Genomic DNA, 72,089 nt, shown 5'->3' on the forward strand with positions numbered 1-72,089 from the left:
ATACCATTGTCCAAAAGGTAACATATGTGATAGTACGATGAACTCCTTACTCTTGTGCTTTAAAAGATAGTCTCCTCAACACTCAATCACTCTCTCACAGATTTGTCTTGGGTAGAAGAGATTGATTGGCTGAAAAGCAACTTGGGAGGTTAGAAATCAAGATTCAAATGGTAGGATTAGAATCTCTTGATCTCAACACATGAGTAGGTAGCTCTCTCTCTCACAGAAATGGATATGGCAAGTGTATGTGTGTTTTGGGTGCTTCCTATGCGAATGAGAGGTGGTGGATGTGTAACGACTAAGATGCGGTCCTTTCCGATTTAGGGAACGAGGCCCCAAAATAGAAAGAAGCACATCTAAGCGTTTCGCAAGCAAGATAACATAGCACATACATAATATAAGAATGACAAATAGGGAATCGTTTGCCATCTCCATAGATAATATCAGAGTTTACATCACACATTTATTCAGACAAGGTAGTTCTGCTACGGACTACATAACATGAGAAAAGGCTATGATATCCCGCATGCTTGCCCACGATCACGACCACGGCCTCAGTCTTCTGGATAGTTCACGTACAGGCGGTCGTTCTCCTCATCGTACTGCCACGCCAGCTGCGTGTCATCGGGATCACGTGTGTCGGGCGTACCTGTACCTGTTGGGGTGTTGAAGTAATCTGTGAGCCACAGGGGACTCGACAATCTATGACCTCGGTACCGAAACTAGTCAAGTTATTAGGTGTGGAAGATTCAGTGTTTAGGTTGCAGCACCCTAAGCATTTATGGTGGCTAACTTACGTAGAACAAGTTATTGATGTGGTGGTCTACGCTAGCGGTCGAAGACTAGCTGATCACTAAGTGATCCTGAACACCTACTTACGTCAAACATAACCCCACCGTGTTCCCGATCGAAGAGAGGTCTTCGAAGGGGACAGTCACGGTTACACACTCAGTTGGCAGTTTTATTAGATTAAGTTCAAGTTATCTATAACCAGATGTTAACAAATATTCTAAGTTGCCACATAACCGCGGGCACGGCTTTCTGAAAGATTAAACCCTGCAGGGGTGCTCCAACTAGTCCATCACAAATGGTCACGGGCCGCAAAGTAATCCTCTATCACGAATCTCGCGATCTCGTCGGATTCCTTAGAGGAAAACATCAACTCTGGGGAGAACCAAAGCTTCACCGGGATTCCTATACGCAAGATATAACGCTAAGGTAAGACAAGACTAGCAGGACCTCCCATCGTGTCGACGACCCCGATAAGAGTCGTGTATCTCAGTCTCAGGACACGACGGATGAGTCACACTACGGGTTATACCAAACCTCAGGTTGCCCTGTGGTGGCCCCATAGTCTGCTCAATTTGGACCAACACTCATGAGGAGCACTGGCCCGGGTTGTTGATTAATTCCTCGGGGTAGCTATTCCCTATGCAGATTATTATTAAGTGATTAGCAAATTAAAACCAATGTTGGGTCCTGCCGGACAAGTCTTAACACTACACGATTTATCAAGGGGGTCCCCATAACAACCCCGAACGTGTTAGGAGCGATCAGTTATGGAATCAAACACCGGTAGCCAGAAACTATGGCAGCAATAACGGAAAAAAAAAACACCCGGCAAGAGGCTAGTCCTTCCGTCATTTACCAAGTATATAGGTGCATTAATTAAATAACAGATTTAAACATAATGATATCAAACTCATGTTATCACATGAGACAATTGCACCTGCAACTAGCAACGCTAACATTAGAAGCTGAGCAAGCCTACTTAGCCATTCAATATTAGCTAGGAGGGGAAAGTGTTTGGGTTTCATGGCAATATCAGGAGGCAATTATTTCAGTGGTAGGAAGCGAGCATATGACGAAGGAAACGTGAATCTAGGCATAACAAAGCTAGAGACGGTATCAAGGTCATGGTCATCTTGCCTATGATGTCTTCAGCTTGGAACTGCTCTTGTTCATCCTGCACGTACTCTCCCGAATCCATGTAATCGCTCTCCGATCCCGGTGCTACCCAACATAAAAATAGCATCCAATGAACAACAGCACCACATGATGCATCAACCACATGATGCATGAGAAGAGAATGTAGCATGCATCTCTATTCTAGTCACTTGCTTATGCAAGAGAAGTAAATACAAATTTCTGGATAGAACTGCACTCTAAGCTATCTTGATATGCATGAATATGTCATGAACAGGTGCATCATGAGAAAACGATGCAAAAACATATAAAGAACGTTACGAACGGAGCTACGGATCAACCGGAAACTACGAAACAAGAACTGGAGTCCTACGGATCAAATCTACCACAAGCACTCTCAAATGGCATACTTCTGGTATTCCCAGGTTGACAAATGATCAAACAAACAAACATAGATGGGGTGGTGCAAAGAAACTCATCACACCATCAACTATGCACTCGCAAGCATCAAAACAACAAAACTATACAATCTGTCCTAAACAGCAACATAGCAGTTTGAGAGCAACATGCAAAGCACCTACAGCCACCCAAATATGCCAAATAAGATATGTGGCAAAAGCTATTCAAAAGCTCTACAAGCATGAGCAAAAATATAATACAAAGGAGTTACTCACAGAAAGATCTACAGCTGCTAACTTGAACAAAAATATCAGTTTTCAGGGACTTAGTGAAAATCTCAGATTCTCACCAGTTGTTTATGCTCTCAAGCATTTTGACAGCACCCAAAACAATATGTACAGGAAGTCAAATGGAATGAAAATTGACAGAGATCTAGACAAACCCAAAAGCTCCAACTTTCTAGTGGATTGCAAGGGTTGATTCCCAACACATGAACTTTTGCAAGCACAACTATAAGGGAAGAAAATAACAACAGTTTCTCACACTTAGTGAAAATCACACATTTTCACTAAACTGATAATTTCAGCCACATGCCTACTTTGACAAGACACAACTTGCACATGTAAACTCCTAAGCATAAAACTAAACCACCATGCTATAGAGGGGTTCACCCTCTACTACCACATCAAGGAATCACCCTCTTAGGCTCATCACATCACATGGAACCAAGCTCTAAACATAGTTCAAAACAGAAAAATGGCATTCCCAGAAAGTGTTCCAAAGGGAAATATGATTCCACCATTGGATTCGTGGGATGATTCTACCCCCAAAAACATATATAATACCTAGGTACTTGCATAGAACAAATAGGCACAAACTTGAAAGGAAAAACTACATGGAATCACAAAGAGGTATATAGTGCCATATCATATGTGTTTCTCACTAGATCATCACCTACACATGCACTTGCACATCCCCACAACACCAATGGTGACATGTATGTGTGCCATAGCACATCACCATACACACACACACATACATCAAGCACCTACACATCCTAGTTTCCACACACACACACTTACTTACACTCACATCATGCATACCTACACCTACACATACAAGCTTGCACCAAGTGCTCACTAAGGCAAACCATGCCTTGGCATGTGGGTGCATCACACACACATGCACACACACACACACACATGCACACACCACATGATCACCTACACACACACAAGCACATGGGTGCTTGCACACTCATAAGCACACCATGCACATACACTAGTGCACTTATGCACAAGCTCACACACATCACCACATGCACCTACACATGCTCTTGGGTGCTTGCACCACACAAGCACACATGCACATGGATGCTTGTACTCACATATATATCCTACACACATACAGTAGCACAATCACATTCATAAGCACCACCTACACACACACTCATCAATCACTAACTCCTACACATGCTCACTACTAAAAACATGGGAAAAACTACTGGTTGTGAGGTAAAAAATCCCACACATGGTGCCCAAGCACACCAGAGCAACTAGTCTAGCAAACAAATGTAAAACAGCAAAAAGGAAAAAGGCAAAAAAAGTAAAAGGGGCTTGGGGGAATCGAACCCCAACCCTGCTGCTCAACACACACACACACGACCACTAGGCTAGCTACTCTGGCTCTACATAACAAAGGGGAGGGATCAGGTTATACTCTTCCCCTGAAGCTACTGTGCCACAGAAATAAAACAACAAAAGGGGTGCGCGCTGCGGGACACGAACCCACAACCACCAGCTGCGCCAAAACCCCACCTACCACTCTGCTATGCGTTCGGATGTTAACAAAGAGGGGGACTCTGCTCTTTTGAGCAACCCCCTCTGGATCTACTGCTACCCGACGGTGGACGGAACAGGGAAAGCACACCGCCGGCGATCCACACCGAATTGAGCAAGGGCTCGTTGCTGGAAGGGAGAGGAATCTCCCACGGTTCCATTTCTGCACTAAGTACGGCGCGAGAAGTCCTACCACTACTGCTGCAATGAGCACGGCGGCGCCGGCGACAGAGAGAAGAATGGCGACGCGGCTATGGGTTCTACGCTGGATCTGTCGACAGGGGAAGGGAAGGGGTGATACTGCTCACGAACTGGTCGAGGAAGACCACGCCTGTCGGAGAGGAAGCACGGAAGTCGAGGAAGTAGCCGTGGCGAAGAAGGTCGTCGGAGCGGAAGGGGGTGACGAGGAAGTAGTGGATGCAGGACAGATCGGCAACGGCTAGCTGCGGGAATGGGCTCCCTTGAGGTCCCGCGTGCCCCTGGGCTGCTCGGAGAGGACGGAGACGCATGGCAACAACAGCGACGAGCTCCTCATGGATCGGCCATGGCGGAGGAGGAGCTTGGTCCGACTACTAACGATCTGGGGAGAGGGAGGAGGAAGAGGAAGGAGGTGGCGGCGACTAGGGAGGAACCCTAGAGGCCCGGACACAAGGAATTAAATAGGGGGAGGAGGAGGCGAGGGACGCGCGGCCTCGACGTCCGTGAGCACGACGTCGCTCTCTGTCGCGCTGTCTCTGAAGAAACTGACGGAAAGGCGAGAGGAGGGAGACGCCGTCTATAGGAGAGGGCAAGAGGTGGGCTGCCCGCGAGGAGGGGTTTAGTTGGGCCAGCTAGGGGAAGGAAGCCCAACCTGAGCGCCAGATAAGAAAAAGAAAAACCCAGTGGGGTTTTTCTATTTAAAACAAACAGAGACAAAAACAATTACAGACGCAACAGTGTTGATGCTAAAAATAAAACAAAATGCCCCTGGTCATAAGGGAATTATGACCTATTTAAATAAAATGAAAAAGGAATTTTTTTGGAGCAATTAAATATTTACAAAACAGAATTTGAATAACCTGTTTTGTGAATATTTACCCCACTCAAACAAAGTCTCAAAACACTTTAATCCTAGCATCACATCCACCACAATTCACTCTAAATTATTAACATTTTTGAAACAAGGATGGAGCAAGTGAAACTTGAGCTTTGAGAAATAGAGGAGGAGGGTGTTTTGAAACCTATTAGAAAGCTAACACATAAGCACCCCACTTTCAAATACCCCACTCCACATCACATCACATCACAACACATCCAAGGATCACAATAACAACAAACACAAGAGGCATGGAATGAAATGAATGCATGAATGCAATGGGGAGACAAAGTAACATCACATGAAATGACACATGCATATAACTCACATGGCAATGACAAGATGGACCCACATACAAGAAGGTTCCAAATATGGCAAGTTACACTCTGGGGCATTACAGGATGGGTATATATGAACATCTCCAAAAATCCAACTGTTATAACATTATTGCCAAACTTGGTGAAACCGAAGTAAAACTCGGTGACACCGACTAGTGCAAAATGTGGCAAATTTTGTCTTTCCGGTGAAACCAATATATAAATCTCGGTGGTACTGATATGGGTGTCCTGGGCAGTTTTCAAATCTCGTTGAGACCAATTTCCAAAACTCAAAAATTTCAATTCTTGAAAGTGGCTAACCAAGAAGTTGGTCACTGATTTCGGTTGCACCGCATGGAATGTTGGTGGCACCGAGATACTAGGGGCATGGAATCAGTCTGGTGGAAAACTCGGTAGGTCCGAATGGAAAGTTGGTTGCACTGAATTTTGGACTTTGTGGATTTTGACAGAATATTTGTGGGAGAATTTCATGAGTACTTTTTATGCCCATCTCTAAGCACTTGAGCAACCAGATCATTGATACGTCCATTTTGCATCATGCTTTCATATTGATATTTATCGCTTTATGGACTGTTATTATACTTTGTGGTACCATACTTATGCATTTTCTCTCTTATTTTGCAAGGTTTATTTGAAGAGGGAGAATACCGACAGCTGGAATTCTAGACTAGAAAAGGAGCAAGTCTGAGTCCTCTATTCAGCGCAACTCCAAATCCCCTGAAAATCAACGTGGAATTTTTTGGGAATATATAAAAAATACTGGGCGAAAGAAGTGCCAGAGGGGAGCTACCAGGGGCCCACAAGCCTGGTAGCCGCCACTTGGCCCCCTGGCGGCGGCTACAGGGCTTGTGGGCACCCTGGTGGCCCACTGCCCCCCCCTCCTTTGCTATATGAAGGGTTTCGTCCGGAAACAAAATCAGAGTGGAGCTTTTTCGTGGATTCTCCGCCGCCACGAGGCGGAACTTGAGCAGAACCAATCTAGAGCTCCGACAGGACGATCCTGCCAGGGAAACTTCCCTCCCAGAGGGGGAAATCATCGTCATCGTCATCACCAACACTCCTCTCGTCGGAGGGGAGTCATCTCCATCAACATCTTCATCAGCACCATCTCCTCTCCAAACCCTAGTTCATCTCTTGTAACCAATCTCCGTCTCGCGACTTCAATTGGTACTTGTAAGGTTGCTAGTAGTGTTGATTACTCTTTGTAGTTGGTGCTAGTTGGATTACTTGGTGGAAGAGTTTATGTTCAGATCCTTGATGCTACTCATTACACCTCTGATCATGATTATGATTATGCTTTGTGAGTAGTTACTTTTGTTCCTGAGGACATGGGATAAGTCATGCTGATAATAGTCATGTGAATTTGGTATTCGTTCGGTATTTTGATATGTTGTATGTTGTCTTTCCCTCTAGTGGTGTTATGTGAACGTCGACTACATAACACTTCACCATATTTGTGCCTAGAGGAAGGCATTGGGGAGTAGTAAGTAGATGATGGGTTGCTAGAGTGACAGAAGCTTAAACCCCAGTCTATGTGTTGCTTCGTAAGGGGCTGATTTGGATCCACTAGTTTAATGCTATGGTTAGATGTTGTCTCAATTCTTCTTTCGTAGTTGCGGATGCTTGCGAGAGGGGTTAATCATAAGTGGGATGCTTGTCCAAGTAAGCGCAGTACCCAAGCGCCGGTCCACCCACATATCAAACTATCAAAGTAACGAACGCGAATCACATGAACATGAGGAAACTAGCATGACAGAAATTCCCGTGTGTCCTCGGGAGCGTTTTTCCTCCTATAAGACTTTGTTCAGGCTTGTCCCTTGCTACAAAAGGGATTGGGCCACTTTGCTGCACCGTTTCTACTCTTGTTTCTTGTTACTTTTCACCTGCTTCGTTTCACCTCACTACACCATCACTTGTTACCGCTACTTTCAGTGCTTGCAGTTATTACCTTGCTGAAAACTGTTTATCACAACCTTCTGCTCCTCGTTGGGTTCGACACTCTTACTTATCGAAAGGACTACGATTGATCCCCTATACTTGTGGGTCATCAAGACTCTTTTCTGGCGCCGTTGTCGGGGAGTGAAGCGCCTTTGGTATGTGGAATTTGGTAAGGAAACATTTATATACTGTGCTGAAATTTATTGTCACTTGTCACTATGGAAATTGTTCCTTTGAGGAATTTGTTCGGGGTATCTTCACCTTGAACGGAAGCACGAGGAGTTTCTCCTCAACCTGAGGTACCTACTGAAAATATCTGTTATGAAATTCCTTCGGGTATGCTTGAGAAACTGCTGGCTAATCCTTTTACAAGAGATGGATCATCACATCCAGCCTTGCATCTAAACTATGTAGATGAAGTTTGTGGTTTATTTAAGCTTGCAGGTTTGCCCGAGGATGAGGTAAAGAAGAAAGTCTTTCCTTTATCTTTGAAGGATAAGGCGTTGACATGGTATAGGCTATGTGATGATACTGGATCATGGGACTACAATCGGTTGAAATTGGAATTTCATCAAAAGTTTTATCCTATGCATTTAGTACATCATGATCGGAATTATATTTATAAGTTTTGGCCTCGTGACAGGGAAAGCATAGCTCAAGCTTGGGGGAGGCTTAAATCAATGCTATATTCATGCCCCAATAATGAGCTCTCGAGAGAAATTATCACTCAAAACTTTTATGCTCGGCTTTCTCGAGATGATCGTACCATGCTTGACACTTCTTGTACCGGTTCTTTTATGAAGAAGGATATTGACCACAAGTGGAATTTATTGGAAAGAATCAAATGTAACTCTGAAGATTTGGAGCTTGAAGAAGGTAAGGAGTCAGGTATGAATTTCCAGTTTGATTGCGTTAAATCTTTTGTTGAAACAAACACTTTTAGAGATTTTAGTGCTAGGTATGGACTTGACTCTGAGATAGTAGCTTCTCTATGTGAATCTTTGCTGCTCATGTTGATCTTACCAAAGAGAAGTGGTTTAAGTATCATCCTCCTGTAGAAGTCAACATAGTTAAACCCAATCTAGTTGAAGTGAAAATCGTTGCCTTTAGTGATGTTATTGTTCCTTGTGCCTACGCTGAGAAACCACCTTACCCTGCTAGGAAAAAGGATTATTCTAAATCTCCAATTTTGATACGTAGGGGTTACATTAGACCACTTGCACCCCCTGAGGAAATTAGAGTTTAACCTAGTGTTGCTATTATCAAAGATCTCTTAGCCGAAGACATAGACGGGCATGTTATCAAATTCTATGAGGACTCCGCTAGAATTGCTAAACCTCACACGAAAGACAAATACGGACCTGTAGTTGGTCTGCCCGTTGTTTCTGTCAAGATAGGAGATCACTGTTATCATGGTTTATGTGATATGGGTGCTAGTGTTAGTGCAATACCCCGGTCCCTATACGATGAAATCAAGGATGAGATTGCACCTGGTGAGTTAGAACCCATTGATGTCACTATTACGCTAGCTAATAGAGACACTATGTGCCATGCGGGAATTGTGCGAGATGTAGAAGTCTTGTGTGGTAAGACGAAGTACCCTACTGATTTCCTCGTCCTTGCTACTGCACAAGATAGCTTTTGTCCCATCAGATTTGGTAGACCCTTTCTCAACACTGTCAATGCTCATATTGATTGCGTTAAACAGACTGTCACTGTTAGTTTCGAGGGTGTGTCTCATGAATTTAACTTCTCGAAGTTTGGAAGACAACCTCATGAAAAAGAGTCGTCTGGTAGGGATGAAATCATTGCTCTTGCCTCTATTTTTGTACCTCCTACGGATCCTTTAGAGCAATATCTGCTTGAGCATGAAAATGATATGCATATGGATGAAAGAGATGGGATAGATAAAATTGTTTTAGAACAATATCCTATTCTCAAGAATAACCTGCCTGTTGAATTGCTTGGGGATCCTCCCCCACCAAAGGGTGATCCTGTGTTCGAGCTAAAACAGTAACCAGATACACTTAAGTATGCCTATCTTGATGAGAAGGAGATATATCATGTTATTATTAGTGCTCACCTCTCGAATCACAAAGAGAAGAAGTTATTAAAAACTTTGAGGAAGCACCGTGCTGCTATTGGACATACTCTCGATGATCTTAAGGGTATTAGTCCCACTCTTTGTCAGCACAAGATTAAAACCGATCCTGATTCTAAACCAGTTGCTAATCATCAACGGAGATTAAATCCGAGGATGAAAGAGGTCGTGAGAAAAGAAATATTAAAGCTTCTGGAAGCAGGAATCATTTATCCTGTTGCTCATAGTGATTGGGTAAGTCCAGTACATTGCAAACCTAAGAAGGGAGGTATCACCGTCGTTCCTAATGATAAGAATGAACTAATCCCACAGAGGATTATTACTGGCTATAGGATGGTGATAGACTTCCGGAAACTGAACAAGGCAACCAGGAAAGACCATTATCCTTTGTCATTTATCGACCAAATGCTAGAAAGGCTATCTAAACACACACACTTCTGCTTTCTAGACGGTTATTCAGGTTTCTCGCAAATACCTGTTGCACAATCTGATCAGGAGAAAACCACTTTCACCTGCCCCTTCGGTACCTTTGCTTATAGACGTATGCCTTTTGGCTTATGCAATGCACCTGCCACCTTTCAAAGATGTATGATGGCTATATTCTCAGACTTTTGTCAAAAGATTGTTGAGGTTTTTGATACGCCTCAAACGTATCTATAATTTTTGATGGTTTCACGCTGTTATCTTGTCTTCTTTGGTTGTTTTATGTACCTTTTATATCTTTTTTGGGACTAACTTATTAATTCAGTGCCAAGTGCCAGTTCCTGTTTTTTCCGTGTTTTTACTCTTTTCATATCTGATTTTGGAACGGAGTCCAAACGGAAGAAAAACCCCAAAATGATTTTTTCCCGAACGGAAGAAGATCAGGGGGCCTTTGGACCAGGCCAGGTGGGCTCCAGGGAGCCCCCACCCCGCCACCAGGGGAGGCGGCGGTGGGAAGGCTTGTGGCCTCCCTCGCCGCCCCCTGACCTAGGTCTTTGGCCTATAAATTCCCAAATATTCCGCAAAAAATGAGGGGAGCCTCGAAAATACTTTTCCGCCGCCGCAAGCTTCCGTTTCCGCAATATCTTATCTGAAGACCCTTCCCGGCGCCCTACCGGAGGGGACTATTGAGTTGGAGGGCTTCTTCATCATCATCATCGCCCTTCCAATGACTCGTGAGTAGTTCACTTCAGACCTACGGGTCCGTAGTTAGTAGCTAGATGGCTTGTTCTCTCTCTTGGATCTTCAATACAATGTTCTCCATGATCTTCATGGAGATCTATCTGATGTAATCTTCTTTGGCGGTGTGTTTGTCGAGATCCGATGAATTGTGGATTTGTGATCAGATTATCTATGCTATATATTTGAGTCTTTGCTTATTTCTTATATGCATGATTTGATATCCTTGTAAGTCTCTCCGAGTCTTGGGTCTTGTTCGGCCAACTAGATCTATGATTCTTGCAATGGGAGAAGTGCTTGGTTTTGGGTTCTGCCATGTGGTGACCTTTCCCAGTGACAGTAGGGGCAGGAAGGCACACATCAAGTAGTTGCCATCAAGGGTAAAAAGATGGGGGTTTTATCATTGGTTTGAGATTATCCCTCTACATCATGTCATCTTGCTTAAGGCGTTACTCTGTTCTTATGGACTTAATACACTAGATGCATGCTGGATAGCGGTCGACGTGTGGAGTAATAGTAGTAGATGCAGACAGTATCGGTCTACTTGTTTTGGACGTGATGCCTATAGAAATAATCATTGCATAGATATCATCACGACTTTGCGCGGTTCTATCAGTTGCTCGACAGTAATTTGTTCACCCACCGTCTACTTGCTTTCATGAGAGAAGCCACTAGTAAACACTACGGCCCTCGGGTCTATTCACATCCATCGTTTACATCTCCGCTTTTACTTTGCTTTGTTACTTTGTTGCTTTCAGTTCTCACTTGGCAAACAATCTATAAGGGATTGACAACCCCTTCATATCGTTGGGAGCAAGCTTTTGTGTTTGTGCAGGATCTTGAGATACTCCTCCACCGGATTGATACCTTGGTTCTCAAACTGAGGGAAATACTTACCACCGATGTGCTACATCACCCTTTCCACTTCGAGGGAACACCAACGCAAGGCTCCAAGGCCACGGGGGAAATCCTTTGCATACTTGCCTTGGAAGTCCCTTAAGGCGTAGCCGCAGCTGAAGGATTCCTGGTGTCGTCGACACGACTATTCTTGGCGCCATTGGACGGTCTTTTGTTGCAGTAGCAGAAGTATTTCTAGCGTTCTTGCCAGGGATACACAGCTGACATCAGTTTTCATGGATGATTTCTCCGTTTACGGTTCTTCCTTTGACGATTGCCTCAGCAACCTTGATCGAGTCTTAGAGAGATGCAAAGATACCAACCTCGTCTTGAACTGGGAGAAGTGCCACTTCATGGTTAATGAAGGCATCGTCTTAGGACACAAAATCTCTGAGAAAGGCATTGAAGTTGATAAGGCTAAGGTTGATGCAATTGAGAAAATGCCTTGCCCCACAGATATCAGAGGTATACGAAGTTTCTTAGGTCATGCTGGTTTCTATAGAAGGTTCATTAAGGACTTCTCTAAGATTTCTAGGCCTCTTACCAACCTCTTGCAGAAGGATGTTCCTTTTGTTTTTGATGAGGATTGTGAGGAAGCTTTCGAAATACTTAAGAAGGCCTTAATAACTGCACCTATTGTTCAACCACCCGACTGGAACTTGCCTTTTGAAATCATGTGCGGTACTAGTGATTACGCTATTGGTGTTGTTCTAGGACAAAGAGTTGATAAGAAGTTGAATGTTATTCACTACGCTAGTAGAACTCTAGACAGTGCCCAAAGAAACTATGCCACTACGGAAAAGGAGTTTTTAGCAATCGTGTTTGCATGTGAAAAGTTCAGATCTTACATAGTTGACTCCAAAGTCACTATTCACTCTCATCATGCTGCTATTAAGTACCTTATGGAGAAGAAGGACGCTAAGCCTAGGCTAATGCCACACCCAAGATGCGACCCTATCCTCAATTTGGCACGAGGGCCTCGTCAGGGATAGAAGCGCATCTCGTCGTGTCGCAAGAATGGATATCGTCACAAGTACATGTACTGAAAAGAAGAGATATATAAAAGAATTGGCTTACACTCGCCACAAGCTACATCAGAGTTACATTAGTACATTACATAAGCATCAAGAGTAAGAGCAGAATCCGACTACGGACGAAAACAAACGACAAAAGAAGAACGACGTCCATCCTTGCTATCCCAGGTTGTCGACCTGGAACCCATCCTAGATCGATCAAGAAGAAGAAGCAACTCCAAATAAACAACCAACGCGCTAGCGTCAAGTACCCTTTACATGTACCTGCAACTGGTGTTGTAGTAATCTGTGAGCCACAGGGGACTCAGCAATCTCATTTCCAAAGGTATCAAGACTAGCAAAGCTTATGGGTGAGATAAGGTTAAGTGGTGAGGTTGCAGCAGCGGATAAGCATATAATTTGGTGCCTAAACTTACGAGTACAAGAAATAAGAGGGGGAAGGTCTACGCATAACGGGCGTGAACTACTGTTGATCAAATGAATGATCCTGAACACCTACCTACGTCAGACATAACCCCACCGTGTCCTCGATCGGAGAAGGAATTCACGAAAGAGACAGTCACGGTTACGTACATAGTTGGCATGTTTTAATTAAGTTAACTTCAAGTTATCTAGAACCAGTGTTAAACAAAGCTTCCACGTTGCCACATAACCGCGGGCACGGCTTTCCGAAAATATTTAACCATGCAGGGGTGCTCCAACTAGTCCATCACAAATTACCACAAGCCGCATAGAAATCCTCGATCACGACACTCGCGATCTCGTCGGATTCCTTAGTGGAAAACCTCAACTCTGAGATTACCCAAAGCATCACCGGAATCCCGATGCACAAGATATCTCATCAAAGGTAAAACTAATCCAGCAAGGCCGCCCGGCGTGTCGACGATCCCGATAGGAGCCACGTATCTCGTTCTCAGGACACGACGGATAAGCACAGCGTACGGTGGCCTGATAGAAATCTCCCAAGTTGCCCCGGGTTGGCCCCGCAAACGGCTCTAGTTTTGGACCAGCACCAACAGCACTGGCCCCCCTGTATTATGTAGAATTACTCCTCGGGTAGCGCTAACTCCCTATGCATTTCAATTTAACAGAATTATTATGTTGGGAAAATAGTACCAATGTTGGGCCTTGCCATACCAGCTTTAATCTAAAACGAATTATCAAGGGGGTCCCCATAACAACCCGATCGTGTTAGGAGCGCTCAATTATGGAACATAACACCGGTAGCCGAAACTAAGGGGGCAAAGGTGGAACAAAACACCAGGCTAGAAAGGTCAAGCCTTCCACCTTTTACCAAGTATATAGGTGCATTAAATTAAATAGCATTAATTATGGTGATATAACAAGGAACCCATGTGTTCACATGGAAGCAACTGCACCTGCAACTAGCAACGCTAACACAGGGTTAAGCAAGCGGTAACATAGCCAATCAGTGGTTTGCTAGGTCGAACAGGTTGAAGGTTATCATGGCATTGTTGAGAGGCTGGTATTTAACATGTGGTAGGCAACGAGACATAATCGATAGAAGCGATAAAACTAGCATGGCAATGATAGTAATGGTATCTGGGGAAATGGTCATCTTGCCTGAGATCCCGCTTGGAAGAAGAATGCCTCCGTGAAGCAGACGAACCAATGTAATCGAACGGGTTCTCACAATCCGGCACGCTTGTGGAACTCTATCGAGACGGAGGAAACCGGAAACAAGCATCAACACACGATATACACCACACGACGTTGAATTATTTAGTTCACTCCCGTTCAGGTACACGGATATATTAAATGTTGTTAAACATGGCACGAGGGTGAAGCACAAATTAATCTACCTAGCTAGTCATTTTAAATGAGACCGGAAACGACATATAGCATCTCCGAAATGACCCCATGTGTTAAATCTTAATTCTGTCCAGATTTGTCCTAATCACATTTTAGGTTTGTTAAACGGCAAAACAAAGTGGTTCATGTGTTTCTACTCGTCGTTCTAGTCCATTTACATATATGGCACATCTCCAACGAAGCTACGGACAAATAGTTACGACCTAAACCGTTTTCAACGCGTCGACATGCAAACCGATGCAAACAGCACACTAAACAGTTCTAATTATGCATGAGAGTTGGAAATTTTTGTTCTACGCAAATTCTAGTCAAGCTACAAATTTGAATCACTCCGATCCGATGCACGGTTTAGAAACTACGCCCGTTCTAAAACATACTACAACTAAAAAAAACACAAGGTGAAAAAAATATGGGCAGCTAGGATTTGATCCCATGACCCCTCTTGAAACTAGAGTGGCTGAGCTAACCAACTGGGCTAGCACCCCATTTTGAAATTTCACAGGATTCTCGCCATAAGAAGTAGCACATCAGGCACAACAACAGAAATAGGACAAAAATAATTTGGCACACCTGGGATTCGAACCCCAGATCTCTAGGAAGAGATTAACACTCTAACCAGTTGGACTACAAAGTAACTATGCACAAATAGGGGTGGTTTGCTACAAGACCATACCATGTTGCGAACCTGACGAAACTGAACATGAACAACTTTGTAGCAGGTCGGGATACAGGGGATGCCATGGCGGAATCGGCCTGGGGATGAGGTCCGACGGCACGAAAAATGGCGGGGTTCAAAAGCTTCGGTACCGGGGGTTCCATTCCCGGCGACGAGGTGGCTTGGGGCGGCACGTACTCAGAGATCCTGGTCGATGGTGACATGGTTGTACCTGAAGAAGAAAAGAGAAGAGGAAGAGAGGTGAGGGACAGGGGAGAGAGGGAGAGCACAACGAGGGGAAGGAAGCAGGGGCGCACTACGCACTAGCGTGAGCAACGATGGCTTGGGAACGGGGATCCACCTGGGTGCAGCAATGCGCGAGGCAATGGCGCGGCGCGGTCAACAGCCGAGCGAGTTGTTGCTGCTCGTTACCTGTCGAACAGAAGCAGCTGCAGGAGTCTGGTGGAGCAGAGGAGGGTGACACGGGAGGTCGGGCGACGGGGTCGGCGGGAACCGGCTAAATCCGACGGGAACTGCACGGGGAAAATCCAGATCGGGACCTCGGCATACAGGGGGGATGGCTGATGCGCAGATGTCGTGATCCAGGGCGGCGGTGGCGGGTCTCCCGTTCTGCTCCTGACAGTAGAAACGAGCAAAGGGAGAGGTTAGAGCAGAGGACGGGGAAGAAAAGAGAGAGAAAGAAGAGAGGGACGGCACACGGGCACCGGCCTGGGTTCATCGACGGCAAGGGCTCACGCATGGGGGCGAACGACGGCAAGCTCCGGGCTGCCATGGCGCTGCTGCAGCCTGAAGAAAGAAAAGAGAGAGAGAGAGAGAGTTTAGAGAAGAAATGGGGGAAAGAAGAAGAAAGAGGGAGAGGGATTCGGGCATGAGAGCCATTGCGCTAGCGTGGTTCTCCGACGGGGCGACGCTCCGACGGCCCAGGGCGCGACGGCGAGGGGCTCCTGCGAGGTGGCTCGTACGCTGGTGTTCGAGGGAGCTTGGGAATGGAATCTCTCCTTGTACATAGGGAACACAGGGGCTCAATCTCCTCGGCCACGGGTGGCTGGCTTGCCATGCACTAGCTGGATTGGGTCTGGGGGATCCCGAGGTGGGAGGAGACCTGGAATGGGTGGCGGCGGCTATTGGACAGGGAGAGGATTTCTAGGGATTGGTCTAGGGTTAGACTAGGTGGTCTATATATATAATAGGTGGGTTAGATTAGGGGTTATTTGGACCCTCCGATATAAATCGGACGGTCGAGAATGAATAGGTTAGGGAGTCCAATGGACAAACTGATGACTGTTTGCGGTAAAACGGGGTTGATCCGGATCCAACGGTCACGATCGCCGGGTTCGGGTTCCGAAAGGTTTTCGGGCTAGGTTGCGCGTAGGTCGGTGCACTGTGCAGAGAGGCTAGGCGGAGATGAGAGGGAAAACGGGCAGCCCCGCATCGGGGTTTCAAACACCGAAAGACGTCCAACGATAGACCGAATACGGTGCCGCTACGGTCGACCGTTCGGGTACCAGATGGACTCCGATTGCGACGAAACTCGACAGGCGGTCTACCTATCTTAAAATAAGACCGCACATCAAATCTCAACCCAATCAGAGAAATTTTTACGCACACATTTAAAACAGGGTTTTGACGATGCCGCGGGCGCGTGCGTGTGTGGTCGGGCTCCGAACGGACAACGACGAGAACCGGCAACTAACACGGATGCAAGTTTGAAAACTGGCAGCAACGGGATGCCGATGCAATGCTGATGATGCGCATGATGCGATGATGATGTGACAAATAAAAATAACCACACGACGAAAACAGAATAGAAGGGGAATCTTTTGGAACGCCGGCATCGGGCTGTCACAACTCTCCTACACTGCAAGAGGATCTCGCCCCGAGATCCAAGACTGAAAGGGGGAGAGGATGAGAAAGAACACGAGGTAAAACTTAGTCGATTCTTTGACAAACGAGTGAAACCAATGATCCTTGAAGGTTGCAAAGAGATGAGGAATGATATGAGAAAGAGGCAAGAATTCACGGAAAATTTCGGCAGCACTTCGGTAGGAAAATGGGACAAAAAATTCAATAAGAAGATAGAATTAGACAATATACATGACAAACAACTAAATAGAACAAGGGAACACCATGATCTTGCTAGAACAACAAGATAGACCCAAAAGAGCAATATCACAATGCCTCCGGAACAAGAGAATGTGAACTAGCTCATATGGAAGAAGAGAATGAAGAAAAGAATGACAACTATCATCACAATAGAATTGAAGAGCCTCCGGATAGAGAATTGATAGAGTAGTTGGAAAACCAACAACGAAAAGAACAAGATAGTAGTGGGCTTATGAAAATCATCTCAACAAATATGAGGTGACAAACAACCACTAAAAGAAACAAGGATAGATTGGGATAAACAAGATATGAACAATCTTACACCAAGAAGATACATTGAGAACTTGGATTAGTGACAAGCACCATGATAGCAACAATCCATAGGAAAAGCTTTAGGTGAAATCCAAACCAAAATAGCTCAATGAAGAAATCATGGGTAGAAAATATCTCATGATCAAAGAATTGGTGGATTTAATTATCTCATTCTTGAAAGGAAAACTCTTCGAAACTCCTACACTAACAAGAATGCTATAATACCACCTCAAAGGAAAAGGAAGACAATTGCACATAGAAATGCAAGAGAAAGGATACTTGAGGTTCTCCAACAAGAATCTTGAAGAACACTTTGAGAATGAATTGAAACCTTGCTGAACCACCATGAAGGACCACCGTATACAAATGAATGATGCAAAGATATCAAGGAAGAAAAGAATATGATTATGACCTGACCAAGATTTAGATGAAGCCTCACAAAGAGATACTGAAAGACTTGGAACTCCGGAAAAGAAAGATAAGCACTTGAGAAAAGAATTGAAACCACGAGTCACTCCGGAAGAAGAATTGAAATCTCTTGGAAGAAGGAAGAACAAGAATAAGAATTATGTTATGCTCATCTTCATCAAGTTTAATTGATGACAAGCAACGGATTTAGCATACCCCTTATTCTTATAGAAATGAATCTTGAAGAGGCAGAGAGATAAGCACCACTTGAGGCATGATTGTAGGACGCACCAGTAAGAATTCACAACTGAATGGGAATTCCAAGAATGCATGAAAACACCTGAGAATGAAGAGATCACGAGCCACCTGAGAGAAAACTTGAACAAAGCACCGGAATAATTGAGAGACGAACGAAGAGACAACAATTGAGAAGAATTAGAGAACGAAGCTGAAAGCTGAGAACGAAGAATTCTTCTAAAATGATGGCCTTCAGAGGAACAAGAAATAAAACAACTCAGAAATGCACCGGATAGCAAGAAAGGTAACGATAGAAACAATTGAGAGGATAACACGAAGCTGGGATAACAATCTTCACAAGAATGGAGCAAGATTTGAGAGAAACACTCCTTCGAATTTGCAAGCTGAGAATGATGACGAGAACAACAACACCCAAAATTAATGAGACACTCCGGTATAAAGAAGAATGAAAGGTTGAAACAATATGAGAATTAATTCAAATAGATCTTGACGAAGGGATATGACTGATGGAAATCATACTTACGTCATAGTTGAAAAGAATTAATGATCTCCGGGAAAGGATTAAAAGAGCCAGGAAAGATCATGGGAAAGAACCTGTGGGTTATGGGCCCACTCAAAGAAACCACCGTTAAAAAGATTTCTTAGAAAGATAGATATTGCACCGGTACAAATGAAAACTAGATGAGGTTGAGAACCTCGAAATAATGAAAGATCTGAAACAAGAAACTCTGAGATGTCTTCAACACACCGGATAGAATAGAGGTAACTGAATAAACAAGATAGACTGATAAGAATCTCCAACATAGGAAAGAATTACACTGATGAATAGGATATAATGAACACGGATAGCTTGAACTGAATTCACCAGAAAAGGAACAAAATGAAGAAATGATGAACTCGACTCCTGAGAATCTTCACAATGAATCACCGGGTGAGAGATAAAAGAACAGATAACGGAAGCACATGAAAGAAAACTCTTGGATGAAAATTGAATCACTAAGAAAAAGGGCGGGAGGGTGTGGAAAAACAAAGACAACTTGGGCTAGATGAGATGAACTCCGGAATAAAATGAGAGAATGGTCTTGCAAAATTGGAGAGGATTGAATTCACTTGAGGAGAAGCACACCGGTTGAAAAGAATTAACATGACGACTCCGGTTGACAAGAATTGATATGACAATTTGAATGAACAAAAGAATTTGCATTCTCACAAAAATATGAGAACATCGCTTAGAGAAGATCTGAAATCACCACTTGACATCGAAGCAACTTGAATTACCATAGTTCAACAAAACAAAGGGTGTGGCTTACGAAACAAGCCAGAACAAACTCATGAGAAAGATTTCGTCCGATATTTTCGTGGACAGGAATCCACTAGATGTCGAACCCCAACCTAACATCATGCATTTTTTGGAAGATTGTCCTATAAGCAACTACTTGAATTCCCACCTATGAATTCCCAAAATATCTGGTCATGCAATCTAGTACACGGATACAAGGAGTAATATCACACAACTCCTATACTAACCCGTCACCTGTATCACATCCGTTAACACACGACCAGAATCTCGGACCTTCATCTACAACAGACCCTCGTGATCACAACGATACAAAGTATGGCAGTACTCCCGAACAATCTGCACTAGTACTGGGGACATCGGGGTTATCTCGCCACTACTAGTACTGAAGCAATTACGAACATCCTTCGTTCTGATATACTAAGAAATCTGAATGATAACGATGTGCTCAAGAATCCCCTGGAGCTCAACTCCCCTGAAACTTAAAGCAGATCGGAGGCACCAAGACAGAACTCCGTCACATCGGCATCATATAGATTCCAAGAATATCCGCGTGATCCTAAAAAAATTTGAGTGAGAAGAGGAGTAGAATAAATTATTACGTCAAGATTCCTCACCAGAGCATAGAAGAGGAGAAAAAAGAATCCTACTCTGCGATATATAACTAGACTCAAAGCAGTTTTTCACTAGACTCGGCTCGGCCAAGTTCGATCAATCAAGGGGGCTCCTAGGTCGGTACTGCTGTGATACCAACTTGCCACGCCCAAGATGCGACCCTATCCTCAATTTGGCATGAGGGCCTCGTCAGGGATAGAAGCGCATCTCGTCGTGTCGCAAGAATGGATATCGTCACAAGTACATGTACTGAAAAGAAGAGATATATAAAGAATTGGCTTACACTCGCCACAAGCTACATCAGAGTCACATCAGTACATTACATAATCATCAAGAGTAAGAGCAGGGTCCGACTACGGACGAAAACAAACGACAAAAGAAGAACGACGTCCATCCTTGCTATCCCAGGTTGCCGGCCTGGAACCCATCCTAGATCGATGATGAAGAAGAAGAAGAACAAGCAACTCCAAATGAACAACCAACGCGCTCGCGTCAAGTACCCTTTACCTGTACCTGCAACTGGTGTTGTAGTAATCTGTGAGCCACAGGGGACTCAGCAATCTCATTTCCAAAGGTATCAAGACTAGAAAAGCTTATGGGTGAGATATGGTTAAGTGGTGAGGTTGCAGCAGCGGATAAGCATATAATTTGGTGCCTAAACTTATGAGTACAAGAAATAAGAGGGGGAAGGTCTACGCATAACGGACGTGAACTACTCTTGATCAAATAAATGATCCTGAACACCTACCTACGTCAGACATAACCCCACCGTGTCCTCGACCGGAGAAGGAATTCACGAAAGAGATAGTCACGGTTACGCACATAGTTGGCATGTTTTAATTAAGTTAACTTCAAGTTATCTAGAACCAGTGTTAAACAAAGCTTCCACATTGCCACATAAACGCGGGCACGGCTTTCCGAAAAGATTTAACCATGCACGGGTGCTCCAACTAGTCCATCACAAATTACCACAAGCCGCATAGAAATCCTCGATCAAGACACTCGCGATCTCGTCGGATTCCTTAGTGGAAAACCTCAACTCTGAGATTACCCAAAGCATCACCGGAATCCCGATGCACAAGATATCTCGTCAAAGGTAAAACTAATCTAGCAAGGCCGCCTGGCATGTCGACGATCCCGATAGGAGCCGCGTATCTCATTCTCAGGACACGACGGATAAGCACAGCGTACGGTGGCCTGATAGGAATCTCCCAAGTTTCCCCGGGTTGGCCCCACAAACGGCTCTAGTTTTGGACCAGCACCAACAGCACTGGCCTCCCTGTATTATGTAGAATTACTCCTCGGGTAGCGCTAACTCCCTATGCATTTCAGTTTAACAGAATTATTATGTTGGGCAAATAGTACCAATGTTGGGCCTTGCCAGACCAGCTTTAATCTAAAACGAATTATCAAGGGGGTCCCCATAACAACCCCGATCGTGTTAGGAGCGCTCAATTATGGAACATAACACCGGTAGCCGAAACTAAGGGGGCAAAGGTGGAACAAAACACCAGGCTAGAAAAGCCGAGCCTTCCACCTTTTACCAAGTATATAGGTGCATTAAATTAAATAGCATTAATTATGGTGATATAACAAGGAACCCATGTTTTCACATGGAAGCAACTGCACCTGCAACTAGCAACGCTAAGACAGGGTTAAGCAAGCGGTAACATAGCCAATCAGTGGTTTGCTAGGTCGAACAGGTTGAAGGTTATCATGGCATTGTTGAGAGGCTGGTATTTAACATGTGGTAGGCAACGAGACATAATCGATAGAAGCGATAAAACTAGCATGGCAATGATAGTAATAGTATCTGGGGAAATGGTCATCTTGCCTGAGATCCCGCTTGGAAGAAGAATGCCTCCGTGAAGCAGACGAACCAATATAGTCAAACGGGTCCTCACAATCCAGCACGCTTGCGGAACTCTATTGAGACGGAGGAAACCGGAAACAAGCATCAACACACGATATACACCACACGATGCAAGACACACATGATGCATGAACGGTCTAATGCACGGCATGACAATCACAACAATCAAACACTACACATTAAGTGAAGCTCGATATGCAACGAGTTGCATATCGACGAAACTCCATGTTGAATTATTTAGTTCACTCTCGTTGAGGTACACGGATATATTAAATGTTGTTAAACATGGCACGAGGGTGAAGCACAAATTAATCTACCTAGCTAGTCATTTTAAATGAGACCGGAAACGACATATAGCATCTCCGAAATGACCCCATGTGTTAAATCTTAATTCTGTCCAGATTTGTCCTAATCACATTTTAGGTTTGTTAAAAAACACAAGGTGAAAAAAAATATGGGCAGCTAGGATTTGATCCCATGACCCCTCTTGAAACTAGGGTGGCTGCGCTAACCAACTGGGCTAGCACCCCATTTTGAAATTTCACAGGATTCTCGCCATAAGAAGTAGCACCTCAGGCACTACAACAGAAGTAGGACAAAAATAATTTGGCACACCTGGGATTCGAATCCCAGATCTCTAGGAAGAGATTAACACTCTAACCAGTTGGACTACGAAGTAACTCTGCACAAATAGGAGTGGTTTGCTACAAGACCATACCATGTCGCGAACCTGACGAAACTGAACATGAACAACTTTGTAGCAGGTCGGGATGCAGGGGATGCCATGGCGGAATCGGCCTGGGGATGAGGTCCGACGGCACGAAAAATGGCGGGGTTCAAAAGCTTCGGTACCGGGGGTTCCATTCCCGGCGATGAGGTGGCTTGGGGCGGCACGTATTCAGAGATCCTCGCCGATGGTGACATGGGTGTACCTGAAGAAGAAAAGAGAAGAGGAAGAGAGGTGAGGGACAGGGCAGAGAGGGAGAGCACAACGAGGGGAAGGAAGCAGGGGCGCACTGCGCACTAGCATGAGCAACGACGGCTTGGGCACGGGGATCCACCTGGGTGCAGCAACGTGCGAGGCAACGGCATGGCGCGGTCAATAGCCGAGCGAGCTGTTGCTGCTCGTTACCTGTCGAACAGAAGCAGCGGCAGGAGTCTGGTGGAGCAGAGGACGGCGACACGGGAGGTCGGACGACGGGGTCGGCGGGAACCGGCTGTATCCGACGGGAACTGCACGGGGAAAATCCAGATCGGGACCTCGGCATACACGGGGAGTGGCTGAGGCGCAGATGTCGTGATCCAGGGCGGCGGTGGCGGGTCTCCCGTTTTGCTCCTCACAGTAGAAACGAGCAAAGGGAGAGGTTAGAGCAGAGGACGGGGAAGAAAAGAGAGAGAAAGAAGAGAGGGACGGCACACGGGCACCGGCCTGGGTTCATCGACGGCAAGGGCTCACGCATGAGGGCGAACGACGGGAAGCTCCGGGCTGCCATGGAGCTGCTGCAGCCTGAAGAAAGAAAAGAGAGAGAGAGAGAGAGAGAGAGAGAGAGAGAGAGAGAGAGTTTAGAGAAGAAACAGGGGAAAGAAGAAGAAAGAGGGAGAGGGATTCGGGCATGAGAGCCATTGCGCTGGCCTGGTTCTCTGACGGGGCGACGCTCCGATGGCCCAGGGCGCGATGGCGAGGGGCTCCTGCGAGATGGCTCGTACGCGGGGGTTCGAGGGAGCTTGGGAACGGAATCTCTCCTTGGACATAGGGAACGCAGGGGCTCAATCTCCTCGGCCACGGGTGGCTGGCTTGCCATGCACTAGCTGGATTGGGTCTGGGGGATCCCGAGGTGGGAGGAGACTTGGAGTGGGTGGCGGCGGCTATTGGACAGGGAGAGGATTTCTAGGGATTGGTCTAGGGTTAGACTAAGTGGTATATATATATAATAGGTGGGTTAGATTAGGGGTTATTTGGACCCTCCGATATAAATCGGACGGTCAAGAATGAATAGGTTAGGGAGTCCAATGGACAAACTGATGACTGTTTGCGGTAAAACGGGGTTTATCCGGATCCAACGGTCACGATCGCCGGGTTCGGGTTCCGAAAGGTTTTCGGGCTAGGTTGCGCGTAGGTCGGTGCACTGTGCACAGAGGCTACGCGGAGATGAGAGGGAAAACGGGCAGCCCGGCATCGGGGTTTCGAACACCGAAAGACGTCCAACGATAGACCGAATACGGTGCCGCTACGGTCGACCGTTCGGGTACCAGACGGACTCTGATTGCGACGAAACTCGACACGCAGTCTACCTATATTAAAATAAGACCGCACGTCAAATCTCAACCCAATCAGAGAAATTTTTACGCACATTTTTAAAACAGGGTTTTGACGATGCCGCGGCCGCGTGCGTGTGTGGTCGGGCTCCGAACGGACAACGACGAGAACCGGCAACTAACACGGATGCAAGTTTGAAAACTGGCAGCAACAGGATGCCGATGCAATGCTGATGATGCGCATGATGCGATGATGATGCGACAAATAAAAATAACCACACGATGAAAACGGAATAGAAGGGGAATCTTCTGGAACGCCGGCATCGGGCTGTCACAGCAAATTGATGACCTAGGTACACGTGCGTGCCTTCTAAACTGTGACGGAGGTAGTAGTAAAAGTTAATATTCATGTGTTGTAAATATATACATACAAATAAAATGATTTACTCAAAAAATATTCATGTGATTATTTTTAACAATATTCACATAATTAAAATGATATTTATGAAATATCTTTTTTTGTATATTCAAATAAGACTCAATTGAAGACCTGCTGTCTAGGGGCACACTATACTTATATTTATTTTTCATACATATTTATAACTATTTATTTTTTAATATATAATTATTTTTGGAAAACACACAAAAATTATTAAAACACATAAATAGACATAAGCATTTTATTAAAGCATGAACACTTTTATATATTACATGAACACATTATTAAAAAGCTAAAAATTTATAAAAAATAATGTTTACGTTTTTCTACGAAATATGTGAACACTTTTAAAATTATATAGATATTTTTATAATTCATAAATATTATTTTGATTATATGGATACTTTTAGAAATAATACAACGATATTTCAAAATCACATGAACATTTATTAAAAGTTAGGTATCTTATTTGTATGTATATTACTTGTAATACACAAATATTATAACTTATTATTACTATGATCTAATTTGAACTATAATAGTGTCACTTATTTCGGACAGAGGGAGTAATTTACATTTTTTTACAAAATTTTATAGAAGGAAGAAAACTAACATATGACAAATAAGTTTCACCGAGTACAACGCATTTAAGCTCCATAAGTTTGTGAGGTTATAAGACATTAAGTATAGTTATCCTTTCTAGAAACTAAATCAAATGTAATCATGAGGACCCAACGAGTCATAATGGCGTTTTGAGGCATTTGTTTCTACCATATCCTCTATAACATTATGCCCCGTAGTTTTAAAGAGTCCACATGTAATTGAGGTCTTCAATTGGAATTGGGCCACCTGATTTTGACCAGGGCAACAATTTTTCAAAACCAACCTATTCAATTCTTTCATATATACATTATGCTTCCTGTTTTTTAAGGCCTCGTAGTTAATTGAGATCTTCAATTTAAAATTGGGTCAACCTATTTTGACCGGATCAGTAATTTCTCAATGAGCTCTCTCATTTAATTCACTATGTTCCCTAAATTAAAATAGCATGGTATTCAATTTTGAATTTGGTTTATGATTTTTACTGTGTCAACGACTTTTCAAATCAATCAATAGCAATATAGCATCCAGCCTATAAAACCATATCAAACCCGCGTACCCTCAAACCACCTATGAAAAAAAGTGTCATCGTGTGGAAGTGTAGCAAAAAAATAGTACATGCAGACACTGATGCAAAAAACATTCTACATAAATAAGTTGGTTAGCGGATAACAGAGAATCAAACGACGAAAGGCCCATCAAATCACTGCATTATAAATAAAAATAAAACACACTCCATCAACTCTCCCACCCAACAAACAAAATATTCTATCAGTTCCAAAATATAAGGGGTACTGGTTTTTTGAAAAGTCAAATTTCTTTAATTTTGACCAAGCTCGGAGCAAAAATATAGGCATTCATAATAATATAATATTAAACAAAAAAGGATGGAAATTCATTGGTGATGAGTCTAATCATATCGTTTTGATATTATGGATTTAGCATATTTATCTACAAATTTAATCAAACATAAAATATTTAACTCTTCAAAAAAAACACCTTACATTTTTTTAATAGAGTGAGTAATTTTTTCCCAACAACACTTAATGTGCAGCAAGACGCGTTCAACCCTTCTACTTTGATACTACTTCAGAGGTTTCCACAAAAATATAATGCTCCAGCCACGCCCATCCCTTTCCAGTCATTGAGAATGGGCCAAACGCCACAATCGTGCGCTACATATGTGTTAGAGCACTAGTCTCACATTAATTATTCCTTTATATCGTCCACTGACAAGTGGGTCTATGAAGAAGGAAATAATATTGCAGAGCAAAGGCCAGAGTTTGATGGAGACAATGATGTTTCGGAGTTTTGAGAGGACAACATGGATGATAGTGAGGAGGGAACTATGGTACCAGAAGGGAGGCTCAGGAAACTGAAGCTTATAAGAAACCCAAGGCCCACTAGGAGAGCTCACAATGAGGCAAAATTTCAAAGTTTGATGATTTTGTGCCCGCCCAGGATGAATTTTGCTTTCCAGATGATGATGACATATCCGATTCAGATGAAGAGGTGCCAGTACTACCTAGTGGGAGAAAGAGAATATTTATTATTTGAGCTATATATTCTGCCACAAGAAGATCAATAGGAGCTATACTTGAAATGACAATCCAGAAGGTAGAAAAAGAAAAGGAAAAGGAACTAGTACTATACTATTCTTAAAAAAATGTCATTTAACACAAAGAAACAATATCGTTCACAAATATGGCCAAAATTACTCTCACGAAATAATTAGGTTATATTTGTTTCTCGATGTACAAACTGATTTACATATCAAGTTTTTACATGCAGACAAATATATCTTGTGCCAAGTCACTCGAATTTTGGGTGGAATACGAACAAAACAAATTAACAAGCAGTTAAGAAACAAATGTAAAGTATGTAAATGTAAGGCTGGAACCGCCATGTTTCAAATATTTCCCTGTCAACTCAAGATAACTAGGCTCTATTCTATTTCTCGATGCGGAAAATGATTTTAAATATCAAGTTTATACGTGCACAGATATATCTTGTGCCAAATCACTCATCTTTTGGGTGGAAGACTAACAAAACAAATCAAGAATCCGCTTAAAATGGAACATGTACAAATACTAAAGGCTGTACTAAAATCCTTCCATGTCATCCCATGACATGTGCATAATAAAAAACAAATTAACAAGCAGTTAAGAAACAAATGTAAAGTATGTAAATGTAAGGCCGGAACCGCCATGTTTCAAATATTTCCCTGTCAACTCAAGATAACTAGGCTCTATTCTATTTCTCGATGCGGAAAATGATTTTAAATATCAAGTTTATACGTGCACAGATATATCTTGTGCCAAATCACTCATCTTTTGGGTGGAAGACTAACAAAACAAATCAAGAATCCGCTTAAAAATGGAACATGTACAAATACCAAAGGCTGTACTAAAATCCTTCCATGTCATCCCATGACATGTGCATAATAAAAAATACAAAAAGGAATGCACCAGCCGGGAATCGAACCCGGGTCTGTACCGTGGCAGGGTACTATTCTACCACTAGACCACTGGTGCTTTTTGTTTGGATTTACTACAGACTGTTTATTTATCTGTAAATCCCTATTACCTATGTAAACATCATTTGAAAGTTAGCAGAGGCAATACCGAACAACTATCGGGAAGACCAAATGCATGGTTTTTACCCAAAGAGTCTGAGAAATACCTGAAAAGTTTTCAAAATGTAACTTGACTACCACTTTTCACATAAAATCATCAGCTTTATTGACCAATAAAATACTCTCTCCGTCTCAAAATAAGTATCTTAAGCTTAGTATAACTTTATACTAATATAAACTCAAAAAAATGAAATTGTTTATCTTATTATAGACCACACAGATGCAGCGAAAGATCTTTCTGCACACATAACAGTAGTAGAGAAGACTAAAGCTCTGCTGAGCAACCGTCAGACTTGTATTAGTGACATAAAGCGTGACCAAAACTATGCGTTGTGATCCTGGTGATTGAGTAATACAGATACTATTCACATAAAAAAGAATCAACCTCTTTTTTCAAAAGATCATATTCAACTCTGTTTTTTTTCATCTAAATGATAAATGTCACACATGTGGCACGAAACACTCCCGTCCTGACATTTTTCACAACTAAAGTTGTCATTCAAAAAAGTAAAACCCTAAGAAAATAAAACTTTCCATCTATAAAGGAAGTTGTCATGCTTGTCATCCTCGTATCATTAAACTTGTCATAAAAACTCTCAGACTTGCCATGTGTTCGTGTCACATGTGTGAGATTTAGAGCAACTCCAACAGGCACGCTAATACCTTTTTTGGACGCGGAAATAGCTATTTTTTCCGCGCGGTAGAGCATTGGCTCCAGCGACCGCTATAAATATGACGCGCGCGAGCAGCTCCAGCAGGCGCGCTAACTACAGCACGCGCGAGCAGCCGGCACTTGCGAATAAGATTTTACATGTCCATTTTGATAATATGATGATGTTTCAAATATTAAACGAATGTGCAAAATAAAGACACAACATAGTTTAATTGTACGGCACATCAACAATCATGCCACATCATCATTCAACCAAGTCTAAAATCACCCAACCAAGTTCATGACACAAAAGTTCACACAAACAAATGACACATCAACAATCCTCCTCTTCTTCATCCTTATCCGAAGACGATTCTTCCTCCTCCTCTTCATTGTCGCGCGTTGCATCATGTGAAGGTATGTGAGGCAATCCGAAAGATATGTATCCATCCATGTGACCCGGAGGTGCTCACATGCCTCCCATGAGAGACCCAAAACTCATGCCTCCCATGAGAGACCCAAAACTCATGCCTCCCATGGTAGCTCCAAACCCACCCATGGTAGCTCCGAAGCCACACATGCCTCCCATGCCACCCATGATAGCTCTGAAGCCACACATGCCTCCCATGCCACCCATGGTAGCTCTGAAGCCACACATGTCTCCCATGCCACCCATGGTAGCTCCGAAGCCACACATGTCTCCCATGCCACCCATGGTAGCTCCGAAGCCACCATACCATCGATGCCTCCCGTAGATGCTCGGAGACCTCGCATGGTAGCTCCAAAGCCACCCATGACACCCATGCCTCCCATGGTAGCTCTCATGCCTCCCGTGGCCATGGCTCTTTTTTGGACCAAGACTTCCTCACAGACAAGATTGGCGTACTCCTTTTGCTTCTCATCGAGCGTAGATGTGTACATGAAGAACAAGTTCTTCTCCCATTCCAACAATCTAGATCGCTCCTTCATGGCCAATTTATTCTCTTCCAATGCCACCATCCTCTCCTTCACCACCGTCGCATTTGGTCGCTTGGAGAGGGGGTCACGTGGCTTCACGACAGGCGTCGGCGCGACTCCACCCGCCGAGGTCATCTGTGGCGCCATGAAAAGGCCGCGCGCGAGGCCGGTGCTTGGAGGAGGGCCGGCGGCGGCGAAGCCGAAGTTCAACCCCGCGCTAGGGTTTGCGCCAACGACACCGGCAGAGGGGTCGCGAGTGTAGGGAGGGGTGGGGGGACGTCGGCGCGGCCTTCCATCCATTGAATTTCGCCAGCGGCGACATGGGCGGGGCGACCGAAGAGGGTGGCAGAAGTGGGTCGCGGGCGCTCGAGTGTCCAGCGCACGGGAGCGAGCGCACGAAATAAACGACGAGCGATGTCGTTTTACTCCACGCACAAAAAATGATTTTTTTTCCAGCACAGCGCTAAAATCGCGCGTCTGTTGGAGATGCTCTTAGCAAGGTCGGTTTTTCAAAAAGTAAAATCAACAATGGTTAAAACTGGCAAGGACCACCCCACGGTTCCATCTCTAGATTAGTCGAAGACATTATATTCCTGAGGTATCAACACGTTTACATCAGGTTGCTGTAAGTCCGCCCCTGGTGTGGCGGTTAGGGTGCTCCGAATATCACGGAGGCGATCACGGTTCGGGTTCGGGCGAGGCCTGGCTAGGTCGACGACGGGATCTCTGATCTGCAGCGGAGTGCCTGCCACCCTCGTCCCGGCGAGAGTAGACCCCATCACCATCTCACAGCCTTCTGTGTGCCTGGGGTCGCACGGTCGTACACCACCTTAAACCCTAATTCGGGCCAGACCAGGAGTGCGAAGGGAGATGGAGGCGGTTGATGGGCTGATGCGGGGGCTGCGGTTGACGGAGGAAGAACGACGTGGAGTCAAGATCAGGGTGTCGGGGAAGGAGAGGGGGAAGATCCCGGTGGCACGGGCGGTAGGGAAAGTCTTGCCGGAGAAGCTGGCTCACCCCGACGCGATCCGGCTGTCGTTGGGGCGTGTGTGGTGTCCGATCAAAGGCATCGAATGCAAGGAGGTGGGGGAGAACTTGTTTGTGTTCACGTTCCACCAGGAATCGGGGAAACGAAGGGCGTTGGAGGATGGCCCGTGGATGTTTGAGAAGGATCTGGTAGTGGTGGAGGACTATGATCCGGGGAAGCGGCCGGAGGACTATGAGTTCAATGAGATCCCCATCTGGATGAGGGTATTTAGTCTCCCGTTGGGGATGATGAATGAAGTAATGGCAGAGGAGATTGGGAACCTCGTTGGTAGTTTTGTGGAAGCGGATGTTGGAGTTGATGGAGTAGCCATGGGGAAATTTATGAGAGTTAAGATCAGAATGAACATAGACAAACCAATCATGAGGGGCTTTATGCTGGATGATGCGGAGGATGGTGGAAGGCAGAAACAGAAGAAGAAGATGAATATCGATGGAGGAGGTGAGGAGGAAGAGGGGGCGTGGTGCCGATTTGAATATGAGTTTTTGCCTGAATTTTGTTATGTGTGTGGAATGGTGGGACATAGAGAAAGGGCGTGCGACATGCAACTGGACAAGAATAGACGGGCGCAATTCAGAGGTTGGCTCCGGGCAGACATGGGTCGCAGGAAGGTGCACGGGGAAGAGTCTGGCAGCTGGAGGGGTAGAGGCCGAGGTTCAGGAGTCTCACGACCCTTTGGTAGTAGCCGGTCTCAGGAGAAGATGGGGAGCGGCAATGATGGCCTGTCTTGGCGCAAGGAGAACTCGAGGAGTACGAAGGGGAGGAGTGTGGATGCGGAGAAGGGAGAGGAAGTAACAAGCCCGGTCAAGCAGAATGCCCCTGCTGCTAGAGAGAGAGGCCAACCCAAGAAACTGCAGCTGGTCGAGCAAGGGGGAGGAGACCCGGGTAACAAGCAACAAACAGGGGGGAAGGCCCTCACATCTGAGCGGTTGATCAGTAACCCTGCCGCTAAGGACATGGATAATGATGCCATCTCGCCTCTTGGCAGCTCCGGCGAAGAAGGTCAACACCACACAACACTGCAGGAGGAGTGTCCGACCACAGCAGAGATAGCAGGAGGGAAACCAAGAGAGGCTGGACAGCGGAAATTCAAAAGGCTTAGGCGGGAGAGTAGGGTGGGTGATGGAGGAGACCTACAACCAGTAGGCTGACAGGAGCCAAGCGGTCAAAGGAAGGGGCTCTGGAGGAAGTGGAGGCAAAACGAGGGCGAATGGAGTTGTGTGAGGAGGTAGACGGGGTGAAGGAGGGGGAGACTGAGGCACCACCACAATTGAACTTATCGTCCGGGCTGTTGGAACAGCCCCGCCGAATGCAATGAAACTCACTGGATGGAACTGCCGGGGGCTCGGGAATGGCCCGACAGTTCAAAGTCTCCTCGAGCTGGGGAGAATGGAGGATCCCGGCATCCTTTTCCTGTCGGAAACCAAGCTTACCGAGAAGGAATTGGAGAAGTTCAAGTGGCGCTTGGGGCTAGGTAACATGGTTGCATGGAGTGCGGTAGGAAGGAGTAGAGGGGTTGCTCTACTGTGGAAGAAGGAGGTACATGTGACACTTCGGTCGTATGGTCGACGGCACATTGATGTGGATGTCATGGAAGAATCTGGTGCTATATGGAGGCTAACGGGGATATATGGCGAGTCGGAAGTGGAGCGTAAAACAGAAACATGGCGTACACTGCGATTGCTAGGGCAACAACACCAACAGGGGAGACCATGGATGTGTTTTGGGGATTTCAATGAGATCTTACTGGATGGAGAGAAGGTGGGAGGGAGCCGTAGACCTCTGGCGTGCATGGATAGGTTTCGTGAGACGCTGGAGAATGCCGGGCTATGTGATATTGGCTATACTGGAGACAAATTCACGTGGAGGAACCATAGCAAAGAGGCGCGTTCATATATATGCGAACGGCTAGACCGAGCAACAGCAAACACCGAATGGTGTGAGATGTTTCCAGGCTTTACCGTGGTGCATGGGTGGCCGCGCCATTCGGATCACAGACCGTTAATCGTTAACACGGAGGGTGGGGTTCGCCGGCAATGTCAAGGAGGCGATAAGGGGGTTCGTTTTGAAGCATGGTGGCTACAGGAGGAGGGGTGTGCCGCAGCTATCAAGGAGGCATGGGACGAAGGGAGGGCGGAAGGTGGCAACTTGCTCAGAATCTGAGGAAAGTGGCAACCAAGATGCGAGTATGACATGAGGAGGAGGTAGGGGAGATAGCAGGAAGACTCAAGAAGGCACAGGCAGAGCTGGAGAGATGTATGTGCGCACCAGTGTCTGAGTCGAAGGTCCGAGAAGAGGGGAGGCTACGGGGTGTAGTGCATGACTTGGAGGAGAAGCAACACATCAAAGCAAAGCAACGGTCCCATATCGCTTGGCTCAAGGACATGAATAGAAACACGAAATATTTCATGGCACTGGCTTCAGCTAGGAGGAAGAAGAATAAAATTAAGGGGCTCAGGAGGGAGGATGGATCGCTAGTGCAGGAGGGGGAAGAGCTAACCACTTATGTGTGCTCCTGTTTTCATGACTTATTCACTTCAAATTTGGGGGGCCATATGGAGGACCTCCTGCGCAAGGTACAACCTCGAGTAACACACGTGATGAACACCCTCATGTCGGCTGCATTCACTAGAGAGGAGATCAAAGCTGCCCTTGATCATATAGGAGATCTGAAGGCACCTGGCCCGGATGGTATGCCCTTCGTTGTGTACAAGAGGAACTGGCATCTCATGGGGGATCAAGCAGTGGAGGAAGTATTAACAGTGCTCAATGGTGGCGCGATTCCAGAAGGGTGGAATGATACTCTTATTGTTCTTATTCCCAAAGTTAAATCACCGAGTAGGATCAAGGATTTGCGCCCCATCAGCTTGTGCAATGTGGTCTATAAGTTGGTGTCCAAGGTAACCGCGAACAGGATGAAACTGATCCTGCCAGAGATAATATCAGACAACCAGAGTGCCTTTGTACCTGGCAGACTTATCACCGACAATGTGCTGATCTCATATGAGATTTCAGACTACCTCCTCCACAAGACTAAGGGGAAAGAAGGGTTTGCGGCGGTCAAGGCGGACATGAGCAAGGCGTATGACCGGGTCGAGTGGAGTTTCCTGGAAGCAATGCTATGCAGGTTGGGCTTCGGCTACGAGGCTGTACAGCTCATCATGCGCTGCGTTACCACCGTGAGATATCAAATTAAGGTTAATGGTGATCTCACAGAGCAGTTCTGTCCGACAAGGGGCCTTCGCCAAGGGGACCCTCTGTCGTCGTACTTGTTTGTCATCTGCGTAGAAGGCATGTCGGCACTACTCCAAGAGGCGGAGGGCGCAGGGCGGATAAGTGGGGTGAAAATATGTAGCACGGGACCCACAGTGTCACATCTATTCTTCGCTGATGACTCCGTCCTGCTTATGAAAGCTGAACCGAGGGAGGCGTTAGTGTTGAAGAAAATTCTAGATTTGTATGAGAGTTGCTCCAGCCAATGCATCAATACAAAGAAATCAGCTGTAATGTTCAGCCCCAATACTGCAGAAGGCACACGCATGGTTGTGAAGAACATTCTGGGGATCCAGAGTGAGACATGGAACGACAAATACCTGGGTTTGCTGGTTCATGTGGGCCGATCCAGGAGGAAAGCCTTCGCTTATATCAAGGGGGCGGTCGCAGGGAAGGTTTATGGTTGGAAGGAAAAGCTTATTGCGAAGCCAGGCAAGGAAACCCTAGTCAAAGTCGTGGCACAAGCAATCCCTACCTATGCTATGTCCTGCTTCTATCTTACAAAGTCTTTCTGTGAGGAGCTTAGTTCGATGCTGGGGAAATACTGGTGGAGCCAGCAAGAGAAGGAAAACACCATTCATTGGATCAGCTGGGAGAAGCTCACAAAACCAAAAGATCAGGGAGGATTGGGCTTCAGGGACATGGACTGTTTCAATATAGCAATGTTATCCAGACAGATTTGGAGGCTAATTCAATGTCCAGAATCGTTGTGTGCTAGGGTACTGAAGGCACGGTACTTCCCCAACACTCATGTTCTTGATGCTACCCTACGTCCTGGCATCTCGTACTCCTGGAGAAGCCTGCTGCATGGACTGGAGCTAATCAAGGACGGATACATATGGCGCATTGGAGATGGAATGAACGTTAACATATGGAAAGATCCTTGGATACCGAGACCGTGGTCGCGAAGAGTGATCATTCCCCGGAGGGGCATCCTGCTTGAGCGCGTCAGTGAGCTCATTGATCCAGCTACTGGCTCTTGGGATGAAAGGCTTGTTCGCCAGACCTTTTGGGAGGATGATGCCCGATATATTATGCAGATCCCACTAAGGGAAGGGGTGCCGGACTTTGTGGCCTGGCAGTATGATAGCAAAGGAGCTCATTCCGTTAAGAGCGCCTATAAGCTACATGTTCAGCTACGTAAACACTTGACACAAGGAGATGTGGGGTCGAGTATGGCAGCGGCTCCTATCAACCCACGCTCTGTTGATTCATGGCGCCGGCTGTGGAAGCTCAGAGGGCCGAGGAACATCCAGATGTTCGCATGGAGGTTAAAGCACGAATCCCTGGCTCTCCGAGTACATCTCAAGAAGAGGGGCATCCCAATGGAGAACACAAAATGCCTCTTCTGTGGTAAAGCTGACGAGGATGGTGCACACCTGTTTATCAAGTGCAAAAACGCCAAGGCGGTTTGGCGAGAGCTTGCGCTGGAGCCAGAACGGCGTGAATTGCAGGAAATTCCATCGGTGCACCACATGTTGGACTACATCTGGAGCCTCAGTGAGCACAAACGGATGCTTATCCTTACCTTCTGGTGGCTCTGGTGGTCTAACCGGAATAAGCTTAGGAAAGGGGAGCTATCGGAATCCGTAGAGGCAGTCGCTCGACGGACACGGGCTAATGTTATCCAATATGAGCAAATATATTGCGTGCCGAAAGCTGGGCTGTCTCCCCAAAGGTGGCGGCCGTCACTCCGGGACAGGAGGGCTCGGGGTGGGGTGTCATCGCCCGCGATGCAGAAGGAGCGGTGATTGCGGCAAGGGCGGGCAGGCAGGATCATGTCTATGACGCCTTTGCGGCGGAAGTATATGCCCTTGCACATGCGATATCATGTGCTGCCGAGCTTGGCCTAGTGCGAGTCCTTTTCGAGACAGACTGCACACTGCTCCAGGAGGCCATGGACTTTTCTCGGGTGGATGCTTTAGCATATGCAGCGGTGATCGAGGACCTCAAGTTTCAGCTCAAGATGTGGTTCTCCAAACATAAGATCACGGTGTGCCGTAGGGAGGCTAACACGGCAACGCATAACCTAGCTAGCATAGGACGGTCGTATGCTTCTAACCACTTTGAGGAGTGGGAAAACCTTGTACCTGCCCCAGTGGCAGCTTGTGTCGAGGGCGATTTATCCTCACACCGTTTAAGTTAACTAGTCGTCAACCCGTGCATTCGCACGGGCTAGCCTACAATGGTGAGTGAGAGTTAGAATTTTATGTCTTAAGAAATTTAAATTCATTAAGTGGCGTGCTTGGACGGCCTAGTTTTTATACTTCCTTTGTTTCAATTTACATTGATATTAGATTTTTCCTAAGTCAAAAATTTATACAGAACAACCTGAATGTTTAAAAAATATATGTATAGATGATGTGAAATTATATTTAGTGAGAAATCTAAATATTGATATGGTATTGAAGATGTTATTATTATTTATATTTTTTGATAAATATTCTAGCAATAGTACACATATATAATTGTGTGGTAATATTAAAAATTATACAAAGAAATTAATATTCAAAAATTTATAAATAATAATAATAACCTACATGTTAAATACGGGAAACTGTACAATTTAGCTTTCTAGAAATTTTCAATTGCAAAATCTGTTTTTCTTCTCCAACCCTATGCAAGTTGTCGTGCACATCACTTCGCTCTGCTTTTTATATATAAAAAATATTTATACATGCAACAAAATAAGAAAGGTGACTACAATTGTAATGAATTCATAACATCTATTCTGGATTTCCAAGGTTCCAGGGATGTCCAAATCCCTCATTAACATGAAAAAATTAAAATCATCTTAACAGATAACTATACATGGTAGATTTTCCTACCATTGACAATTAATGTTCATCTACCGAACTTGTGACAAAATCTTCACCAAATTGGTTAGTCTAATCTTCTCCGTACAATAGATTCAGAACTTAACGGCTCAAATCATGTAAATTCCATGACTTATAATTGAAGATTTGTTAATCTATTACCAAAGGTGTAAATCATGTTGAAAATTATAATGTATGAATTTTAACCATCCAAAGAACCATGATGCTTACGTGAAACTTTGACCGCCAACCAAAATATTTAGTACGCATTCACTTTTGAACAGAAAGAAAGTAGTGGCCAACAAAATCAAAATATTTCCGATCATGTCTACCATGCATCATTCTTGCATATTTGTCCTAAACATCATCAATATATATAGGGTTACGCTGTTCGCACCCTGGGTGAGGAATATTATTCTTCACCCCCTTCTATTTTAACATTAATGCACTGTAATTTTACGTTCTATAAATTCTGTCTTATTTTATATGTAAAAAAAGACCGTAAAAAATTATAATCAACGTAAAAATATTTTATGTCACGTAAAATTATGAACTTACAAAAATAGTGCACAAAATACAAAAACTTCAATTTTTTCTAGTCTTGTGACCTATATTTTTTTTGGGTCAAATTTGACGTACTGATTCAATATAAATGTAACTATTTATATTTCGAATATAACTTATTTGCAAATTGATCGTACGATTATCTCGGGTGAAGGATAAACTATTTTGCACCCTGGTGATATATATATATCATGGTGTCTAGTACTCTTGTGATAGTCATATGACGAACCAAGAATATATATGTTTAACTATATATACTAAAGTTTAGAAACCTTAAATAGACTACTTGTGATGTAGTTGTCAAGTTGTGTTCTCACTTACTTTCTAAAAAACATGAAATAGAAGAACACACAACTTCAATGGTGTACATCTACTTCACTGGTATCTTTTATTCATCCGGTTAAAAAAAGTATATGATTTTTTTTGTCAAAATGTAACACTCTCCCGGTCAAATATAGTGTATGCAATTGGAGAGGCTCCTTATAGACTCTAACACATGACTTGATGCACATTGACTATGACAGGGGATTAGAACAGGATGCCTGAAACAACTGCTTGTGTGTCTTTTCGTACAACTTTTTCTCCTTGTACGTCAAAGTCATAGAAGGTCCGGTTATGATCATGCTAGCGAATCAATTGTATGGGGTAGCATCGTAGAAGACTACATAAGAATTCTGCAAGGTTCAACATTCGAGATGAGAAGAGGAAATAACTTGCGGTAGATCAGATACGTACCTTTTAATCATACCAAGTCCAAAGGAGAACATATCATGTTCAAATACTACTTTCCATACTTGGATTTTTGATTTAGACAATTCTTTGTGGAAGGAGAAGTACTACGAAAGTAGATTATAGAGATTTTTAGTTTGAAGGAAAGATTGTGATAATTTAATCTGTAAATTGTACTGTATTTTTTTTAAATGTACCTATTGTAGCCTATCCTTCACAGATCAACCTATACATATACTTCGGTCCATGCATACATACATGCTTGCAGAAGTGCATGTATGATTGCATACGTTAAAATTTATATGTACTTCGGTCCATGCATACATACATACTTGCAGAAGTGCATGTAAGATTGCATACCTCAAGTGCATGTATGAAGTCCTGATTTTGCTGGTCTGTTGAACTGGATGGCGATAGGCGTGGCTTGCGAAACAACGCGTCCGACAACGCTGCCCTGAAAAATCCCATGTTCTCTCACTCCACTGACATCCAGACCGCTTGGTCTCCGATGCTATTGCTTTCTCGGGCTATAGATTGTTTTATAATGTATATACATTCGGTAAAAAAAGGAAAAAACGAAACTGCCACTAATTAGAACACGGAGAAAATAGAATAATAAGCATGGGAAGTGAAACATCTCATACCATCTTGAGTGGTCTCAGTTTTCAAAGCAGTTTTTCTCCTCAAATGAGACGATAGCATGGCTTGGACGTACAATTGTTTTGAGGATTTTTCTTTGGATTCCATCATAGGCTGCTCCTGTCCATTGCTGATGTGCAGAACGTAGAACCAAAGCATGCACACCTAGAAATTGGATTCCATCACATGCTCTTATCGCCAACCATAACAGTGATCCTCTCGTTGAGTCATTTTGTCATGCAGCGACATACAGGATATAATCTCATCACTAGCCGCGCCCGTCAAAGAGCCTATGGTGTATGTAGGTTGTCTTTTGTTTCCTGTTGAATGTATTAATATAATGAGCTTTTCTAATTCATCCTACCGTGCATAAATGTACATTCGGTAAATACAAGACCTAAATGTATTGTAGTATACTAATACATTTGCTAGCTTGATTAAGGGATGTCCTTTTGTGTTTCATGCATCATGATGTTAATTTTATTTTGTGTAACATAGTACACGTAGTAAAAAGGCAACTTCAGCAGATGTGCCTTATGCTTTAGCGCATTCAACAACCACAATCATGGTTGTGACCTTTCTAAAACTTCTCTAGAAGGTTACAAAGAGGAAGCTCTTCAGCCATCTTGATATACAGGAAACACAAAACAACCACAATCATGGTTGTGACCTTTCTAAAACTTCTCTAGAAGGTTACAAAGAGGAAGCTCTTCGGCCATCTTGATATACAGGAAACACAATATTAGAAATATCAATGAGGATACAAAACAAACAACACATGTTTCAGTTGAACCGATCTCCTATCCAACAACTCAAAAGAAGCTGATTTCCAAACAAATGTTTCTTTCAACAAAAGGATAGTGCTTTTACCCAACATAAAAGATGCCCATTTCCCTTGTGCATGCGAGTTGCGAGGGCAGGAATGTAATGCCAAGCATATGACTCCTCAGTTATATAGAAATCAGGCTCAACATACTTGGGTGCTCCTTGAAGGAAGGCTTGACAAAGTCACACAAAGAAAGATGGAAACAACTTATCAGAAAACACAAGAGGTCACTTTGCATATTAATTACAACACACAAATAAGAGTAATCAGCCTGGTAGCTAAACTCTTCATAGCTTACCTTGTGAACATAACAGAAAGCACCCACATTAAAGGTAAGGACTTATGATACATATGATGCTTGTGTCTCTGCTACATATGCTCACCGACTGGAAATGCGTGCCATAATGTTTTAATTCCATAGTAAGATAAGGGCATAACTTCACCTATGCATCCTATTCAAATAGGAATAGCTGCCATCGCAGGAAATTATCTTGTTTGCTGCTAACGCGTGTAGCTGAAACGCAACGGATAGTGCCAAAAAGCAAACATTCTTGTACCGAGTTGTACATTGGCAACAAATGTTTCTCTATAGAAGGTCTGCATTGTTGGTGTTTGAGTGAGCTGGTTGTATAGTTTGAAATTGAAGAGAAATTGCAAAGAAGAATAAAAAAAGGGGGGAACTCTGCATCAGAAAGATGAACGAACTGTTTTGTTCTAATGCATAATTCCAACTGAGTAGCCATATGCACTAATTGAAAATAAGTTAACTTGGAACAAATGTTGAACTTACAATTAGTGGATAAATCATTGTTGCCCAACCCTTTCAATGTGCAAGAGGCGTCCTATTCTCTTTTCCGTATTCTCTGTTCTTGAGAGCTCCGATGAAGCTTCTTCAGAGCTTCAAGGATGGGTATTTATTTTAATCCGCAAAGAAGATTACGCCATCAGTTTTACACTTCTGAAGGCATATGACCATGAGAAATTAAATTAGATTAAAAATACTCTGATATTAGTGGCTTTGGATGGGTTGGTTGCACATTTAACACAGAAGCCAAACATAAGGAGTAGATGATATCATTGAGAAACAAAACAAATGTTTGACAGAGCTTACAAATAGAAGAGAATATCAAGTATTGTTCATTATAGACATGATTAATATGGATGTGCATACAAAGTAAGAAACATGATTAGTTCTAGTACATGAAAACGCAGAGTTGTCGAGATTTATGTGGTGAAAAAAAATCAGCAACTCTTTTAGCAAACATAGTTCATAGTTATCTGCAGGATGCTAAGCGCACAAATACACCCTGATTGTCCACATTTCTATTGCATAGTGCCAACATCAAGATTTAAAAATAGAAAGTTGCGAATTAGCCTAATTATTGCCATCGAGGAAACATGTTTTTCTATTTATTTTTATATATAGTGGATCTGATGGTTAAGAAATAATTGGTTAATCTGGAGCGAGACAAACAAACATAATTTGTGAAAACTCAAAAGGCTGACGACTGAGGCCTGCGTCGTGGAGGCGAAGCCGCTGCACCACAACACTGTGCAATCAGCCACATGTTGCATCCCATAATCCAAAGATAAACCGGACCGGTCCTACAGTTGAAACTGACAGCAACAATGTAGTTTTACCTGATAGTACGTAGGTAACATCTTGCTCCCTTGTTACAGCTCACCTTAAGGCTGATTTTAAATCTGAAGTATCACTATAGCATAACACTATATACTTTGGTTTTCCTAATTAGTTGAGACAAACCTTAAATGATGAGGCCAAAAATTAGTATCTGCATTTGTAGTCGAGTAACAGTAAGAGCCGAACACCAAAAAGAGCAGTTCTGAAAAGCTTTATGAGAATCAAATTAGTTATGAAACACCGAAACCATTTTTTTGCTGAGAAGAAAAACCAAAACACAAACACTTGCTTCTGACCTGCTATCTTTCATGGTACAGAGCATTAGGCTAATCTGGGAATCTACACTCAGACTCAGTAACTACCTTGTATGCCATCTTGTGAGCTAATTGATGTTCAGTACAATGCTGAATTGTTCATATGTTCTGTGTTTATAATGGAAAAGGTCAAGGTACCATGAGAGAAAACATTACCTCTATGGCTCATCTATATCCACAACAACTGCGGCGAGCACTGCTGGTAGAACATCCCCGACCTGGTAAGCAGCACACCCAACCCCGTAATTCATCCTCAATCTTCCTCCCCTCTGTTGCTAATAATGCCACCATGCTAACAGTTCATTGATCCTAACAAAGCCACTCAACAAAAGCCTGGACGCATCAACAATGGAAGAAAAAAGAGCTGACATGAGAGAAACTTGATCAGAGAAGGCGCGCCATGATTGCAGTGGTGTTCTCTCCATGTCATCAAGCGGCGGCGAAGATTGGTGCAGGCATGAGGTGAGGGCTTGGGAGGGAGCACTATTGGTCTCGGAATCGGCGGTGGAAGTCAACAACATCCGCCCAGGAGGCCGACCAAGCCCAGGAATCGGGCATGGAGGTGGAGGAAGGGAAGGAAGGAGAGGGAGCTGCAACAGCGGCGGCATGGCGGGCGGCCAGCCAGCCGGCAGCGGCGTGGTTGTGCGGCTGCAAGGAACGGACCTATGGAGGAGGAGGAGGAGGAGGAGGCGGCTCCCTTTCCTCCCTGTTGTCCCTCCTCTAGGAGAACGAAGAGGCAAGATATTTGTGGACTTCAGCGGTAATTTCTGCAGAGAGTAAAAAAAAGTCAAAACATAGAAAAGAAGCCAACACGTGTCGATTGAATGAAGCAACGACGCCGAGCGCTGGGAACGCACGGAGGAGCCCTCCTTAGTAGCTTTAATATTTGTATATATATGTGGACCTTACCTAAGCCTCCGGCTATGTGGTAACGGCCTGCAGTTGGGGCACTTCGACTGAGTTGAACGTGTCTGTGTAAGTTTGGTTGATCATGGCCATCAGTATCGTCAATGCAATTCCGCGTTAGCCTCCCAGCCTCAATTTGATCTGCCATTTGTGTGCTCATGGAATGAATTTATAGAGGTAACGAATTCCCGTGTATTGCACATATAGCTGATGAAACCAACTCAGTTCAATTACCTTGATTTTTTACAGATGAAGGAAAGTAGAGCACAACAACTTACCTCCCAGTGGATCTCCTTATATTAAGTTAAATACGTCATGCATGCATGTTTTTATCCATCTGATGATCATAGGCAGAGTAAGCTGGGTATCAAGGGGAGGTAAGGATGTGCGGGGGAGGAATTGAGGAAACCTCGCTCCTGTGGCCGGTCAACCGTGGTGTCATGGGTCTGAACGTCCTCTATGTTGCCGCACGCAGAACACTATGACATGCTAACATGGATTTGACAGGGAATAGCCGGTCGTCAGTGGACATGACGTTTGAGGGGAAGAGCATCTACATGAGGCCATCGTCTCATATATAAATCATACATTGTAATTATTATTTTTGCATCGAATCATACATTGTAATAGTACTTACTAATTAGTACAGACATGCGTATGGCATGATGCATACTACGTATTTATATACCAGAACATATTTATATAATGTATCTGGCTGGCTAGCTAGCTAGATGAAAAAAGAAAGAAGAAAGAAGCGCATCCATCCATGCCATGGTCTACTTTGATCGATCAATTTTGATGCGTACCTGGCTAGCTAGTTATCTAGATGAAAGAAGAAAGAAGACAGGAGATAAAAGAAGGCTCATCCATCGATGCAATGACGTACCCTTGACCGATCAAAGTTGGTTGGCTGATTGAGATAGAAGGCTTGGGGCAGCGGGCAGCCATGACCGCGGCGTACATGGGCGTGAGGAGGAGAAGAGCCCCTCTAGAACAATCTATTTCATTTGGCTGATTGATATAGAAAAGCTGCGCTGAAACTCAACATATCGTTTGTGAGATCGGATTTGTTTTTCTTTTCTTTTGGTGGAGATATTTAGAAAGGGGAATCGTAAGAGATTAGGAGATAAGGAGTGATAGATTAGGAGAGAAGGAGAATGCATAATCAATTTTTCTTAACATCAAAATTTGTAGGATTAATTTACACCATAATAACTTGGCCCCACGAGATTAACAACTACTAATTAATGGTTAACGTCAAAATTTCTACGATTAATCTACACCGTAATAACTCGTTCTACGATTAATCTACACCGTAATAACTCGGCCCTACGAGATGTCCCACGAGATTAACGGCTCCTAATTACTGATTAACGTGAGAATTTCTGGAGAATCCCTAATTAGTATAGATTATAGATATAGATTATAGATTATAGATTATAGATATAGATTATAGATTATAGATAGATAGATGAGTATGGTGTTTAGCCTAAAAAAAACACGTTTACATCAACTTTCTTCCTATGCCGATGAGACAATCCATATTTCAACCCAGAAACTACAACTTTTCACTTAGAGAACTCAGTCTTTCAATCTCAACACTTTGAACTTCCAACCAAAATCAGCCTAAAAAACCGACACATACAAAGCCTTTTCAGCTAGATTTTTTATCCGCGTGTTCCACTAGCTTGACGGAGGCTTCAACAAACAAACAAACAAAAGGTTGCTGCTCTTCTGGACAAAGTTGATGCAGAAGTCACCGGGAAATATTATATCATGCAACTCTGCATCCAATCGAAGAGCGAAAGTGATAATATTAACTTTCAAGGAGATAAGGCAATGTGTTCTCATTTTTGTTTTTGATTTTTAACTTCAATGTGTTCTCTTTAATCTCGCAATGGTATTACGTCATATCTGACAAGCATCTTATGCACTGCAGAACAACATGCCAGTTATAACTTGTAAGTATCATGGATATACAAAAATGGTGAAGACGGAAAATATGGATTATTAAGTATGATCCATCGGAACAAAATGCACCACGGGGCATTGGCAGAACACCCGAGGGCAACCCTATGATACGATATGTACCACTACCAACAGAAAAAATGCATCCAGAGATGCAGCTGAGTTAAGTTGTGCTCAAAGGGAAGAACACGAAAACTAAAACTGCATTTGCTAACTACTTGTAATCCCACACTTGCAAACAGGGCACAGTTTCTTTCTTCTCAGCCATTCGTCGATGCACTGCAAGGTGGAAGCAATTTCACGTCAGAAACGCAAACACATTACATAACAAGGGACAAGGGTTATGGCGCCTGACAGCAAGACTGCATACCTCTTTATGGAACTTGTGAAAGCATGGCAAAGTGCGGATGGTATCTCCAAAAGATGGATTTTCCAGGCAGACCGCACAAGGCTCTTCAGTGCTAGTTGACTGTAAAAAAGGACCTAGTCAGGATTTCTTACAGAGAAGCCATAAAATCAGATACCCCTTTGTAAGCACTGACCGAAAAATTTACCTGAAATACTGACTGAGGCAAGTTATTGATCTGACTTTCCGAAGCACCAGTGTGCTGGTGGTTATTTTCATCTAGCGCAAGTAGCGCATCATAATCATTTCTACAACAGAAGCTCCTTTAGTCAGTGTTCAACATGTGTACAACTTATTTATTTACCATCACAAAAACTGTATCAACTTGTATGTTACCCTATGCACTACGTAGATAACCCAGAAGAGTAAATCAAAGATGCATTCAAATCGGAAAACAGTTTATCTTTTAGAAGACTGTAATCACATAAATATGACCCAGCTACACAATACACTGAAGCTGCTAAACCATGATGCAACGCTACATGTAAAACAATCAGCAGATAGCTAACTGAATCAAAATATGTAAGCTGTTTCGAGCTCTCGGAATACTCAGTCAACTTCACTCAAGCAGTGAAAGTAGAACAGGAGGGCGCCACTTACAAATCAATATTAGGTTGAATATGCGCAGCACGATATCCGCTACGAAAAGACCTCTGAAAAATTGACACTAAAAGCTGTTAATGATTTTCGAGAACCGATTCAGGCAATCACAAACTGTAAACTCAAGGAAGGTTTTACTTGATGCGAGAGTATTCTACTGCACATTTTAGTTTACTTTAAACAGCTGCTCAACATATATACAATCCATTGCTTACAAAAACAAATTTGTAACACAAGAAGACATCTTCTCTGATAAGGAGAAGTAAGGAAATTCATGTTATGAGGTGGTTCGGTACTCCAAGGAGATGAATGCAACCAATAAATCATAGAAATTCAAAGCATATAGATATCAGAAAGTTCACATGGAAGTCAGGTACAGCTCATCACATGAAATCAGTGCCAAAAAAAAATTCGCCATGATAGGAATCTTCTGTTCGTAGTAGGAAGGCATATAAGTTCAATATATAGCTAATACAAATTAAAAGTAGAAACAAACTATCTTGACTTAATTACATGCCATTCGGTATATACTACAACTTAGGCAGTAAGATTGAGTTAAATGTGATTTACATCGAAGCAGAAAGATATGGCAGTCTTATCTTTTAAACCTAAAGATCTTCCTTTAAAGAAGTTACAGGATTTAAAGGTAGATGAACTACAAGAGCAGGAGAGAAGCAATACCAAACCCAAAGTTACCGGAGCTGCATTCTGCATATGGGAAATTGCCGTCTCATATCTGGCCCTAATACCACGCTGAGAAGCACTTAAACGTGATGCCCGTGCAGCTCTCTAGCCAAAAAAGGATAAGAAGATAAAATATGTCAATCTCCACACATGCAAGGTATTTAGTCATAGCGAATATTCGCTATATATGGGAAATCCTTCGAAGTAAACAAGGTTGTTTGACCTGTTATGAATAGCATGAATAGGCACTTAAGCATAGTCAGACTAACAAATGCTTACCAGCATCGTTCTGATTTTTAGCATGAATGGTCACTTAAGCATAGTCAAACTAACAAATTCTTACCACTATAGTTCTGATTTTTATGGGCACTATCCCTATAACTTCAGCTTCGGCAATTGAGAGAAGCCGTGCAATTTCTGCTAGCAAAGCTAACTAAGGAACTGCTAATGTGCAAGCTAGGTTTGGAGCAACATACATGGAATACATCAAAACGAAGGATAGTGAATTTAGTTTAAATAAAAATATCAAAGATATCAACTAACTTCCAAAAAAGCAACAACGAGACAGGTGTTCTTACGGTATCGTTTGGAAACCGCCTTGCAGGTGCTCTTACAGTTCGAGATGTCCGTTCTGCATCTTCTTCGTGTTGAAGTGACATTGCTACGATCGCATCAATCTGCTTTGTGAAAAACAATTATCTCACTGAAGAACTAGTAGAACCTCAAAGAAGTTGAGAGAAATACACACGCACAACACAAATACAAGGTACGGAAAGAGACGATCAAGAATTACCTCTTCTCGAGGAGCAACACGAGGTGTTTCATTGTAAAGCTGCTCCTGAAGTTGCCGAGCCAACAATTCATCAGCCTCCAGCTGTGCATTTACGTTAGGATTAATCGAGGTTCCATTACTGCGTCCTCTCAAACTAGATCTAACTTCAGGGGAAGATGTGTCATCAATATCTATTACAGAAATATTATGATGACGAGTGGTATGATTTCTGCCAGCTGTTGTGTCTGAAGATGCAAGACATGAACTGCCAGGTTCATTAACAGAACTAGAGCTTTCACCAGGATGATAAGAACTTGAGGTGTGTTTCCTCTTTCCTTTACTGATCCTTGTTGTCCTATTCCTCAAACCTGCAGACTGCATAGCGGTAGCTGCACTAAGTGAGTTATTGTTGTCTCCTGCTGCGGTTTCATGGCCCTGATTAGATGGTCCAGAAGATCCAGATTCCATTCCAGAAGTACTGGTCGTCTTACACCCCAATGACATGGGTAGCTTAAAAGTATGATTATGTGTTGTTCTCCAACCTTGTTGAGAAATGCCAGTACTGTCGTCATTTACAACAGAAGAACCTACTAGAGCCCTTGGACAAGCCCTACATAAGAGGATGTTTAATAAGATTCTAGATATGTGGCAGATGTCTAAATAGTATAAAAAGTAAATTACTCATGCTTCCATTTACTGAACAAAGTAGATTCACTGGCTTCTACTAATTTCAGTTGTGTTTTAAACAGTAAATTGATGTGCATGCACTAAAAACTTGATAAACTCAGATTCAATTTCAACCAATACACATTCAAATCCGGGATTGACCTATTGCAATGTTCAGAGAAAAAACAATTCTTCAATACTTGTACTCATCTACGAGTAGTAAACAAAGAGATAGGGCATACCTCATCGTATCAGCCTCTCCAGCCCGCTCAGTTCCCACAACATGATGGATGATTTCTTTGCCCTTGTTGTTTAAACCTTCAGAACAGTTACTGCTGCTTGCTTGATTTGCACCCTGTGGAATTAGAGTCCCCCCAGCTCTTGCTGATGCAGTTGTTTCCATATAGTTTACGGAGGCTCCATTCTTTGTTATTGTTGGTGACTTATCAGTAAGATCAATTATAGTTTCTGTATGAAAAACATCATCCTGAGGATTTCGATAATGTACTCCATTTATAGAGCACATTTCCTCCTTTTCATCAGCAATTACTCTTCTTTTGACTATGCTAGAGGGAGAAATACAACCATTTCGCACCAACTTTCTCCGAACCCCTTGTCTTTGAGGAACATCGCATGGTGTACTTGAGAGTCCTGCTGTACCCTGGATATTGATCGCTTCCCTTCTTTCCTCCCTGAGATCCGATGCTGAAAAAACATCAGAACCTACTACTTCCTTCAGCCCATTAGAGGTGCTAATTTTTGCTCTGTTTCGCACGTTTTCCACCGTGGTAGTAGGAAGATCTGACCCCACACCAAGAAAGTTCACATGCCGACGGCTTGCGTCTCGATGACCAACCTGCCCTTCTCTGATTTGGCAGCTATTGCCCCTTACTCCATCACCCCTACAAATCATGTGATTTGGAATACTGCTGCTCTGATTCAAATCATGACTGTGAGCCCCATTCCCGTTCACAACAGATTTCCCAGTAGTCCTATCTAACTTTGGTGGGGACAATTTCCGAGCCAATTCAGCTTGTTTAAAAATATTATCAGTGTCTAATGGTGTAGGCAGTTCCCTAACTGCATCACCTCTACTTGATTGACCTTGAGTTGAAATATTCTTGATCTTAAATTTGAGTCTCCGGGCTGGCGAAGGATTTCCAGCCATCCTTGTTACGCCTCTTGTAGCAGCTGAGCTTGATACAGGGCACACTGACTGCTGTATTCGGTCAGGAGTGTCAGGAACCTCAAAAATGTGATCAGTGTTCATGTCAACCATATTGTCCCACCACTTATTTCAGTTGAAGATAAGTTTGCCCTCCTTGACCTTTACACGTAAACACGATCAGAAGTTTCTCCAATGCTATCTGCAACATACAGAGAAATATTACAAAAAGAGCATAACTACCGCATGTCCTCATTACAAGATGATCTTCAGGAAAAACAATAATTAGAAGTAACAATCGAATGTGAGAAAGCTAGCTAAATTTTTATCTAGGAAGAACAGCTGTTGTATGACAGAAAAATATTAGAAAAGGTAAACGAATTCTATGCTGATGGCAGAGAGGACACCCTGGCAATGGCTGGTGGTTTGGCAGGTGGTGGTGGTCACTGGGGATGGGTTGCAGGGAGGAGAACGGTACGGAGGCATCAAGGAACCGATGACAGTGGCAATGGACACCATGGGAAGTGTCTAGGCTTGTGCCTGGGTCAGGATCTAGTTGGACGGGATAAATAAGGAATTAACTAAAAGTATAGATAGAGTTGGGGGTCAACAATGGTTGGATTGGATTATCACATTAGATTTACTGGAAACAGGACAGGCAAGCTTTTACAAAATATATGGCCAAAGAAAGAACATACAAGTAAGCAATAGATGGATTGTCTATGCCAATCACACAAGATCATCAGGTCAAATGAAGATAACAGCAGTTTGCATTGACCAACCATCTGGCATGTTCCCCCAAACTGAAGTGTAAATACTTTCTACTTTTATGAACGTTGTGGCTTAATTGAGACAACTCAAAGCAGTAATAACATGATCTTGCAATAAATGAAAATCTAAATATTAGATACTCAGTACTTGTAAGGAAATTGGCCCCCTGTGATCTACCAGATCCAGGGGCAGGTCTAGATGGTGTGCGGGCCATTCACCGGCAGATCAAAAAATTCTAGCGGTCTGTGGAGATTATACAACTAATCATGGATGAAAAAAGCGCTCATACCTCAGAAACCGAACGGCAAAAATTGCGGATGGGATTGGATCGGCAGGGAAGCGATGAGTTTGAACTGGAACGGCGATGGCAGCGATGCACGAGAAAGGCGGAGGGGTATGAGCGGGAGGCGTGAGGTGTGATGGATTGGTAGGTGCGGACACGGAGGAGAGGTATAGGGCAGGGAGGGGGGAGGGGCCGTCGGTATGGGATGGAGGACAGCAAACCGTGAAGATATATATTTCAAATCCGGATCGTGGCCGCACTTTTGACTAATAAATTCAACGTAATATTATTAGTAGAGCTTCTAATGCAAGGTTAATTAGATTTTTCCATCCGAATGTGGTTTCAACTTCGGCCCCGCTAGGCGTCAGCCAGAGGCAGCCGGTCAATCTCATTTAAATGCCACTGGCCACCATGGTTAGTGTCTATGGGTGGGGGTGGGGGGCAGGATCTAGTTGAAGGGGATAAGGAAGGAATTAACTGAAAGCATAGGTAGAGTTGGGGGTCAACAACGGCTGGATTGATTCAACAGTTCCAAACATATCACAGTGTACTTACTGGAAACAGACACACTGAGCTACAAAATATATTGCCGATGAAAGAAGGACACATAATAGAAGTAAGCAACAAATGGATACCCTATGCTAGTCATCACATAACAATAGGTAAGGCCATCAGGTTAAATCAACTTAACAGCAATTTGCATTGACCACTGAGCATATCAACCACCAGCCATCCTCCCCGGAATCGAAGTGTAAATAGATACTTTCTACCTGCTACCGAAGTTGCGGCTTAACCGAGAAGATTCAAAGCAGCAATAACATGATCTCGTCTCGCAGTAAATGAAAATCCAATGATTAGATGCTCTGTACTCGTAAGGAAATTGGCCGCCCCGTGATCTGCCAGTCCCAGGGGGCGGATCTAGACGGTGTGCGCCGGCAGGCCCGAAATTCCCCGATGCTCAGTGGGGATTTTAACAATAATAAATAAATAAATATAATCAAGGATGAAAGGGGGTGCTCATACCTCAGCAACCGAACGGCAAGATTTGCGGGCGGGGTTGAGACAGCGGTGACGCGATGGCCGCGGTGCGCGAGAAACGCGGAGGGGTTTGAGCGGGGTGCGGCGGCGGCGGCGGCGGCGTGATGGATTGGTGGCCGCGGACGCGGAGGGCGCGTCGGCAACGGCAACTCTATGGAGTCTACAGCCGCCTCGGGTCGGATTAGGGGGGGCGCGCGTGGGGAGTCCGGAGGGGCGAGGAGAGGAATAGGGACGGCGGAGAGCAAACCGTGGAGATGTGGATTTTGAATCCGGATCGTGGGCGCACTTTTGATTATTATTAATAATTCATAATTCATAAAAACAAACTAGAGGCGTGTTTCTTTCTTTTTTTGACAAGGTTATTAATTGGATAATTATTTTTCTGACTATGTATATGGTTTTAACTTTGACCTGCGCTAGGGTCAGCTGTAAGCAGCCGTCCAACCTCGTTTGAAGTTTAAACGAACGGTCTAGACCTTTTTTTTTACTCACAACAAAAGATCTAGACGGTTCGTTCAATCAACCTCATTTCAATATTATAGCATGCATTTGTACCTGGAAGACTCATAGCAGATAACGTGCTTGTGGCTTATGAATGTTTTCATGCTATAAAGAAAGAAAAAAATGGATCAGCGGGTTTGTGTGCCGTCAAGTTGGATATGCACAAAGCATATGACAGGGTAGAATAGGGCTTTTTGAAGTCGATGATGCAACGAATGGGGTTTCATGAGCACTGGGTTGAGTTAATGATGGAATGTGTTTCTTCAGTAAGGTACAAAATCAGAGTTAATGGTGACGAAACAGATGAACTAATATCATCCCCTGGATTGAGGCAGGGTGATCCATTGTCCCCGTACCTATTTTTGATCTGCTCTAAAGGACTATCTAGTATGCTTTCGCAGGAAGAAGAAAATGATGGTCTGGAAGGAGTGAAAGTTTGTAGAAATGCACCTTCAATTTCACACTTGTTGTTTGCGGATGATTCCTTAATCTTGATGAAGGCAAACCTAGAAAGTGTTATTGCTTTGAAAAAGGTTCTTGATGTGTATTGCCATAGTTCCGGACAATTGGTATCCACTGGTAAATCTAGTATATTTTTCAACCCTAATACATCAGTCATGGTAAGAGAAAATATTTGCAATACACTTGATATATTAACTGAGGCTTTAACTGACAAGTACCTCGGGTTACCATCCATGGTCGGAGTTGATAGAAGTGATTGTTTCCAGCACCTTGTTGATAGAGTGTGTCAGAAACTAAAGGGATGGAAGGAAAAAATTCTCTCCTTGGGAGGAAAAGAGACCTTGATTAAAGGAGTGGCACAAGCAATTCCCTCCTATGCCATTGATGGGGTTATAGTCCCAGAGTATGGTCATAGGCCTGCCCTATAGGTCCTACCCAAGGACTACCCTTCACAGAGGGCAAGGCCCTTAGACAGTTCCGACTGAACTAAGGACCCCCCATCATCCAGTCGGTGACGAGCATTCGGAGCGTATTTATCATACCGACTGAATTCAACTCTGTACATCGTAACCTCCCGGGAGGGTAACGGTCGTACGTTTTCATACACCATTATTAGCATTTAAGACATATGTTACCTGTAACGTATGCATTTATTCGCCACTACTCCACCCCTGTCCACCGGACCGTTGTGAAGGGCAGCGCACTCTATATAAGCCGCCCTTCCCCACTGGTGCAGGGGTTGGCATTCACTGTAATCCTATATTCCACTCGACACTAAGCTCTCAAGAGCACTAAGACGTAGGGCTTTTACCTCCACCGCAGAGGGGTCTGAACTCATACAACCTCGCCGTAGCTAAGGCTCTGCCCATCCTTTCGTACCCTACACATCTACTGTCTGACTTATACCCACGACAGTTGGCGCCCACCGTCGGGCAGGCGTCTAAGCGACTTCCGGCGAGTTTGCAGCTTCATCTTTTCATCATGTCGTCCATCGGAGATTTATGCATGGGTCGGGAGATCCTCTTCGGTGCACTCTCCTTCATCATCGATGATTCGGCATGGCTTCGGGATGCGTCTCTCGACGTCAAGGCGCTCCCCAGTCGTGGGGCTATGCACTTCCGTGCCGGTGCCCGCGACGTCCTTCTTCTCCAACAGTCGGCCCTGGTGTCGACCTTCGCCCCCGTCACGCGCCGCAACAAGCGGTCCCGCCATCCGCGGCTCCAGCGTTGGGTGCGACACGCCCAGGCGCGCCAGAACACGTCCTCTCAAGTGGCGGTCCTCGAGTCGGTTGTGGTCGCGCCGCTGTCCCAGTGCTTGGACTCAGTTCCGACTGAGTTACCTTCCGAGTACTTGGGTCGCGGGCCTGCAGCTGAAGTTCTCATGGCAAATTCCCATGAAAGTCCCCACCGGACTGGCCGGAACGAGCACGAGGTCGGCGAATCGTCCGGCGCTCGCCGTCAACACCACCGTTCTGCCAGTCGACGCACTCGTCAGAGCAACGTCGAGGTGTTCCGTACACCTGTCCTCAACCTGGCTGTCGCTGCCAAGATAGCCGATTCCCTCCAACCGACTGATTCGGAGGCTGGTAGAGGAATCGAGCAGATCCGTGCCCTGTTGCACACGGCGCAGCAGCAGAATTCGGCAGTCTTCCAGTCGCACAACAGGATCCACAACAGTTCTGTTCACGCGAACACGCATCGGTCAGTTTACAACCCCCACTCTCATCAGCGACGCGGAGGGGGCAGCCGTTCCATGAATCTCGAAGATCGTCGTCGTTCACGCACCCCTCCGCGGGGTGGGCCTTACGAGCCCCGACATCATGATGATCGGCGTTCAGTCGGTGACACGTATGATCCAAGGCCCGACGCAAGAGGGCACATCGCCCAGAGGAAGGTCGACAGGAGTCGAGCCCACCGTGATGGTCACGATAGAGACCGTCCGAGTGGAAGCAGGACCATCGTCTCTGGCCCCGAGTGCTTCAGTCGGGCCATCCGTTCAGCTGACATCCCTCCCAACTTCCGATTGGCGACGGGGATCAGCAAGTTCACAGGAGAATCCAAGCCAGAAACGTGGCTGGACGACTACCGAGTGGCGGTCCAGATCAGTGGCGGAGATGACCAGGTCGCCATGAAACATCTCCCCCTGATTCTCGACGGCTCGGCAGGAGCGTGGCTGAATCAGTTGGCTCCATCAAGCATCTACAGCTGGGCAGATTTGTCTCGAGTGTTCATCAGGACCTTCGAGGGCACGTGCAAACGCCCTGCTGGTCTTGTGGAGCTCCAGCACTGCGTCCAGAAGCAGAATGAGCCCCTGCGCGATTTCATCCAGCGCTGGACGACCCTCTACCACACGGTGGAGAACGTCACTGAGCATCAAGCAGTCTGCGCATTCAAGGCAGGCGTGCGGTACAGAGATCTGTACCTGAAGTTCGGTCGGACAGGCGACATCCATGAGCAAGATGATGGAGATAGCCACACGCTATGAAAATGGCGAAGAAGAAGACCGCATTTGTAGTGGCAAGCACAAGGCAGTCGCCCAACGGAGATGGGAACAGCAATCGGAAGCAAAAGCAGAAAGCTCCGTCCACTCCACAGGCAGAGGCGGCTGCCGTTACAAATGCCAAGTTCAAGGGCAAGGGGAAATCTCAGTATACCCCATGAAGAAGCAGTTCGGGAACTCCATCCTGGATCAGCCATGTCCGATCCACACGAAGATGGATGAAGAAGGCAACGCCATATTCCCGAAGCACACCACTCGGCAATGTCGCCTCCTGATCCAAGGGTTCAGCGAAGGGCAGCCGAGTGAAAAGGACAACGAGCGGGATGATGAGGACAAGGAGGATCCGTTCCCCCAAGTCCATGCAACATTAATGATTTTTGCTGACGTGGAAAGCAAGAGTCGACTGAAGCTGGTGAACAGGGAGGTGAACATGGCCACCCCGACCAACCCCACGTTCCTCAAATGGTCTCAGACTGCAATCACCTTTGATCAGTCGGATCATCCAACACACGTACCCACCCCGGGGAGGCAGGCTCTAGTAGTCGACCCGGTGGTGGAAGGAGTCCGACTGCGCAAAGTCCTCATGGATGGCGGCAGCGGCTTGAACATCATGTACGCCGACACCCTCAAGGGGATGGGCATTCCGATGTCCAAACTTAGCGAGAGCAGCATGCAGTTCCACGGAGTCGTCCCAGGACGAAAGGCCAAGTCACTCGGTCAGATCGCGTTGGACGTCGTTTTCGGCTTCGACAAGAACTTCCGCAAGGAAAAGCTGACATTCGAGGTGGTGGACTTCCAGAGTGCATACCATGCAATTCTGGGCCGTCCGGCGTATGCACGTTTCATGGCCCGCCCATGTTACGTGTACTTGAAGCTGAAGATGCCGGGTCCCAAAGGTGTGATCACCATCATTGGCAATCGGCAGCGGGCCAAAGTGTGTCTGCAGCAAGGGTCGCGGATTGCCGATCAGCAGATGGCTATCCTCGAGCTGGATGAGTACAAGAAGACGGTCGACCCCGCTGACTTGATGCGTTCGAAGAAGCCAGCTTCGGAGTCCGCATTCCAGTCGGCAGGCAACATGAAGAAAGTCAGCATCCACCCGACGGACGACACCGCCGCCCCGACGAACATCTCCACCACCCTTGATCCAAAATAGGAAGCCGAGCTCATCCAATTCCTCCGTGAGAACTGGGACATTTTCGCATGGAAGCCCGCTGACATGCCAGGTGTACCCAGGGAGTTGGCTGAGCACCAACTGCATCCTACCGCTCGGCCCGTCCGAGAACGCCTGCGTCGGTCCGCCGCGCACAAAAGGAAGGCAATCGGAGAGGAGGTGGCTAAACTTTTGGCAGCCAACTTCATTCGCGAGGTACACCACTCCGAGTGGCTCGCCAATGTTGTCATGGTGCCCAAGAAGGACAAGTCCCTCCGTATGTGCATCGACTTCAAGTATCTCAATAAGGTCTGCCCGAAAGATCATTTCCCGCTCCCCCGCATTGATCAAATTGTCGATTCGACTGCGGGTTGCGAGCGTTTAACATTCCTTGATGCCTATTCGGGCTATCATCAGATCCGTATGTATGGTCCCGATGAAATAAAAACAGCCTTCATCACCCCATTCGGGTGTTTCTGCTACATCACTATGCCATTTGGTTTGAAGAATGCAGGAGCAACTTTTATGCGCATGATCTAGAAATTCCTCCTTGACCAGATCGGTCAAAATGTGGAGGCATATATGGACGATATCGTAGTCAAGTCACGCAAAGGTTCCGACCTGCTAACTGACTTGGCAGAAACATTCGCTAACCTTAGTAGGTACGATATCAAGCTCAACCCTGCCAAGTGTTCATTCGGTGTTCCCAGCGGAAAGCTACTCGGTTTCTTCGTTTCCGAACGAGGAATCGATGTTAACCCCGAAAAGATCGGGACCATCGTACGAATGGAGCGACCGGTTAGAATACATGATGTTCAAAGGCTCACAGGTTGCCTAGCGGCTTTGAGCAGGTTTATCACTCGACTTGGCGAGAAGGCGTTACCTCTGTACCGACTCATGAAGAAATCAGATACTTTCGAGTGGACAGACGAAGCCCAGATTGCATTCGACGACCTCAAAGCCCTGCTTTCCACCCAGCCGGTTCTTACTGCCCCACTCAGTAAAGAACCCCTTCTTCTGTACATCGCGGCTACAAATCAAGTCGTCGGCACTGTTCTCACAGTCGAACGTGAAGAAGAAGGCAAAGCGAACAAGGTTCAGCGGCCAGTATATTATGTCTCCGAAGTCCTGACTCCTTCCAAGCAGAGGTATCCCCATTATCAAAAGCTTATTTATGGGATCTACATGACTGCAAATAAGGTGGCTCACTATTTCCAAGACCACTCGGTGTTTGTCGTCTCTGATGCTCCGTTGTCGGAAATCCTCCACAATCGAGACGCATCAGGCCGAGTGGCGAAGTGGACTATGGAGATGTTATACTACGACATCAAGTTTGAAGCCAAGAAGGCTATAAAGTCTCAAGCTCTGGCTGACTTCATAGCAGAATGGGTAGAACAACAGCAACCGACTCACATCTACTCGGCTCATTGGACTATGTTCTTCGATGGGTCCAAGATGCTGAATGGCTCCGGCGCTGGCGTAGTGATCATATCGCCGAAAGGTGATAAGCTTAAGTACGTGTTCCAGATACATTTTGATTCTTCCAACAATGAGGCAGAGTATGAAGCTCTCCTTTACGGATTGCGCATGGCCATCACACTCGGCGTCCGTCGCCTGATGGTCTATGGCGATTCAGATTTGGTGGTTAACCAAGTGATGAAGGAATGGGATGTGAGGAACCCCACCATGACTGCATACTGCAATGCAGTAAGGAAGCTCGAGAAGAAGTTTGAAGGTCTGGAACTTCACCATGTTCCACGACTGAAGAACCAAGCAGCTGATGAGTTGGCAAAGCTCGGATCCACTCGGAGACCAGTCCCGAGTGATGTCTACCTCGAGCACCTACATCTCCCTTCGGTGAAAGAAGATCCTTTTACAGAGGAACCGTTACAACCGAGGAGCTCAACAGATCCGACCGAGGTCGAGGTCCCCGTTGTGGTTGATTTGATCATGGAGATTCTTGCTATCATCCCCGATTGGACTGTGCCGTTCATTGCATACATCCTGAGGCAAGAATTACCAAAGGACGAAGTCCAAGCGAGGCAGATCGTCCGCAGGTCGAAGTCCTTCACCGTCATTGATGGCCAGTTGTACAAGGTAAGTGTTTCAGGAGTCCTTCAGCGATGCATCTCCCCTGAGGAGGGGCAGTTAATCCTGGAAGAAATTCACTCGGGAACTTGCGATCATCATGCCTCCTCAAGAGCAATCGTCGCCAAAGGATTCAGAGCTGGCTTCTTCTGTCTGCAGGCGAATGAAATGGCAAAGGATATGGTCGACCGATGCGAAGGCTGTCAGTTCTATTCGAACAAGTCCCACAAGCCAACATCTGCGCTGAAGACAATCCCTCTTGTTTGGCCGTTCGTAGTGTGGGGATTAGATACACTCGGTCCATTCAGAACTGGCCAAGGGGGATTCACTCATCTGTTGGTGGCAGTCGACAAGTTCACCAAGTGGATTGAAGCCAAGCCCATCAAGAAGCTCGACGCCCTTACGACCATCAAATTTGTCAGAGACATCATCTCCAGATTCGGAGTCCCGCACAGCATAATCACTGACAATGGCACTAACTTTGACTCGGACAGATTCAAAGGTTTTTGCACAGGCCAAGGTATCCGAGTGGATTTTGCATCTATGGCGCACCCTCAAACCAACGGGCAAGCAGAGCGGGCGAACGGACTTATTCTTCAAGGGTTGAAGCCTTGACTCCTGCGAGAAGTTGGACATGCCGCCGGCGCATGGGTCACCGAGCTGCCTTCGGTGTTGTGGGGCCTCCGCACAACTCTGAATAGATCTACAGGGCGATCCCCGTTCTTCCTTGTTTATGGAGCAGAGGCAGTCCTTCCGAGTGACTTGCTTCACAACTCTCCACGAGTCGAACTCTTCTCCGAAGCCGAAGCGGAGCAGGCCAGGCAAGATGGAGTGGATCTACTAGAAGAAGAGCGCGAGATGGCACTGACTCGCTCAACAATTTATCAACAAGATCTGCGGCGCTTTCACGCGCGGCATGTCAGGAGTCGCACATTCCAAGCAGGTGACCTGGTGCTCCGAGTGGACCAACAGAGGCCTCACAAGTTGGCTCCCGCCTGGGAAGGACCCTTCATCATCTCTAAGGTGCTGAACAACGGAGCATATCGACTCTACAACCTCGACAGAGAAACGGACGAGCTGCGAGCATGGAACGGAGATCTCCTGAAGCGCTTCTACACGTGACCGCCGACGGAGGCAATGTAAAGAACAAGTATCATTGAAGTAATACAAAGTAGATTGATTTTTTGCAGGTCCAAAATTCTTCCGTGTTTGCAGACTCCGGTCTAAAAAAATCTCTCCGAGTGTGCGCTAACAGCCGCACTCGGGGATTTAGCTGCGATCCAGAATCGCCTAAGTCAAAAATTCTCTCCGAGTGTGCGCTAACAGCCGCACTCGGGGACTTAGCTGCGATCCAGAATCACCTAAGTCAAAAATTCTCTTCGAGTGTGCGCTAACAGCCGCACTCGGGGACTTAGTTGCGATCCAGAATCGCCTAAGTCAAAAATTCTCTCCGAGTGTGCGCTAACAACCGCACTCGGGGACTTAGCTGCGATCCAGAATCGCCTAAGTCAAAAATTCTCTTCGAGTGTGCGCAACAACCACACTCGGGGACTTAGCTGCGATCCAGAATCGCCTAAGTAAAAATTCTCTCCGAGTCTGCGCTAACAGCCGCACTCGGGGACTTAGCTGCGATCCAGAATCACCTAAGTAAAAAATTCTATCCGAGTGTGCGCTAACAGCCGCACTCGGGGACTTAGCTGCGACCCTGAGTCGCCTAAGTAAAAATTCTCTCCGAGTGTGCGCTAACAGCCGCACTCGGGGACTTAGCTGCGACCTAGAGTCGCCTAAGTAAAAATTCTCTCCGAGTGTGCGCTAACAGTCGCACTCGGGGACTTAACTGCGACCCAGAGTCGCCTAAGTAAAAAAAAAACCTCTTCGAGTATGCACGAGAGGCCGCACTCGGGGACTTAGCTGCGATCCAGAATCGCCTAAGTGAAAAGCTTCCTTCGAGTGTATCCTCGAAATCCACTCGGAGGCTTAGCAGACCCTCACTGAGGCTCATGTGGATGTGAAGACAACTGACAACTACATGAGTATCAACTCGCTCAGAGTGCGCACGAGACGCCGCACTCGTGGACTTAGCTGCGATCCAGAATCGCCTAAGTGAAAAGCTTCCTTCGAGTGTATCCTCGAGATCCACTCGGAGGCTTAGCAGACCCTCATTGAGGCTCATGTGGATGTGAAGACAACTGACAACTACATGAGTATCAACTCGTTCCGAGTGCGCACGAGACGCCGCACTCGGGGACTTAGCTGCGATCCAGAATCACCTAAGTGAAAAGCTTCCTTCGAGTGTATCCTCGAGATCCACTCGGAGTCTTAGCAGACCTTCATTGAGGCTCATGTGGATGTGAAGACAACTGACAACTACATGAGTATCAACTCACTCCGAGTGCGCACGAGATGCCGCACTCGGGGACTTAGCTGCGATCCAGAATCGCCTAAGTAAAAAGCTTCCTTCGAGTGTATCCTCGAGATCCACTTGGAGGCTAGCAGACCCTCATTGAGATTCATGTGGATGTGAGGACAACTGACAACAACATGAGTATAAACTCACTCCGAGTGCGCACGAGATGCCGCACTCGGGGACTTAGTTGCGATCCAGAATCGCCTAAGTAAAAAGCTTCCTTCGAGTGTATCCTCGAGATCTACTCGGAGGCTTAACAGACCCTCATTGAGGTTCATGTGGATGTGAAGACAACTCACAATTACATGCTCCGCATGTTTGCCATTGGCTTCACCAAGAAACGCCAAACAAAAACCACGAGCCAAAATTGTGTCCGAAAATAAACTTGGCGAAAGAACAACAAAATATTCGATTCGAATTCAAAGTTGGATCTACGATAGTCGGCTCGGTGTGGTTCAAGCTTACCCACACCGAACCATGAATGTGACGGCCAACATCAGTGGCCCAAGTTTCATACACATACCACTCGACATACCGAGGTAAAGTTTTTCAAGCGTCATCAGGACTGGCACCGGGAATGGCAGGCTCCACAAAGGTCTCAAGATCGATCCCGTCCGCGATACGAGTGGCTGTCTCGAGGAAGGTCTCCATGAAATCTTTGAATCGAAGCTTCTTGGTGTTGGCGACCTACAACGCCTTCAGCTTTTATTCACGAGCTTCCTTGCAGTGCACTCGGACCAGCGATAGCGCCACGTCCGCACCACAACGAGCGGCAGACTTCTTCCATGCCTGCACTCTGTTCGGGATGTCCTCCAGCCGAGTCATCAACCCTTCTATTTCCTGCCGGGAATCGTCTTCGGGCCAGAGCTCCTTGTCGATCCGTCCGATGACTTATCTCAGACGACCGATGAAAGGTCCCACTCTGCCAAGGCGAATATGTGCTCGGAGCATGTCCCGATTGGCTTCGTCGCCGAGTGGAACGTTCGGAATGATCGACCGTTCAACGTCGGCCGCTTCAGCCTCAGCATCCAGACAAAATTCTGCAAAGAAAAGAAGAGCAGATAGTAAGCGCAGAATGAATTACAAAGTCAAGAAGCACTCGGCAAGAAGCTTACCACCGAGCAGTGCAATCATCTTCCTTGCCCAGTCATTCACATACTTCTCCTGCGAAATGCATCGACGGTTCATCACCTTCATTTGACCCATCAGTTCACTTCTTTGCTTGCCCATTTTCTCAATTTCAGCCACCAATGCCTTGTTGGTCTCCCGGGACTCCTCCAAAGACTTCTCTCGGTCGGCAAGAGCCCCCTTCACACCAGCCAAGTCATTCACAGCTGCCTCCAATTCTGCAGCAAGCTGAACCTTTTCAGCCTTCAGAGTATTGTACGCGGATCCCATTTCGCAAGTCTTCTGCCAAATCAGCGCAAAGGGAAGCTCAGACACATTCAACAAGGAAAACAAACAAAGCTCAAAGTTCTTCAGACCCCTGCCGATGCAAGCACTCGACAGCGGTCTCGGGGACTACACCTAGTGGGTTCACTAAGAGTGACCCCGCTGGCACGAAGCTCGAACAGGCCGGCCCTATTGAGCCACATGACAAACAGACAAATCTACGCGAATGCTATTACCCGACCTGAGTAACACTACTCTCGGGGACTACATCCAGTGGATGCACTCCGAGTGCCCCCACTGGCAACACTCGGGAAGATCAGCTCGGAACTTCTCAGATAACGGGAAATATATATAAAGACAACTGCCGGTGCAAGCACTCGACAGAAGTCTCGGGGACTTTACTCGGATATCGTCTCGGAGCTCCAAGCTTCTCTTGTACAAAGACGTGACAGAGTCGTACGCTCCCTTGGCATCACCCACCATCAACTCCGTCTGCACCATGGCCTCCTTGGCGGCTCCCACTTGGTCTTTCGGTTGGTGTCGGGCGTCGTACTGGACAGTCGATGGACCGGCACGACAGAAGACTCCTTGGGCATCCCAAGTCCCGCTCCAGTCGGTTCCGCCGCGAGGACACCCCTCAGCCGACGGCATCGGCTCGGTCGGCGGCGCATCCACGGTGGGAGCAACAGTAGATGGAACAACCTCAAGGACAGGCGCCAAAGTTGGCCCTGATCCCCTTTGGTCGCCCTCCTCCAGATGAATCACCTCCGAAGGAAGCCCGACTGAACAACATGAGGTTGCAGAAAAAGGACAAGATTAAAGACATCACTCACGAAACAATAATGCAAACTCTTGGAGTCGTCACAACGTACCTTGCTGAGATGTGGCAACGTTATCCGCATCCATGGGATCATCGTCCTGGCGCGGCAGAGAGGTGGCGGAGGTGGCAGCTCTGTCGAGTAAAATCCACTCGTCCGATAAGCATGAGTTCAGTCAAATATCGAAAGAAGATGAGAGAACAAGACACTTACGCTGAGGTAACTGGAACAACGATCCTCATCCGAGGCAAAGCTTTCCGAGGCTTGGGCCCACTCGGTTTGGCCACCTTGGACGGTTGGTCCGTAGGCTTGGCAGCAGCGTCCCTGGTCCTCTTCACGCTCCGAGCGCTCGGAGCCACGGGAGGAGCTGGCGGAGCACTCGGAGCCACGGGAGAAGCAGGCGGAGCACTCGGAGCTGCTGGAGGAGCCGGCGGAGCCGCGGGTTCATGACGGCGCTTAGTCCGAGGCTCTGATGGTGGAGGCGGTGAGCTCTGCTCCCCAGTCCCCCTCCTCCTCTTCAGACTCCTCCTCCGTCTCCCCACTATCGGAGACGTACTCGACGCTATCCACGCTGCCCTCCTGTCTGCCCTCCTCTTCCTAAGCGGGATTCCCGTTCGAGACGGGAGAATGCCAGTTGGTGCACTCCTGCACAAGATACAGTCGACAACGTTAGACACCAAGCGGCGACACAAGAAAAGCGATAAATCTAAGAAGATTGAAAGCACTCGACAAGATGCGCTCACCTCATTCGGAGGAGGGTTGTCGGCGCGGAAGGGCCTCACTCGCCGGGCTCCTTGGGGGTTGTCGCATGCGCCTGTGATGCCGCGGACCCATGCTGTCACCGTCTCCCCGGTCACGCACTCTGGGTGAGTCCGAGTGGAATCCTGAGGCCCCACATAGTGCCACATGGCGTGGTGTCGGGCTTGCAGCGGCTGGATGCGCCGACCCAGAAAGGTCTCCAGCAAGTCCGTGCCGATGACTCCCTTGCGGACGACGGTTATCAGCGCGTCGACCAGAGGCTGGATCTGAATCTTTTCCAACTTGGAGAGCGCAAGTTGTTTGGGAGGAGCCGGACGGTCTAGGCTAAAGGGCGGCAACCTAGTAGCAGCATTCGGACAAGCTATGTCCTGGCAGTAGAACCAGGTTGACTGTCAGTTCCTAACTGACTCGGACAACTGGAGAGGGGGTAGCTACTCTTCGTTTTCTTTTGGAAGCCCAAGCCCCCGCAGAGTTGGAGGAGATAGGTTTTATCGTCCGACTGGCTAAGCTTTTTGACAGTCTGAGACCTAGTGGAGAAGATATACTTAAAGAGCCCCAATGGGGGGGGACATCCAATAAAGCACTCGCACAGAGTGACGAATGCAGCGAGATGAGCTATCGCGTTGGGAGGAAAATGATGGAGCTGCGCCCCAAAGTGATTCATAATACCTCTAAAGAAGGGGTGGGGAGGCAAGGAGAAGCCCCTGTACACGTGGCGGAGCAGCAAGACGCGCTCTCCCTCCTGCGGCGCCGGCTCCGTCTCACCCTCCGCCGGCAACCTCCACGACTTGTTGGCAATCATGCCTTGCTCCACCAGCTCCAGCAGGTCGTTCGTCGTCACCGTGGAGGGGAGGAAATCCCCGTGGATCCAACCCGCCGGTAGTGCTCGATGTCGCCGCTGAGCAGGAGCCGCCTTCTTCTTCTTCTTCTTCTTCTGCGACTCGAGCTTGCTCGTCCGCCCCTTCGTCATGGTGAAGGCAGCAGATCCGCAGAGGAGGAGAGGAAGGAGGAGGCTTGGAACGCACAGTGAGTATGGGAGAAGCGGGGTGAGTGCGAGTAACAAGGGCAGCGCAACAAGAAACCCCCGTCGGAGAGGCTTAAATAAGGTTCCGACTGGGTCACTAACAGGTGGCCCCGAAATCTTATCCCCTGACCGGCTGCTGCGATATTAGTGGAGAAGATAAAGGCGCGGTAATCGAGGCGGCAGAAACTACTCGATGACGATGTCGACATCCCCGCTGAGCGCGCGACAACCGAAATTTGAAGATCCCAGAAAATCCGCCGCTGTCAGTTTGACCGGTCACATCGAAAGATTCCGCGAAAGCACTCGGTCCCTGACGGTTCGTTTCACTGGTATATTCACTCAGATCACTGGTCGAAAGGATAAAATGGATCCGGGCTAACAACGCCAAAGTCACATCCATACCAGTCGGATCCGTACTCCAGGTACCACTTCGTCGTTCCAACCCCGATCCATTCGGGGACTAATGATGGGGCTATAGTCCCAGGATAGGGTCATAGGCCTGCCCTATAGGTCCTACCCAAGGACTACCGTTCATAGAGGGCAAGTCCCTTAGACAGTTTCGACTGAACTAAGGACACCCCCATCATCCAGTCGGTGACGAGCATTCGGAGCGTATTTATCGTACCGACTGAATTCCACTCTGTACATCGTAACCTCCCGGGAGGGTAACGGTCGTACATTTTCATACACCATTATTAGCATTTAGGACATACGTTACTTGTAACGTATGCATTTATTCGCCACTACTCCACCCCTGTCCACCGAACTGTTGTGAAGGGCAGCGCACTCTATATAAGCCGCCCTTCCCCACTGGTGCAGGGGTTGGCATTCACTGTAATCCTATATTCCACTCGACACTAAGCTCCCAAGAGCACTGAGACGTAGGGCTTTTACCTCCACCGCAGAGGGGCCTGAACTCATACAACCTCGCCGTAGCTAAGGCTCTGCCCATCCTTTCGTACCCTACACATCTACTGTCACACTTATACCCACGACAGCCATGTCAGTATTTAACCTTCCATTGGGTATTTGCAAGGCTATAACTGATGAAATCGTAGTTTTTTGGTGGGGAGATGATGAACTAAAAAAGAAAATGCATTGGATGATGTGGTGGAATATGTGCATACCGAAGAGGATGGGAGGACTTGGATTTAGGGACCTACATAGTTTTAACCTTGCTATGTTAGCAAAGCAGTGTTGGCAACTAATCCAAAACCCAGATTCTTTGTGTGCTCGTGTTCTTGGCGCAAAATATTTTCCAGGCGGTGATATCCTAAAGGCAAGCCCAAAGAGCGTCTCTTCGTATACTTGGCAGAGTATTGTTGCGGGAATCCGAACTTTTAAAAGGGGATGTATCTGGCGTGTTGGTACTAGGCAAAACATAAACATATGGACAGATCCTTGGATCCCTACAAGCAATATCTGAAAGGTTCTAACTCCTAGAGGACATGTCTTATTACCAAAGGTCGAAGAGCTCATTGACCCTCATACTGGACTCTCGGATGAAGAGTTGATCTATGAAAACTTCTTCTCTGTTGATGCACACCGAATTCTACAGATTCCGTTGAATGTTCAAGGACTGGATAATTTTGTGGCGTAGCACTACACCAAATCTGGTACCTTTTCTGTTAGATCTGCATATCACTGAGAGTGGGAACACAAGTTTGGACAACGTTTACATGCAAATAATGGTCAAGGAAGTATGAAATCAAATCAAGCTTGGGCTGACATTTGGATGCTGAAAGTTCCAGGGAAGATCAAACACTTCCTGTGAAAAGTGCTTCACGGAATCCTCCCATGTATGGGTGTCCTCACAAACCGGCATGTTTCTACACAGGCTCAGTGTCCAATATGTAAGTAAGGGACTGGGGATATCAAACACTGTCTATTCACATGCAAACGAGTTAAAGAAATATGGAAGGAGTTGGGCTTGCTGGACAATATTAGAAAGGCGACTTGTCGGGATAGATCACGTTCATTTCACATGGAGCAATTGCTATTTGATAAGCCAGAAACAAATCTCCTTGTAGACTTGCCATTTTTTGAACTTGTAGCTGTGGCAGCATGGTACCTATGGTGGCAACGACGACAACTAAAAAAGGGAGAGCCGGTCCAACCGGTAGGGAGATCTGCAATTTCCATAAAGGCTCTGACTACAAACTTTTGGCGTGCAGCAAATACAAAAATAGAAAGGCCAAAAGAAAAACACAAATGGATTAAACCCATGCATGACTTCTTGAAAGTTAATGTAGATGCATCCTTTATTGAAAAGGATATGGCCGGAGCAACAGGAACAATCCTTAGAGATGAATGGGGACACTTCATAGTAGCGACAACATGGTTCATCCCGAATGTTTCAGATGCAGCCATGGCCGAGTCATTAGCACTCTGGAATGGTTTAAACCTCGCGGATAATATAGGGTGCTCGAAACTGGAAACTGAACCTAGATGTCAGTTGGTGGTAGAAGCAGTTAAAGACCCTGTTGGTTTCTTGGGAGCACAATCAGCAACCATCGTCGAGTGTGTGCAGATAGCCAACAAGTTTGGTCAGATACAATTTGGCCTATGGAATCGGGGAGCTAATCTGGTTGCTGACGCCTTAGCCAAGCAAGCATACAGAAGTAGAATTTCGTGTGTGTGGGATAATGACCCGCCTGATTTCATTTCATCCTTAATTGTAAATGACCTTTCTATCTTCTGATGAATGAAATCTTATACTATCAAAAAAACCTCATTTCAATATTATATCTAGGTTGTACGTTCGATCAATGCATCGTTGGGCTCTCTATGCAAACACTTTCATAAAATTTGAAGTCAAAAGTATTGCCCCATCCACTAGTTAGTAACAAGAGAGTTGTGTAATATCTCGGCATGAGCAGTTAGCTATCTAAAATCAATTAAGAAAAAAGGAAGTCGTCCAGTTAATTAACGAAAAAAAGAACAAAACAATCACAACCTGATGATCACACACACAAAATACTCCACACACGCTATAAGGAAGAATGCCCTGTCGAGGTAGCTCATAGACATCATAGTCGTCGTTTGTCCCACGAACGTACGTCATTGCCATTTGTTCTCTCCGAGCAAGTGATTCTAACTTCACTGCAGACGACCACTGCGCTAGTCGACACCATAGAGGACGCGCAAAACCACATGAAGATCTATGTCAATCACTCAATCACCCGCGATGGGACAACGCAACTTTGAAACTGATGGAGATCTAAAAAGGAGAACTATGCAAAGCTAGCGCCATGGAAGATTGCCAAGCATACCACCTCCCACCCTGACCCCGGTCAATGCAACTCCCACTTCACAACGATAAACACACCAGAGAAGAATCGACTACCACAACCATTGTCGTTGCCATGTCATCTCTCCCCATGGCACACATGCCCCAATGCAAAATACCCATATGAGGATAACTTATGCATCAGATATCCAGATGGTGATTGCGGGATCCCTCCCTCTCCCCCTCTCTCCCTCCCTCTCTCTCCTCTCCCTCTCCCTCCCTCTCCCCCTCTCTCCCTCCCTCTCTCTCATCTCCCTCTCTCTCCATCTCTCTCTCTCTCTATCTATCTATCTATCTATCTATCTATCTATCTATCTATCTATCTTTCTCTCCCTCCCTCCCTCCCCCCCTCTCTCTCTCTCTCTCTCTCTCTCTTCTTTGGATCTTTAATACAATTATCTCCTTTAAGATCAATCCAATGTAATTCTTGTGGTGTGTGTGTGTGTTGAGACTCGATGAATTGTGGATCTTTGATTAGATTGTTCATTGAATATGATTGAATCTTTTTAAAGTTTCTTTTTTGGAAAGTTAAGTAGCTATATATGCTTTTCGAGTTATTTGTCTTTCCTCACAAAGATAGATGGGTAATTCTTTAGTGGGAGTGATGCATAATAGTGGGTTCGACCTCATGGTGATTTATATCCCAGTGATAGAATGGGGAGATGGCACGTGATGTGTTGTTGCGACTAAGGATAAACTGATGGGTATTGATCTTATTGTTAGGTTTCTTTGTATCTATACTAGGTCACTAGGATAAAAAAAATTCTAATGATTAGATGCCTATACTTGTAAGAAAATTCCCCCCACCCCATGAACTGCCAGTTCTAGGGGAGGATCTAGGTGGTGTGCTCCGGCAGACCCAAAATTTTGTGATGCGTTAGTGGGGATTTTAATAATAATAGTAATTATAATCAAGGATGAAATGGAGCTCATACCTCAACAACCAAACGACAAAAAATGTGCACGGGGTTGAGACAACAGGGACACAATGGGTTGAACGGGAACAACGATGGGACGATGCGCGAGAAAGGCGGACGGGTTTGTGCGAGGTGGGGCGGCGCCGGTGTGACGGATTGGTAGGTGATGGCTCGAGTTTTTACGAGTATTTGTGTGGGGTTTCTATTTTGTTTCCAGTGGATCTGTATCATTAATTCATTTCTCAATTATTTCTAATGGTAATTCTTAAATGGAGAAGAAAAACGTCTTTTTGACCCAAAAAATATCATATATGGAAGGAAACAAAAGGAAATCACTGCAAATCAAGTTGGTTGGGACAACTTCCATGTTAAAAGCCAAGTCATCTAGTGAAGTAGAGCAAAAGACGACCTTCCATGCGAGCGGGCCAGCTCGCATGGACAGTCGTATGATGCACCAAGGGATCCACCTTATCAACAAAAGAAACTTTCATGAAGCGGGGGAGATGAGAAGAGAACCCTAGTCGCCGCCACCACAGCGAGACCAGAGAAGAAAAGATCTAAAGAACCACTGCAGATCTTACGTTTTTGGTCCTTTCATCTCCATCATCATTTCATTCCCCCCATTCGTAATAGGAAATCCAAGTTGTCATATTAGGGTGTAAACTCTATTCATACTCACCTGGAGATTGAAACTTAATCAATCATTCATCTTATTGTGAATCTTCACTTCATATTTCGTACGGTTTAATGGTTTCATTCCCCTTGTTGATTGGTTATTCTCTTATGATGAGTCGGTAGTTCCCCATAGGCATGTGAGGTGTAGGTGAGTAGTAAGATTCATTTTTATTATATCTATATGCCGCCATTCGTGTTTCTAGTCTTATGATTTGTTCAATACACTGTTATACTACGGTTAAGCTCGAACACAGGATCACCCTTTGGTGGGGGTGGATCCCCAAGCAGTTCAACACGCAAATTATTCTTAAGGATAGGATATTGTTCAAAGATAACTCTATCTATCTCATCCCTTTCATCCATATGCATATCATTTTCATGCTCAAGCAAGTATTGCTCTAAAGGATCAGTAGAAGGCACGGCAATAGAATTTAGGGCAATAGTTTCATCCTTACTAGGCAACTCTTTTTCATGAGGTTGTCTACCAAACTTGGAGAAATTGAACTCATGTGACACACCTTCAAAGCCAACAGTGACAGTTTGCTTCTCACAGTCAATATGAGCATTGACAGTATTGAGAAATGGTCTGCCAAATATGATGGGACAAAAGCTATCTTGTGTGGTAGCAAGAACGAGGAAATCAGCAGGATACTTCGTTTTACCACACAAGACTTCAACATCTCTAACAATTTCCAAAGGGCAGATAGTATCTCTATTGGCAAGCTGAATAGTGACATCAATGGGTTCTATCTCGACAGGTGCAATCTCGTCTTTGATTTCATCATATAAGGATCGAGGTATTGCACTAACACTAGCACCCACATCAAATAAATCATGATAACAATGATCTCCTATATTAACAGAAACAATAGGCATGCCAACAACATGCCTATGTTTGTCTCTAGTATGAGGTTTAGCAATTCTAGCAGCATCTTCAGAGAAGTGAATATCATGGCCATCAACATTGTCGGATAGGAGATCTTTGATAATAACAATGCTAGGTTCAACTCTAATTTTCTCAGGGGGTGTAGGTGTTCTAATGTAGCCCCTACGTATCATAGTTGAAGCTCTAGAATGATCCTTTATCCTAACCGGGAAAGGTGGTTTCTCAATGTAAGCACTAGGAACAATAGGATCATTATAGGCAATGACTTTCTCTTCAACTGGATTGGGTTTAACTACATTGAAGGGAGGATGATATTTAAACCACTTCTCTTTGGGGAGATCAATATGAGCAGCAAATGATTCACACAACGAAGCTACTATCTCAGAGTCAAGTCCATACTTAGCGCTAAAATCACAAAAAGTATTTGTTTCGACAAAGGATTTAACGCAATCAAACTTGAAATTCATACGTGACTCCTTACCTTCATCAAGCTCCCAATCTTCAGAGTTGCGTTTAATTCTTTCCAATAAATTCCATTTGAAGTCAATATCTCTCTTCATAAAAGTACCGGTACAAGAAGTGTCAAGCATGGTGCGATTATCATGAGAAAGTCGAGCATAGAAGTTCTGAATGATAAATTCTCTCGAGAGCTCATGGTTGGGGCATGAATATAACAATGATTAGCCAGCAATTTCTCAAGCATACCCGAAGGAAATTCATAGCAAATATTTTCAGTAGGTGCAGCAAGTTGAGGAGCAACTCCTTGTTCTTCCATTCGAGGTGAAGATACCCCGAACAAGCTCCTCAAAGGATTAGTTTCCATAGTGACAAGTGACAATAAATTTCAGCACACTATATAAATGTTTCCTTACCAAATTCCACTTACCAAAGGCGCTTCACTCCCCGGCAACGGCGCCAGAAAAGAGTCTTGATGACCCACAAGTATAGGGGATCTATCGTAGTCCTTTCGATAAGTAAGAGTGTCGAACCCAACGAGGAGCAGAAGGATCTGACAAGTGGTTTTAGCAAGGTAATCTTTGCAAGCACTAAAATTATCAGTAACAAGTACTTGTGTGGTGAGATGATTCGCAGCAAGTAGCAAGTAACAAAAGTAACAACGGTGCAGAAAAGTGTCCCAATCCCTTTTGTAGCAAGGGACAAGCCTGGACAAAGTCTTATAGGAGGCAAATCGCTCCCGAGGACACATGGGAAATTCTGTCAAGCTAGTTTTCATCATGTTCATATGATTCGCGTTCGCTACTTTCATAGTTTGATATGTGGGTGGACCGGCCCTTGGGTACTGCCCTTACTTGGACAAGCATCCCACTTATGATTAACCCCTCTTGCAAGCATCCGCAACTACGAAATAAGAATTAAGACAAAGTCTAACCATAGCATTAAACTAGTGGATCCAAATCAGCCCCTTACGAAGCAACGCATAAACTAGGGTTTAAGCTTCTGTCACTCTAGCAACCCGTCATCTATTTACTACTTCCCAATGCCTTCCTCTAGGCCCAAATAATGGTGAAGTATTATGTAGTCGACGTTCACATAACACCACTAGAGGAAAAACAACATACAACACATCAAAATATCGAACGAATACCAAATTCACATGACTACTTATAACATGACTTATCCCATGTCCTCAGGAACAAAAGTAACTACTCACAAAGCATAATCATATTCATGACCAGAGAGGTAATGAATAGCATCAAGGATCTGAACATATAATCTTCCACCAAGTAATGCAACTAGCATCAACTACAAAGAGTAATTAACACTACTAGCAACCTTACAAGTACCATTCGGAGTCGGGAGAGGGAGATTGGTTACAAGAGATGAACTAGGGTTTGGAGATGAGATGGTGCTGATGAAGATGTTGATGGTTATGAGTCCCCTCCAATGAGAGGATTGTTGGTGATGATGATGGTTGTGATTTCCCCCTCCAAGAGGGAAGTTTCCCCGGGAGGATCGTCCTACCGAAGCTCTAGATTGGTTCTGCTTAAGTTCCTCCTTGTGGCGGCGGCAATTCCTCCCGAAAGCCTCCTCCTGATTTTTTCTGGAACGAAACCCTTCTTGTAGCAAAAGAGGGGGGCCAGAGGGCCATCAGGGAGCCCACAAGCCCCCTAGGCACGGCCAGGGGGGAGGCCGCGCCTAGCAGGCTTGTGGTCTCCTGCTGGCTCCCCTCTGGTACTTCTTCGGCCCAGTATTTTTTATAAAATCCAAAATAAATCCTCGTTGATTTTCACGGCTTTTGGAGTTGCGTAGAATAGGTATCTCAAACTTGCTCCTTTTTCAGGCCAGAATTCCAGCTGCCGGCATTCTCCCTCTTCATGTAAACCTTGCAAAATAAGAGAGAAAAGGCATAAGTATTGTACTAAGTGTAATAACAGCCCATAAAGCGATAAATATCAACATGAAAGCATGATGCAAAATGGGCGTATCATGCGCTTGGCCCAATAAGGCCAAGACGTCTCCCCTCAGCCCA

At 45.4% G+C, this 72,089-nt stretch overlaps 1 protein-coding gene, 1 non-coding gene and 2 pseudogenes across 3 annotated transcripts; all 4 read right to left on the reverse strand.

The window, feature by feature from the left end:
* Window positions 1–14,298: 14,298 nt before the first annotated feature.
* Window positions 14,299–15,988, reverse strand: LOC123428646 (annotated as a pseudogene).
* Window positions 15,989–22,050: 6,062 nt separating this feature from the next.
* LOC123430524 lies at window positions 22,051–23,521 on the reverse strand (annotated as a pseudogene).
* A 4,319-nt stretch (window positions 23,522–27,840) lies between these two features.
* Window positions 27,841–27,911, reverse strand: TRNAG-GCC. The gene has a single exon. It is a non-coding gene; the product is annotated as a tRNA-Gly (tRNA).
* Window positions 27,912–44,304: 16,393 nt separating this feature from the next.
* Window positions 44,305–50,959, reverse strand: LOC123427226 (E3 ubiquitin-protein ligase RNF12-like). Of its 2 annotated transcripts, none has more exons than XM_045111222.1 (9): window positions 50,714–50,959; window positions 47,714–48,838; window positions 46,827–47,415; window positions 46,612–46,710; window positions 46,046–46,138; window positions 45,350–45,402; window positions 44,898–44,997; window positions 44,714–44,812; window positions 44,305–44,622 (listed from the first exon to the last, which is right to left on the reverse strand). In XM_045111222.1, exons 2-9 carry the CDS (start codon window positions 48,748–48,750, stop codon window positions 44,554–44,556), a joined length of 2,139 nt encoding a protein of 712 aa, XP_044967157.1. In that variant the 5' UTR covers window positions 48,751–48,838; window positions 50,714–50,959; the 3' UTR covers window positions 44,305–44,553. The 2 variants fall into 2 exon arrangements, with proteins under 2 accessions (XP_044967157.1, XP_044967156.1); XM_045111221.1 differs by having other exon boundaries at window positions 46,031–46,138.
* Between the last annotated feature and the right edge of the window lie 21,130 nt (window positions 50,960–72,089).

This window comes from Hordeum vulgare, chromosome 2H (assembly GCF_904849725.1).
Source record: "Hordeum vulgare subsp. vulgare chromosome 2H, MorexV3_pseudomolecules_assembly, whole genome shotgun sequence".
Lineage (NCBI taxonomy): Eukaryota > Viridiplantae > Streptophyta > Magnoliopsida > Poales > Poaceae > Hordeum > Hordeum vulgare.

What these genes read in the sequence shown, in the direction of transcription:
- LOC123427226 (XM_045111221.1), bottom strand. Translation starts at nt 48,750, where the DNA reads ATGGTTGACATGAACACTGATCACATTTTTGAGGTTCCTGACACTCCT. An exon ending in CTCCGGTAACTTTGGGTTTG is followed by an intron (nt 45,403 to 46,030) that starts GTATTGCTTCTC and finishes TCAATTTTTCAG; the next exon opens with AGGTCTTTTCGTAGCGGATA. An exon ending in ATTCAACCTAATATTGATTT is followed by an intron (nt 44,998 to 45,349) that starts GTAAGTGGCGCC and finishes CTTCTGTTGTAG; the next exon opens with AAATGATTATGATGCGCTAC.